Raw genomic sequence first — 72,089 nt, 5'->3', positions numbered from 1 at the left:
TTGGCACTGGTGCCACCTTGGGTCTGGGAACCATCCTGCGTATCGTGGATTTTCAGGAGCCAGCAGGCCACTCTCGGCCACAGGCCCCCGAACACAAACCTCGGCCCTTTTCCCTGGCAAACCAAACTCACCTGCCCCGCTTCGGGGTGGCAGATTGCAGGAGCCACTTGGTACTATCAAACCAGCCCGACTTGGCACTGGTGCCACCTCGGGTCTGGGAACCATCCTGCGTATCGTGGATTTTCAGGAGCCAGCAGGCCACTCTCGGCCACAGGCCCCCGAACACAAACCACAGCCCTTTTCCCAGGCAAACCAAACTCACCTGCCCCGCTTCGGGGTGGCAGATTGCAGGAGCCACTTGGTACTATCAAACCAGCCCGACTTGGCACTGGTGCCACCCTTGGTCTGGGAACCATCCTGCATATCAAAGAATTTCAGGAGCCAGCCTGAACAATTGTTTAGCACCCTTTAAAGGTGCTGTTTGACAAACCGGGCTGAAGCAGATCTTCAAAATATCCAGGAGATCAAAATCCATTGAAGCAAATTGTCCTGGCCAGTCACCTTGCTGCTGCTGCTAATTCACCCTCCATACCAGCTGATCAGACCTAACAATGCTGCTGCAAAAATATTGTGAAAAAGGTAGGCACACTTTCACAGATGCAGGGAAAATCCCCTTGGATGATGATTCCAAGGCAGAACTTGATGGAGCAAGTTATGCAACCTTGTCTACTGGCAATATCTAAGTTGGTGAGTTCACCATCTGTCAGCATCACTTTAGAAATAAATGTTTGGTCCACAAAACCAATATTTCATATGTCCTGTCTACCTGCTTCATTTCAACCAATGAATAGGCTACATTCCATCAGCAAAGGGTTTATGATTTATTTCTTTCAACTGTGAAAATTCTTTTTTTTTTTCTAAATCAGACACTGTCTATTCATAAGATTCAGATGCCCATGGTAGGGGTGTAATTAAATTCACATGTTAAAAATATCCTTCTTGTTATCCTTTCTTTTAATTACCCACACGTAACATCAGTCTGAGAGCTGAAGAAAACCCCTTCATTTGCTCTTTGCCAAGTATCATCTACGTGATACAAATTCTGCTTGAGAAATCACACCCATTCATTGCCATGTAAACAACCTTTTCTTCATCATTAGGTATTTTGGTGAAGTGAATGATTAGAACATAAGCAAGGGCATTTGTTCAAGATGCTCCAGAAAGAGCTGTGGCCTGTTCTCTTCTTTGCTGCCTATGTTAGCACTGAGCTGCAAAAAATGAAAGACTACTAGGAAAAGTGTTACTTTTAGTCTAAATTCGTAAATGATGTTTGAAATACCCTGTTAAATGAAAAGGTGCTCTTTTAAATGATGGCATCTTAAGGGAAAAAGTCAGCTTTAAAGAGGTTTTGAGACAGTTGCTTCTGGAAAAAAAAATAAAATAAAATTGGAGGCATCTAAGGTCTTTAGCCATCCCATCTTGAAGATTGGTTCAAAACACAGTTCCTTCATACAGGAAGAAGAGAGGACCATAGATGGCAACCCATTTGAAAATGGAGTTCTATTTCTTTCCGGTTGGGATTACCGGACACCATTTCTTGTGAAGTCGAGGGACTGCAGTTAGCTCTCCACTAATTTCCTTCCCTGAAATTCATCTGCATTTGCTCCTTTGTCTGGAGTCCCCATTTATTAGTATGCATAGATGGTATACTCCATCGATGCATGAATAACAGAGGGGATAATGTGCCTTTTGCTGCTATCTTCTTTTGCTGCTCCATTTTGCTTGCTTTGTTCTTGCTTTCTGTCAAAGAAATGCTAGCAAAAGCCCTCCTCAAGTCTTGCTGTGAAGACAGACTGCCAGAAAGGTAGAGAAACTTCAGACATTTCCAAGACCCATGTAGCACGTGTCTTGGTCAATTTCTAGGCAGATCCTTTCTTCCAGCAGGACTTTCTTGCACCGTTAGCGAACACTGAACTGAATCCAATACAAAAGCAGTGGCTAGAGGAACCGTTCTCTTTTCATTTGAATGGTGATAAAAATGCCTGTCAAATAAAAGAAAGCATTTTAGAGCAGCAGGAAGATTTTCTATGCAGCTAGCAAATCATAACAAGGTGCCTATTCACCAGTTGGGTTCCTTTCGGAATTTACAAGAATTGCCGACAGAAAACACAGCTTAGTAAACTACCAATCTAAATCACAATATCTAGAAAGGTGACATGAAAAAGAGCAAGAGGAAGAAAACCAAAAAGAAAACCAAAGGAAGCCAGAAATAAGGCACAGCCTCTCCTCCTTTTCTGCTTCCTACAGTACCTTAGAAGTACCTTCAAGTTTCCTAACAGTCACATCAGTAGAAAACTGTGCCAAGAACAATTGTGGAAAACTGTGGAAAACCCTTCTATCACAAGAGAAACATAGGGTTTGCTTTCACGACCATTAAATCTGCATGCAATGCGTACGGTAAGGGTATGTTTTGTATATTCAAGAACAATTGAAAACTATTTCTGAATTGAAGGGACTGCTTTTTGTTTGTTATGAATGACTTGGCTAAATATGGCGCATGTTAAAATACTGCAGACGTGTGGTTCATTTTAGAGATGCCAACTGCAAAGGAGGGAAGCATTTTGTGTGCTTAAGAAAGTCAAGTATTGGAGAGTGCTTTTGTTACTTCTTTAGAAGGTTAGAATATGCCAAAAAGATGCTAGCTGGGGACTTGCAATTAATGAATTATTTGCTGTAAGCAGGTCAAATGACATTAGCTTTCAAAAAGGAAAAGTAGTTTTCTTCCACGTGCCAATTCTAAAGTAGATTAATAAGCCTTAAGCAGAAGATGGATATGAAGAGGGATATGACATCAAAGGTTAAGCAGCACTGCTGACAGCAAAAGGCTTACCTGCTGCAGATACAGGAGACAAAATACTATTTCGACACAAACATTGCTATTCAGACGACAGTAAAATTCTGAGTGACAGCAAATTTTACTCAGTCATGACAGTAAAATTTGCTCACATCAAAATGTGCTTAATCAATTCTTAGTGTAAGCTAAGCACCTTAAGCAAAGGGTAGTTCAAGCATAACTGGTATTTGATGGCAAAAAAGGCAACTTGGTCTGCGTTTCTCACGTCTACTCCATTAAAAAGCTTACTCTGTCTCAGATTCCTTTGGAGGGATACCAACGCAAGCCGCGAAACTGCACGAAAATGATGATTGAAAGAAAGCTAGATTAGAAAAATGGAATAATGGTTCATGTTCTTTTCCTTCCAACTGCTTTGTTTGCCCTTTTAAATTTTTGAAGTCCTTTCTGGTGTCACCATGGTTGCACTGCAGCAAGTGTTGGGCTGTAAGCTGTCCATATTGCCAGCTTCTGGACTGCCTTCAGAAAACTTCCCACTGGTTTTGTCTAGAAATCACAAGCAGTAGAGATGACAAAGACTGCAGAAACCTTCTCATCTCCTTCTAGAGCAAGACCATGTCTTTCACCCGCTCTTAACTAGACAACTTGCATCAGTCATGAGGGAGTCTCATGTTCAAGAGCTAAGCAGTGACAGCTGTAAATGACAAAAAGCAGACTGAAATTCTCTTGGGACTCCAGCAGAGAGCAATGAAGGAGGTTGAATTCACCTTCTTGGGAAGTTCTAAAATGCACCTTAACTTGAGCACAGGAGCTAAGCCATCGTAACCTTTGTTGAGTATGTCTGCGTAGACAGAGTTTCCATCACTGCAGAAGCAATGTTATTTAAGCCACGTTATCATCTCTAGCTGCTAAGCTGCACTTCTTGCAAAGTATCTGCACCGTATTTTACAGGGTGGGCTTTTATGTGTAATCCCTGAGTAACATTGCAAAGAGAAGTACTTGGGGTGTGGGGTGGGGGGGGAACCGCAACTCTTAGGTTTTTCAAATCATGGTTCCATTTGAAAGTCAAAAAAGATGTCAAACCTTTCTTTCCTAGACCTATTACCAGCACAAACTGTACCAGAATTTATGACCCGTAACTGTACCGTGGACGCTCTTTCTCTGGACTATTCCTTAAGAAACAAAGTCCTCACTAGAAATAAAAGAAAATTAGCCAAAGTATTGGCCTGGATTAGTTCCAAGGCTCTGTACTAAAGGCCAAACACGTGTAATAATAGTAACCAGTGGACTAAAAGTTAAATCAATAGAGCATTACTCAGTTCAAAGATATCTTGTGTCCTAATGTTCTCACAGAAGACTTGTCAAAACCTGTCTATTTTTGTGGGTTTCTTTTATCCATTTAGCTGTACCTTCTACTTCTCTCCACTGTCTGAGAACATTGATGATAAGGTTGGATGACCTCATGTCAACTTGTAGAAGTAAAGAAAGAGAAGCCAGTAAAGAAAGGCAAATTTGTTAATTGCAGGTGGAAAGAGGGAGGCCAACAAAAGAAAACAAAAGAACAGTACTAATGAAATGCTCCCCTGTCTTCTGTGAAAAGTAAAGGCACAGACAAGAAAGAACAAGTGCAAAATTCTCACTAGAGAAATGCACTTGATCTGACTCAAGTATTTTGCGGTACATTTCTTGCTGTTTTCTCATGCCAAACATATTAGCCATTGAGGGTGTCCCTTTCCTCTTTCTGGAATACAGCTAGGGAGATGGCTGTGTCATTGCTGACAAGCTGCTGTTCTCAGAGGTGTCCAGCTGAAAGTCCTAGATCAATTGATTTGCTCTGTCACTTTGATATGGCATGACTTACAGTTTCAGCACCTGAACTTGCCAGCCCTACAATTCTTTGCCCCTTGAATGGTTAGATAGGCTCCTTGGCAACTGGCATTTGTAAGGACATGAAACTATGCAGAATTTGCACCGTGAGATGATGCCAAATGAGTCATGCCGGTAGATTAACTAGGGCATGCAAGGCAGAGAGATGGAAATGAGAGCACAAGAAGAGAGTACACAAGAAGAGAGTACACAAGAAGAGAGTACAATCTCCTTTTTTCTGAAACACTGTAGAGATCAAAGTGAACACAAATCCTCCTAGGGGTAGTTCTTGCAAAAGACTAAGAGTTCTTTTTGTGTTCACAGGCCTGGAATATTCAGCTTTGGATGACGGCAAAATGCAGATGACAAAACGAGGCCTTGAAGTCACATCCAGTATGAAGCAGTAGGAAAGAGGAAAGCAGCTGAGAGCGTCAACCCTGCTAAGTAGTCTCAGTATTCTTCTTGACATGAGCAGAAATTTGAAATGAGTCTCTGAAAATGACAAAGGAGGCAGAAGAAAAGGGAGCGGAGCGATGACTCCTCTGGCATAGTGTTTCCTAACGGGGATCTTCAAAATGTAAAGGTTGTATCATCCTTTCAACTGAAGGAAGGTGTGAAAACAACAGGAAGGAAATGGCATCAAATGCTAGAAAGACTCTGGGCAGTGTACTTCTAGACAGAAAGGCCACTGATGGAAAACCAACTAAACTGGCACCAATGCAGCAGCATTGTACTAAAGCCAGAAATGTCCAGTGCTTCTCTCTCTGCCATTCCATTCAGATGCACACAGCAGTTCTGCAACATTCCTACTGATCATCTCCTTGGCAAAGTGGCAGTGAGGGTCCGTGGTGATGCAGAGTCCCCAGGCAGATGCAAAGGAGAGCTGCTTTCTTGCAACAACCAGGCTTTTGAAACACTCAGGCCTTTATCAGTTCCATAGCTTTAAGCCATAACAAACACAATTCAACCAACCACCATGCACCACGCTGTGAACACACGACGCTTCTAGAACTTGTTGATCTACCTCGAATTCAGCTGCCTCACCTTGCCACAGTCCTTTTCTACTTAGCCAAAGTAATGGGCCTCAGCCCAAGGCCTTCCTTTTGTAAGCTTCTAGCTCTATGCAGCAGCAAACCACTACTTTCTTCTGTGCCAAGACTTTAGGTAGACGATTTGCATCTGCCCTCCTTCCAGTGAAACCTAATGGGGAGAGAAAAGCCTCTCAGAGATGTTCAGTCATTCCATTTTCTAGACAGGCCAATCAAAAGAAAAGCAAGCTATGGCATTGTGTACTTGCTCTTACAAAACACCTGCTGCCCTCTGACAATCAACTAGCAGAAAACCAGCAAAACTGAGACTTGAGGCAAACAACCCTTGGAAGGGAATAACGATGGGATCAATAAAGACAACACTTTTCCAGGCTACCGAGATATTGGAAATGTCAGCAAAGGCTTGAGAGCAAAGGCGGAACTAATGGCGAAAGGGTAAAAGAATCCCAAGAAAAACATGACCAAAGGTTAAAACAATTCCAAGAAAAACATAGGCAACTCACCTGTTGAAGCCTTCAGGAAATCAGTGGCTGCTGATTTACATAGGCCATTCAAGTTAATTGACCCGTGCACCTTCCACTCCTTTTCCGGCACCTTTCGGCACCATAGGGTGAATTGAGACCATGGAGTCACAATTCCTTGGATTCTGTTCTTAACTTGAGGAGAGAAGTACAGCAGCTGAAGTACATGTTACTGATGTGATACCCAGGAACACCGAGTTGACACATTTCATTCTTGGCCAATCACAACAAGTAAGACTAAGAGGATAAGGCTGGCTTATTTTCATGACACTTTTCTTGTTTTACAGCCTGCTCTGATTCCGGTGAAACTTTTTCATTAGATTCTCTCTAAAAGGGGAAAGTCGAGTTCAAAGTCCCGCCCTACTGCTGCAAGTATACCATTTGGTTTGCGGAGCCTAAGAGTTGAATTGGAAGGTACGGAGCCCCCCAGAGCTAACAGCCGCTCCGGGGCGTCTTTCGGCAGAAGCCGTGCTAAGGAGAGCCCTGCGAGCGGCACAATCGTCTTTGCGCGAAGAAGCCGCTTCTTCGCCTCCGGGAGCCGGAGAGAGCGGCAGCTTCGGAAAGGCGCAGAAGGAAGCTGTACAACACTGCGATTGTGTGCGCAGCTTGCCAAATGATAGAAAACAGTACCTTACCACTCTCCTGACTTTTCCAATCACATGAACATTCCACTGGAAGCTGTTTTGGACAACTTTTCTTTGCTTTCTTCCAAACACTTGGCAGACCTCCGTGGAACGTCTAGAACATGATGGGAGATGTTTTCTGTGCTGGCACAGTTTTTCCTAGCCAGACATAGTGGAAAAGCTTTCTGCTGAGACGTAGACTACAAAAGACGCTAAAGACCAAGGTACGATGCCCTCCGGAGCTAAGAGCCGCTCCCGGGCGTCTTTCGGCAGAAGCCGCGCTAAGGAGAGCCCTGCGAGCGGCACAATCGTCTTTGCGCGAAGAAGCCGCTTCTTCGCCTCCGGGAGCCGGAGAGAGCGGCAGCTTCGGAAAGGCGCAGAAGGAAGCTGTACAACACTGGGATTGTGTGTGCAGCTTGCCAACTGACAGAAAACAATACCTTACCACTCTCCTGACTTTTCCAATCACATGAACATTCCACTGGAAGCTGTTTTGGACAACTTTACTTTGCTTCCTTCCAAACACTTGGCAGACCTCCGTGGAACGTCTAGAACACGATGGGAGATGTTTTCTGTGCTGGCACAGTTTTTCCTAGCCAGACATAGTGGAAAAGCTTTCTTCTAAGAGGTAGACGACAAGAGAGGCTAAGGACTGGCTGAAAGCAAATGACTCCCATCTTCAAAAAAGGCAATGAGGAGGACTCGGAAAAGTACAAACCAGCCAGCTTCTTTTTTATCCCCAGGAAGTTGACGAAGCAGCTCTTCCTAGATAACCATGCCGGGCACATGATAGACGACAAAATAATGTCGTTAGCATGGTTTTCCAGGGGAATTTCATGCTGAACATCTGTTTAAACTCCTCTGATGAATCCACTTGACTGGTAGATGAAGGGAATATTGTCTGCCTGGGCTTCAGGGAGGTTTTTGACATATCTCTACATGGCAGCACACATACATACCGGAAGCAATAGTGCAAAGGGGAGAGAACCAGTGTCTTTTCAGTGATGCTGAGTGAAAAGACAAGAGGCAGTGGGCACACACTGAAATACAGGAGATTGCCTTTGAACATCAGCAAATGATTCTTTACTGTGAGGCTGACTGAACCACGGCACAGACTGCCCAGAAAGATTGTGGAGCCAGGATCTTTGAAGACATTCAAAGTACACCCAGATAGAATCTTGGGCAAGAGGCTCTAGGTATCCTGGTTTAAGCAGGGCGGTTGGGCCTGGTTAGCCCCACCAACCCCTTCCACTCTCATTCATTCTGTGCTAGTGAATTCTCTTCGAGATGCATTTCAAGCACTGGCATGACAAAGTTCTGTGCCGACAGAGAACCAAATGGACATGGGATCTAAGTTCCTAAAGCGGTGTTCAAGAAGAATGTAAAACTCTGGGGCAAGTGTCTCTTCCCTAACTGAATCCCTTTCATGGGAAAATTCCCAGCTCTAGAAAGATCTTCTGATACGCATGCTTAAGACTGACACTGGCTGAGCAAATTTCTCCCTATGTGTATCTAAGACCAGTTAGGATCTTCACCCAAAGTGCTGTCAACATAGTCACAGAATGTCTGTTGTTAAGAAGTGACAACTATTGGTCCACCAAATGGATGAATGGATGGGAATTATCTACTTGGGTTAAAAACAAAAAGAAAGAGTTGGTCTTTATTTATCAATTTCATTGCAATATTGATAAGGGAAGAAAAAGACCATTTCCAAGAGAAATGATGATTTTCTTGAAAACCTACTTGCATAAAAGTTGCAAGATGGTGGAGGGATTCCCACATCCTCCTTCCTCCATCTGGCTTGAAAGTTGATTTGATAAAATATGCAACAAAGCACATGATTTATAAGGTAGAGTCAAATGGATGATTTGGGAATTGATCTCTTGTTGATAGTAAACTTCATATCCACTCTGTGTGACCTTTCTAAAACAAAATGTGGAGCTGAGGCATGAATCTGCCATAACAATTGTTAAGCAAACATACACAGTCCCCTTCACATGTCCCCCCTTCCACACACACCTAGGCACACACAGAGATCAGCAGAGCAGATCATGAACACCTTGGAAAAGACTGAAATGCTCAATGCCTCTCTTGATGGGCAAAAGAGCTGGTGCAGTAATTCAAATGCCTGGTACAGAAATTCTGTTTCATATTTAGCTCCTATTTAAAACACAGCTTTTCATTTCATTCTATTTACAGAATATTTTCATTTCATTTGTTTCTTTAAAATTACTTAGTTCTCACCTGTTGTACGTCTAGGAATATTTTCTTTGAAAAATGGAAAAAAATAGATGATATGGTATTCTGGTATTCAGCAGAAAACATTGGTTGATACAATTTTAAACCATCATGATATGGAAGAATTGTTCTGTCCCTCTCGAAGGTGGAAGAAGCATTTGGATCACAGATCATCTACAATGAAATACTTGACATGTTTAAGATGCTTTCAATTTTGATCGTCAATTGCTTCTTCGTTGTAAACAGTCATTTTTCAGTGAAGGGAAAGTGTGTGTGGTGTATCTACATGATGGTCAAACCCAGTTCCTACTAATGGCCAGGCTGAACTCCAGTAAATAATGTCCTGAATGATATTTTGCCGCCTTCTTTGGCACTTCATGAAATCTTACCATGATGAAGTGCTGAAACACAGAGATTTTCTCTTAGAGAGTGTCTCATCTTGTAACCCATCCCATGGATTTTATGCTGTAATTCTTATCTCTTTTAAAATTTGCGATCTTCTGTACAGTTTTCATGAACCTTTCTGTTACAGTAGTGAAAATCACAGATAAATGTCATTTTGTAGAACTTTGAATTTACCCCAAGAGCTGAGAGAAAACTTGCTCCTATACTTCAATCAATCCCAGTTTCTTCTAGAGTCCAACTTTGTTTCTCTACCATCAAGCTTCTCCTTTGTTGCTGCTCCAAGCCCCGTCCAAGCTGACCTTGAATACTTGCAGGGATGGGACACCCACAACTTCTCTGGGCAACCTGTTCCAGTGTTCCAGCACTCCCACAGTAAAAAAGGCCTTCCTTTCATCTAATACGTGTAGGAAATCATAAATGTAGGCATAGAAACTTGGAATGCAAATTTGAAATTCTTTTGATTTGAAGCACATTTTATATGAATACTGACTTACAGATGACTAAAAGATCTGGATGGGCATTTGAGCTGACAAGTTTTGAAAAAGCGCACGGAAATTAAAATTGAAACCAGTACAATTAAAAACTTCTTGCCATTTTCTTGTTCCTCTCCTATTCAAAATTGCATATGTCAGATATCAGTGCTAGATGCAAACCTCTCAGATGCTCTCAGAGAAAAAGCTTTTCTTTCAGACTAAGTTGCGGTTGACGTAGAACACTAGTAGTAGTGAAAAAGTTTTTCTGGGCATCGGGGCAGCACCTTCTCCTTCAATTTGTGTGCAGAATGCATTTTATCCAAACTGGAAAATTGATCCCAGCTCTGTTCCATTCATCATTCTTACTGCATCAGGCCTGAAGATTCTGTGAAAAGTAGCCTGTGGACCTTGAAGATAGCACATGTGAAACAGATGAGAGGTGATGGAGAAGTTGAGGGAGAGAAGAAAGAGCATATGGCCCAGTACGGACACCAGAAAGTATTTCTTCACGTGATCATGGCAGATTGCAGGAGCCACTTGGTACTATCAAACCAGCCCGACTTGGCACTGGTGCCACCTTGGGTCTGGGAACCATCCTGCGTATCGTGGATTTTCAGGAGCCAGCAGGCCACTCTCGGCCACAGGCCCCCGAACACAAACCTCGGCCCTTTTCCCAGGCAAACCAAACTCACCTGGCCCGCTTCGGGGTGGCAGATTGCAGGAGCCACTTGGTACTATCAAACCAGCCCGACTTGGCACTGGTGCCACCTCGGGTCTGGGAACCATCCTGCGTATCGTGGATTTTCAGGAGCCAGCAGGCCACTCTCGGCCACAGGCCCCCGAACACAAACCACAGCCCTTTTCCCAGGCAAACCAAACTCACCTGCCCCGCTTCGGGGTGGCAGATTGCAGGAGCCACTTGGTACTATCAAACCAGCCCGACTTGGCACTGGTGCCACCCTTGGTCTGGGAACCATCCTGCATATCAAAGAATTTCAGGAGCCAGCCTGAACAATTGTTTAGCACCCTTTAAAGGTGGTGTTTGACAAACCGGGCTGAAGCAGATCTTCAAAATATCCAGGAGATCAAAATCCATTGAAGCAAATTGTCCTGGCCAGTCACCTTGCTGCTGCTGCTAATTCACCCTCCATACCAGCTGATCAGGCCTAACAATGCTGCTGCAAAAATATTGTGAAAAAGGTAGGCACACTTTCACAGATGCAGGGAAAATCCCCTTGGATGATGATTCCAAGGCAGAACTTGATGGAGCAAGTTATGCAACCTTGTCTACTGGCAATATCTAAGTTGGTGAGTTCACCATCTGTCAGCATCACTTTAGAAATAAATGTTTGGTCCACAAAACCAATATTTCATATGTCCTGTCTACCTGCTTCATTTCAACCAATGAATAGGCTACATTCCATCAGCAAAGGGTTTATGATTTATTTCTTTCAACTGTGAAAATTCTTTTTTTTTTTCTAAATCAGACACTGTCTATTCATAAGATTCAGATGCCCATGGTAGGGGTGTAATTAAATTCACATGTTAAAAATATCCTTCTTGTTATCCTTTCTTTTAATTACCCACACGTAACATCAGTCTGAGAGCTGAAGAAAACCCCTTCATTTGCTCTTTGCCAAGTATCATCTACGTGATACAAATTCTGCTTGAGAAATCACACCCATTCATTGCCATGTAAACAACCTTTTCTTCATCATTAGGTATTTTGGTGAAGTGAATGATTAGAACATAAGCAAGGGCATTTGTTCAAGATGCTCCAGAAAGAGCTGTGGCCTGGTCTCTTCTTTGCTGCCTATGTTAGCACTGAGCTGCAAAAAATGAAAGACTACTAGGAAAAGTGTTACTTTTAGTCTAAATTCGTAAATGATGTTTGAAATACCCTGTTAAATGAAAAGGTGCTCTTTTAAATGATGGCATCTTAAGGGAAAAAGTCAGCTTTAAAGAGGTTTTGAGACAGTTGCTTCTGGAAAAAAAAATAAAATAAAATTGGAGGCATCTAAGGTCTTTAGCCATCCCATCTTGAAGATTGGTTCAAAACACAGTTCCTTCATACAGGAAGAAGAGAGGACCATAGATGGCAACCCATTTGAAAATGGAGTTCTATTTCTTTCCGGTTGGGATTACCGGACACCATTTCTTGTGAAGTCGAGGGACTGCAGTTAGCTCTCCACTAATTTCCTTCCCTGAAATTCATCTGCATTTGCTCCTTTGTCTGGAGTCCCCATTTATTAGTATGCATAGATGGTATACTCCATCGATGCATGAATAACAGAGGGGATAATGTGCCTTTTGCTGCTATCTTCTTTTGCTGCTCCATTTTGCTTGCTTTGTTCTTGCTTTCTGTCAAAGAAATGCTAGCAAAAGCCCTCCTCAAGTCTTGCTGTGAAGACAGACTGCCAGAAAGGTAGAGAAACTTCAGACATTTCCAAGACCCATGTAGCACGTGTCTTGGTCAATTTCTAGGCAGATCCTTTCTTCCAGCAGGACTTTTTTGCACCGTTAGCGAACACTGAACTGAATCCAATACAAAAGCAGTGGCTAGAGGAACCGTTCTCTTTTCATTTGAATGGTGATAAAAATGCCTATCGAATAAAAGAAAGCATTTTAGAGCAGCAGGAAGATTTTCTATGCAGCTAGCAAATCATAACAAGGTGCCTATTCACCAGTTGGGTTCCTTTCGGAATTTACAAGAATTGCCGACAGAAAACACAGCTTAGTAAACTACCAATCTAAATCACAATATCTAGAAAGGTGACATGAAAAAGAGCAAGAGGAAGAAAACCAAAAAGAAAACCAAAGGAAGCCAGAAATAAGGCACAGCCTCTCCTCCTTTTCTGCTTCCTACAGTACCTCAGAAGTACCTTCAAGTTTCCTAACAGTCACATCAGTAGAAAACTGTGCCAAGAACAATTGTGGAAAACTGTGGAAAACCCTTCTATCACAAGAGAAACATAGGGTTTGCTTTCACGACCATTAAATCTGCATGCAATGCGTACGGTAAGGGTATGTTTTGTATATTCAAGAACAATTGAAAACTATTTCTGAATTGAAGGGACTGCTTTTTGTTTGTTATGAATGACTTGGCTAAATATGGCGCATGTTAAAATACTGCAGACGTGTGGTTCATTTTAGAGATGCCAACTGCAAAGGAGGGAAGCATTTTGTGTGCTTAAGAAAGTCAAGTATTGGAGAGTGCTTTTGTTACTTCTTTAGAAGGTTAGAATATGCCAAAAAGATGCTAGCTGGGGACTTGCAATTAATGAATTATTTGCTGTAAGCAGGTCAAATGACATTAGCTTTCAAAAAGGAAAAGTAGTTTTCTTCCACGTGCCAATTCTAAAGTAGATTAATAAGCCTTAAGCAGAAGATGGATATGAAGAGGGATATGACATCAAAGGTTAAGCAGCACTGCTGACAGCAAAAGGCTTACCTGCTGCAGATACAGGAGACAAAATACTATTTCGACACAAACATTGCTATTCAGACGACAGTAAAATTCTGAGTGACAGCAAATTTTACTCAGTCATGACAGTAAAATTTGCTCACATCAAAATGTGCTTAATCAATTCTTAGTGTAAGCTAAGCACCTTAAGCAAAGGGTAGTTCAAGCATAACTGGTATTTGATGGCAAAAAAGGCAACTTGGTCTGCGTTTCTCACGTCTACTCCATTAAAAAGCTTACTCTGTCTCAGATTCCTTTGGAGGGATACCAACGCAAGCCGCGAAACTGCACGAAAATGATGATTGAAAGAAAGCTAGATTAGAAAAATGGAATAATGGTTCATGTTCTTTTCCTTCCAACTGCTTTGTTTGCCCTTTTAAATTTTTGAAGTCCTTTCTGGTGTCACCATGGTTGCACTGCAGCAAGTGTTGGGCTGTAAGCTGTCCATATTGCCAGCTTCTGGACTGCCTTCAGAAAACTTCCCACTGGTTTTGTCTAGAAATCACAAGCAGTAGAGATGACAAAGACTGCAGAAACCTTCTCATCTCCTTCTAGAGCAAGACCATGTCTTTCACCCGCTCTTAACTAGACAACTTGCATCAGTCATGAGGGAGTCTCATGTTCAAGAGCTAAGCAGTGACAGCTGTAAATGACAAAAAGCAGACTGAAATTCTCTTGGGACTCCAGCAGAGAGCAATGAAGGAGGTTGAATTCACCTTCTTGGGAAGTTCTAAAATGCACCTTAACTTGAGCACAGGAGCTAAGCCATCGTAACCTTTGTTGAGTATGTCTGCGTAGACAGAGTTTCCATCACTGCAGAAGCAATGTTATTTAAGCCACGTTATCATCTCTAGCTGCTAAGCTGCACTTCTTGCAAAGTATCTGCACCGTATTTTACAGGGTGGGCTTTTATGTGTAATCCCTGAGTAACATTGCAAAGAGAAGTACTTGGGGTGTGGGGTGGAGGGGGAACCGCAACTCTTAGGTTTTTCAAATCATGGTTCCATTTGAAAGTCAAAAAAGATGTCAAATCTTTCTTTCCTAGACCTATTACCAGCACAAACTGTACCAGAATTTATGACCCGTAACTGTACCGTGGACGCTCTTTCTCTGGACTATTCCTTAAGAAACAAAGTCCTCACTAGAAATAAAAGAAAATTAGCCAAAGTATTGGCCTGGATTAGTTCCAAGGCTCTGTACTAAAGGCCAAACACGTGTAATAATAGTAACCAGTGGACTAAAAGTTAAATCAATAGAGCATTACTCAGTTCAAAGACATCTTGTGTCCTAATGTTCTCACAGAAGACTGTCAAAACCTGTCTATTTTTGTGGGTTTCTTTTATCCATTTAGCTGTACCTTCTACTTCTCTCCACTGTCTGAGAACATTGATGATAAGGTTGGATGACCTCATGTCAACTTGTAGAAGTAAAGAAAGAGAAGCCAGTAAAGAAAGGCAAATTTGTTAATTGCAGGTGGAAAGAGGGAGGCCAACAAAAGAAAACAAAAGAACAGTACTAATGAAATGCTCCCCTGTCTTCTGTGAAAAGTAAAGGCACAGACAAGAAAGAACAAGTGCAAAATTCTCACTAGAGAAACGCACTTGATCTGACTCAAGTATTTTGCGGTACATTTCTTGCTGTTTTCTCATGCCAAACATATTAGCCATTGAGGGTGTCCCTTTCCTCTTTCTGGAATACAGCTAGGAAGATGGCTGTGTCATTGCTGACAAGCTGCTGTTCTCAGAGGTGTCCAGCTGAAAGTCCTAGATCAATTGATTTGCTCTGTCACTTTGATATGGCATGACTTACAGTTTCAGCACCTGAACTTGCCAGCCCTACAATTCTTTGCCCCTTGAATGGTTAGATAGGCTCCTTGGCAACTGGCATTTGTAAGGACATGAAACTATGCAGAATTTGCACCGTGAGATGATGCCAAATGAGTCATGCCGGTAGATTAACTAGGGCATGCAAGGCAGAGAGATGGAAATGAGAGCACAAGAAGAGAGTACACAAGAAGAGAGTACAATCTCCTTTTTTCTGAAACACTGTAGAGATCAAAGTGAACACAAATCCTCCTAGGGGTAGTTCTTGCAAAAGACTAAGAGTTCTTTTTGTGTTCACAGGCCTGGAATATTCAGCTTTGGATGACAGGCAAAATGCAGATGACAAAACGAGGCCTTGAAGTCACATCCAGTATGAAGCAGTAGGAAAGAGGAAAGAAGCTGAGAGCGTCAACCCTGCTAAGTAGTCTCAGTATTCTTCTTGACATGAGCAGAAATTTGAAATGAGTCTCTGAAAATGACAAAGGAGGCAGAAGAAAAGGGAGCGGAGCGATGACTCCTCTGGCATAGTGTTTCCTAACGGGGATCTTCAAAATGTAAAGGTTGTATCATCCTTTCAACTGAAGGAAGGTGTGAAAACAACAGGAAGGAAATGGCATCAAATGCTAGAAAGACTCTGGGCAGTGTACTTCTAGACAGAAAGGCCACTGATGGAAAACCAACTAAACTGGCACCAATGCAGCAGCATTGTACTAAAGCCAGAAATGTCCAGTGCTTCACTCTCTGCCATTCCATTCAGATGCACACAGCAGCTCTGCAACATTCCTACTGATCATCTCCTTGGCAAAGTGGCAGTGAGGGTCCGTGGTGATGCAGAGTCCCCAGGCAGATGCAAAGGAGAGCTGCTTTCTTGCAACAACCAGGCTTTTGAAACACTCAGGCCTTTATCAGTTCCATAGCTTTAAGCCATAACAAACACAATTCAACCAACCACCATGCACCACGCTGTGAACACACGACGCTTCTAGAACTTGTTGATCTACCTCGAATTCAGCTGCCTCACCTTGCCACAGTCCTTTTCTACTTAGCCAAAGTAATGGGCCTCAGCCCAAGGCCTTCCTTTTGTAAGCTTCTAGCTCTATGCAGCAGCAAACCACTACTTTCTTCTGTGCCAAGACTTTAGGTAGACGATTTGCATCTGCCCTCCTTCCAGTGAAACCTAATGGGGAGAGAAAAGCCTCTCAGAGATGTTCAGTCATTCCATTTTCTAGACAGGCCAATCAAAAGAAAAGCAAGCTATGGCATTGTGTACTTGCTCTTACAAAACACCTGCTGCCCTCTGACAATCAACTAGCAGAAAACCAGCAAAACTGAGACTTGAGGCAAACAACCCTTGGAAGGGAATAACGATGGGATCAATAAAGACAACACTTTTCCAGGCTACCGAGATATTGGAAATGTCAGCAAAGGCTTGAGAGCAAAGGCGGAACTAATGGCAAAAGGGTAAAAGAATCCCAAGAAAAACATGACCAAAGGTTAAAACAATTCCAAGAAAAACATAGGCAACTCACCTGTTGAAGCCTTCAGGAAATCAGTGGCTGCTGATTTACATAGGCCATTCAAGTTAATTGACCCGTGCACCTTCCACTCCTTTTCCGGCACCTTTCGGCACCATAGGATGAATTGAGACCATGGAGTCACAATTCCTTGGATTCTGTTCTTAACTTGAGGAGAGAAGTACAGCAGCTGAAGTACATGTTACTGATGTGATACCCAGGAACACCGAGTTGACACATTTCATTCTTGGCCAATCACAACAAGTAAGACTAAGAGGATAAGGCTGGCTTATTTTCATGACACTTTTCTTGTTTTACAGCCTGCTCTGATTCCGGTGAAACTTTTTCATTAGATTCTCTCTAAAAGGGGAAAGTCGAGATCAAAGTCCCGCCCTACTGCTGCAAGTATACCATTTGGTTTGCGAAGCCTAAGAGTTGAATTGGAAGGTAGGAGCCCCCCAGAGCTAACAGCCGCTCCGGGGTGTCTTTCGGCAGAAGCGGCGCTAAGGAGAGCCCTGCGAGCGGCACAATCGTCTTTGCGCGAAGAAGCCGCTTCTTCGCCTCTGGGAGCCGGAGAGAGCGGCAGCTTCGGAAAGGCGCAGAAGGAAGCTGTACAACACTGGCATTGTGTGCGCAGCTTGCCAACTGATAGAAAACAGTACCTTACCACTCTCCTGACTTTTCCAATCACATGAACATTCCACTGGAAGCTGTTTTGGACAACTTTTCTTTGCTTCCTTCCAAACACTTGGCAGACCTCCGTGGAACGTCTAGAACACGATGGGAGATGTTTTCTGTGCTGGCACAGATTTTCCTAGCCAGACATAGTGGAAAAGCTTTCTGCTAAGATGTAGAGGACAAGAGAGGCTAAAGACCAAGGAACGATGGCTCTCCGGAGCTAAGCGCCGCTCCCGGGCGTCTTTCGGCACAAGCCGCGCTAAGGAGAGCCCTGCGAGCGGCACAATCGTCTTTGCGCGAAGAAGCCGCTTCTTCGCCTCCGGGAGCCGGAGAGAGCGGCAGCTTCGGAAAGGCGCAGAAGGAAGCTGTACAACACTGCGATTGTGTGCGCAGCTTGCCAACTGATAGAAAACAGTACCTTACCACTCTCCTGACTTTTCCAATCACATGAACATTCCACTGGAAGCTGTTTTGGACAACTTTTCTTTGCTTCCTTCCAAACACTTGGCAGACCTCCGTGGAACGTCTAGAACACGATGGGAGATGTTTTCTGTGCTGGCACAGGTTTTCCTAGCCAGACATAGTGGAAAAGCTTTCTTCTAAGAGGTAGACGACAAGAGAGGCTAAAGACCAAGGTACGATGCTCTCCGGAGCTAAGCGCCGCTCCCAGGCGTCTTTCGGCAGAAGCCGCGCTAAGGAGAGCCCTGCGAGCGGCACAATCGTCTTTGCGCGAAGAAGCCGCTTCTTCGCCTCCGGGAGCCGGAGAGAGCGGCAGCTTCGGAAAGGCGCAGAAGGAAGCTGTACAACACTGGGATTGTGTGCGCAGCTTGCCAACTAATAGAAAACAGTACCTTCGCACTCTCCTGACTTTTCCAATCACATGAACATTCCACTGGAAGCTGTTTTGGAAAACTTTTCTTTGCTTCCTTCCAAACACTTGGCAGACCTCCGTGGAACGTCTAGAACACAATGGGAGATGTTTTCTGTGCTGGCACAGTTTTTCCTAGCCAGACATAGTCTAAAGCTTTCTGCTAAGATGTAGACGACAAGAGAGGCTAAGGACTGGCTGAAAGCAAATGACTCCCATCTTCAAAAAAGCAATGAGGAGGACTCGGAAAAGTACAAACCAGCCAGCTTCTTTTTTATCCCCAGGAAGTTGACGAAGCAGCTCTTCCTAGATAACCATGCCGGGCACATGATAGACGACAAAATAATGTCGTTAGCATGGTTTTCCAGGGGAATTTCATGCTGAACATCTGTTTAAACTCCTCTGATGAATCCACTTGACTGGTAGATGAAGGGAATATTGTCTGCCTGGGCTTCAGGGAGGTTTTTGACATATCTCTACATGGCAGCACACATACATACCGGAAGCAATAGTGCAAAGGGGAGAGAACCAGTGTCTTTTCAGTGATGCTGAGTGAAAAGACAAGAGGCAGTGGGCACACACTGAAATACAGGAGATTGCCTTTGAACATCAGCAAATGATTCTTTACTGTGAGGCTGACTGAACCACGGCACAGACTGCCCAGAAAGATTGTGGAGCCAGGATCTTTGAAGACATTCAAAGTACACCCAGATAGAATCTTGGGCAAGAGGCTCTAGGTATCCTGGTTTAAGCAGGGCGGTTGGGCCTGGTTAGCCCCACCAACCCCTTCCACTCTCATTCATTCTGTGCTAGTGAATTCTCTTCGAGATGCATTTCAAGCACTGGCATGACAAAGTTCTGTGCCGACAGAGAACCAAATGGACATGGGATCTAAGTTCCTAAAGCGGTGTTCAAGAAGAATGTAAAACTCTGGGGCAAGTGTCTCTTCCCTAACTGAATCCCTTTCATGGGAAAATTCCCAGCTCTAGAAAGATCTTCTGATACGCATGCTTAAGACTGACACTGGCTGAGCAAATTTCTCCCTATGTGTATCTAAGACCAGTTAGGATCTTCACCCAAAGTGCTGTCAACATAGTCACAGAATGTCTGTTGTTAAGAAGTGACAACTATTGGTCCACCAAATGGATGAATGGATGGGAATTATCTACTTGGGTTAAAAACAAAAAGAAAGAGTTGGTCTTTATTTATCAATTGCATTGCAATATTGATAAGGGAAGAAAAAGACCTAAGTCCTTGACTTTCTTAACTCGAGGAAAGATTTTAAAAATTCCTGGTAAAAATGTATGATCACAATCAGACTATTGAAACCATTTTAGTTGGGAGAAAAGTTCCAAAATTGTCTAGATAGTGGCAAAGAAGCCAAGAAAATAGGAAAGAAACAAAAAGAGAGCAAAAGAGTCAGCTTCAGTGGACAAGCTCGTTCTAGAAGTAGTCTGCTGGGAAAAGGAAGCCCCAGTTGAATTTCCAAGGTATTCCTGCGCTTGATTCAGTAACTGGTCAATGTAAAAACCAATCCTTTTGTACAACTTCTCCCAGCAACAGAAACTCCAACAGGTTGAAACTACCATCATGCCTGTTCCAGACGTATTTCCAAGAGAAATGATGATTTTCTTGAAAACCTACTTGCATAAAAGTTGCAAGATGGTGGAGGGATTCCCACATCCTCCTTCCTCCATCTGGCTTGAAAGTCGATTTGATAAAATATGCAACAAAGCACATGATTTATAAGGTAGAGTCAAATGGATGATTTGGGAATTGATCTCTTGTTGATAGTAAACTTCACATCCACTCTGTGTGACCTTTCTAAAACAAAATGTGGAGCTGAGGCATGAATCTGCCATAACAATTGTTAAGCAAACATACACAGTCCCCTTCACATGTCCCCCCTTCCACACACACCTAGGCACACACAGAGATCAGCAGAGCAGATCATGAACACCTTGGAAAAGACTGAAATGCTCAATGCCTCTCTTGATGGGCAAAAGAGCTGGTGCAGTAATTCAAATGCCTGGTACAGAAATTCTGTTTCATATTTAGCTCCTATTTAAAACACAGCTTTTCATTTCATTCTATTTACAGAATATTTTCATTTCATTTGTTTCTTTAAAATTACTTAGTTCTCACCTGTTGTACGTCTAGGAATATTTTCTTTGAAAAATGGAAAAAAATAGATGATATCTTTTCAGCAGAAAACATTGGTTGATACAATTTTAAACCATCATGATATGGAAGAATTGTTCTGTCCCTCTCGAAGGTGGAAGAAGCATTTGGATCACAGATCATCTACAATGAAATACTTGACATGTTTAAGATGCTTTCAATTTTGATCGTCAATTGCTTCTTCGTTGTAAACAGTCATTTTTCAGTGAAGGGAAAGTGTGTGTGGTGTATCTACATGATGGTCAAACCCAGTTCCTACTAATGGCCAGGCTGAACTCCAGTAAATAATGTCCTGAATGATATTTTGCCGCCTTCTTTGGCACTTCATGAAATCTTACCATGATGAAGTGCTGAAACACAGAGATTTTCTCTTAGAGAGTGTCTCATCTTGTAACCCATCCCATGGATTTTATGCTGTAATTCTTATCTCTTTTAAAATTTGCGATCTTCTGTACAGTTTTCATGAACCTTTCTGTTACAGTAGTGAAAATCACAGATAAATGTCATTTTGTAGAACTTTGAATTTACCTCAAGAGCTGAGAGAAAACTTGCTCCTATACTTCAATCAATCCCAGTTTCTTCTAGAGTCCAACTTTGTTTCTCTACCATCAAGCTTCTCCTTTGTTGCTGCTCCAAGCCCCGTCCAAGCTGACCTTGAATACTTGCAGGGATGGGACACCCACAACTTCTCTGGGCAACCTGTTCCAGTGTTCCAGCACTCCCACAGTAAAAAAGGCCTTCCTTTCATCTAATACGTGTAGGAAATCATAAATGTAGGCATAGAAACTTGGAATGCAAATTTGAAATTCTTTTGATTTGAAGCACATTTTATATGAATACTGACTTACAGATGACTAAAAGATCTGGATGGGCATTTGAGCTGACAAGTTTTGAAAAAGCGCACGGAAATTAAAATTGAAACCAGTACAATTAAAAACTTCTTGCCATTTTCTTGTTCCTCTCCTATTCAAAATTGCATATGTCAGATATCAGTGCTAGATGCAAACCTCTCAGATGCTCTCAGAGAAAAAGCTTTTCTTTCAGACTAAGTTGCGGTTGACGTAGAACACTAGTAGTAGTGAAAGTTTTTCTGGGCATCGGGGCAGCACCTTCTCCTTCAATTTGTGTGCAGAATGCATTTTATCCAAACTGGAAAATTGATCCCAGCTCTGTTCTATTCATCATTCTTACTGCATCAGGCCTGAAGATTCTGTGAAAAGTAGCCTGTGGACCTTGAAGATAGCACATGTGAAACAGATGAGAGGTGATGGAGAAGTTGAGGGAGAGAAGAAAGAGCATATGACCCAGTACGGACACCAGAAAGTATTTCTTCACATGATCGTGGCAGATTGCAGGAGCCACTTGGTACTATCAAACCAGCCCGACTTGGCACTGGTGCCACCTTGGGTCTGGGAACCATCCTGCGTATCGTGGATTTTCAGGAGCCAGCAGGCCACTCTCGGCCACAGGCCCCCGAACACAAACCTCGGCCCTTTTCCCAGGCAAACCAAACTCACCTGCCCCGCTTCGGGGTGGCAGATTGCAGGAGCCACTTGGTACTATCAAACCAGCCTGACTTGGCACTGGTGCCACCCTTGGTCTGGGAACCATCCTGCATATCAAAGAATTTCAGGAGCCAGCCTGAACAATTGTTTAGCACCCTTTAAAGGTGGTGTTTGACAAACCGGGCTGAAGCAGATCTTCAAAATATCCAGGAGATCAAAATCCATTCAAGCAAATTGTCCTGGCCAGTCACCTTGCTGCTGCTGCTAATTCACCCTCCATACCAGCTGATCAGGCCTAACAATGCTGCTGCAAAAATATTGTGAAAAAGGTAGGCACACTTTCACAGATGCAGGGAAAATCCCCTTGGATGATGATTCCAAGGCAGAACTTGATGGAGCAAGTTATGCAACCTTGTCTACTGGCAATATCTAAGTTGGTGAGTTCACCATCTGTCAGCATCACTTTAGAAATAAATGTTTGGTCCACAAAACCAATATTTCATATGTCCTGTCTACCTGCTTCATTTCAACCAATGAATAGGCTACATTCCATCAGCAAAGGGTTTATGATTTATTTCTTTCAACTGTGAAAATTCTTTTTTTTTTTCTAAATCAGACACTGTCTATTCATAAGATTCAGATGCCCATGGTAGGGGTGTAATTAAATTCACATGTTAAAAATATCCTTCTTGTAATCTTTTCTTTTAATTACCCACACGTAACATCAGTCTGAGAGCTGAAGAAAACCCCTTCATTTGCTCTTTGCCAAGTATCATCTACGTGATACAAATTCTGCTTGAGAAATCACACCCATTCATTGCCATGTAAACAACCTTTTCTTCATCATTAGGTATTTTGGTGAAGTGAATGATTAGAACATAAGCAAGGGCATTTGTTCAAGATGCTCCAGAAAGAGCTGTGGCCTGTTCTCTTCTTTGCTGCCTATGTTAGCACTGAGCTGCAAAAAATGAAAGACTACTAGGAAAAGTGTTACTTTTAGTCTAAATTCGTAAATGATGTTTGAAATACCCTGTTAAATGAAAAGGTGCTCTTTTAAATGATGGCATCTTAAGGGAAAAAGTCAGCTTTAAAGAGGTTTTGAGACAGTTGCTTCTGGAAAAAAAAATAAAATAAAATTGGAGGCATCTAAGGTCTTTAGCCATCCCATCTTGAAGATTGGTTCAAAACACAGTTCCTTCATACAGGAAGAAGAGAGGACCATAGATGGCAACCCATTTGAAAATGGAGTTCTATTTCTTTCCGGTTGGGATTACCGGACACCATTTCTTGTGAAGTCGAGGGACTGCAGTTAGCTCTCCACTAATTTCCTTCCCTGAAATTCATCTGCATTTGCTCCTTTGTCTGGAGTCCCCATTTATTAGTATGCATAGATGGTATACTCCATCGATGCATGAATAACAGAGGGGATAATGTGCCTTTTGCTGCTATCTTCTTTTGCTGCTCCATTTTGCTTGCTTTGTTCTTGCTTTCTGTCAAAGAAATGCTAGCAAAAGCCCTCCTCAAGTCTTGCTGTGAAGACAGACTGCCAGAAAGGTAGAGAAACTTCAGACGTTTCCAAGACCCATGTAGCACGTGTCTTGGTCAATTTCTAGGCAGATCCTTTCTTCCAGCAGGACTTTTTTGTACCGTTAGCGAACACTGAACTGAATCCAATACAAAAGCAGTGGCTAGAGGAACCGTTCTCTTTTCATTTGAATGGTGATAAAAATGCCTATCAAATAAAAGAAAGCATTTTAGAGCAGCAGGAAGATTTTCTATGCAGCTAGCAAATCATAACAAGGTGCCTATTCACCAGTTGGGTTCCTTTCAGAATTTACAAGAATTGCCGACAGAAAACACAGCTTAGTAAACTACCAATCTAAATCACAATATCTAGAAAGGTGACATGAAAAAGAGCAAGAGGAAGAAAACCAAAGGAAGCCAGAAATAAGGCACAACCTCTCCTCCTTTTCTGCTTCCTACAGTACCTTAGAAGTACCTTCAAGTTTCCTAACAGTCACATCAGTAGAAAACTGTGCCAAGAACAATTGTGGAAAACTGTGGAAAACCCTTCTATCACAAGAGAAACATAGGGTTTGCTTTCACGACCATTAAATCTGCATGCAATGCGTACGGTAAGGGTATGTTTTGTATATTCAAGAACAATTGAAAACTATTTCTGAATTGAAGGGACTGCTTTTTGTTTGTTATGAATGACTTGGCTAAATATGGCGCATGTTAAAATACTGCAGACGTGTGGTTCATTTTAGAGATGCCAACTGCAAAGGAGGGAAGCATTTTGTGTGCTTAAGAAAGTCAAGTATTGGAGAGTGCTTTTGTTACTTCTTTAGAAGGTTAGAATATGCCGAAAAGATGCTAGCTGGGGACTTGCAATTAATGAATTATTTGCTGTAAGTAGGTCAAATGACATTAGCTTTCAAAAAGGAAAAGTAGTTTTCTTCCACGTGCCAATTCTAAAGTAGATTAATAAGCCTTAAGCAGAAGATGGATATGAAGAGAGATATGACATCAAAGGTTAAGCAGCACTGCTGACAGCAAAAGGCTTACCTGCTGCAGATACAGGAGACAAAATACTATTTTGACACAAACATTGCTATTCAGACGACAGTAAAATTCTGAGTGACAGCAAATTTTACTCAGTCATGACAGTAAAATTTGCTCACATCAAAATGTGCTTAATCAATTCTTAGTGTAAGCTAAGCACCTTAAGCAAAGGGTAGTTCAAGCATAACTGGTATTTGATGGCAAAAAAGGCAACTTGGTCTGCGTTTCTCACGTCTACTCCATTAAAAAGCTTACTCTGTCTCAGATTCCTTTGGAGGGATACCAACGCAAGCCGCGAAACTGCACGAAAATGATGATTGAAAGAAAGCTAGATTAGAAAAATGGAATAATGGTTCATGTTCTTTTCCTTCCAACTGCTTTGTTTGCCCTTTTAAATTTTTGAAGTCCTTTCTGGTGTCACCATGGTTGCACTGCAGCAAGTGTTGGGCTGTAAGCTGTCCATATTGCCAGCTTCTGGACTGCCTTCAGAAAACTTCCCACTGGTTTTGTCTAGAAATCACAAGCAGTAGAGATGACAAAGACTGCAGAAACCTTCTCATCTCCTTCTAGAGCAAGACCATGTCTTTCACCCGCTCTTAACTAGACAACTTGCATCAGTCATGAGGGAGTCTCATGTTCAAGAGCTAAGCAGTGACAGCTGTAAATGACAAAAAGCAGACTGAAATTCTCTTGGGACTCCAGCAGAGAGCAATGAAGGAGGTTGAATTCACCTTCTTGGGAAGTTCTAAAATGCACCTTAACTTGAGCACAGGAGCTAAGCCATCGTAACCTTTGTTGAGTATGTCTGCGTAGACAGAGTTTCCATCACTGCAGAAGCAATGTTATTTAAGCCACGTTATCATCTCTAGCTGCTAAGCTGCACTTCTTGCAAAGTATCTGCACCGTATTTTACAGGGTGGGCTTTTATGTGTAATCCCTGAGTAACATTGCAAAGAGAAGTACTTGGGGTGTGGGGTGGGGGGGGGAACCGCAACTCTTAGGTTTTTCAAATCATGGTTCCATTTGAAAGTCAAAAAAGATGTCAAATCTTTCTTTCCTAGACCTATTACCAGCACAAACTGTACCAGAATTTATGACCCGTAACTGTACCGTGGACGCTCTTTCTCTGGACTATTCCTTAAGAAACAAAGTCCTCACTAGAAATAAAAGAAAATTAGCCAAAGTATTGGCCTGGATTAGTTCCAAGGCTCTGTACAAAAGGCCAAACACGTGTAATAATAGTAACCAGTGGACTAAAAGTTAAATCAATAGAGCATTACTCAGTTCAAAGATATCTTGTGTCCTAATGTTCTCACAGAAGACTGTCAAAACCTGTCTATTTTTGTGGGTTTGTTTTATCCATTTAGCTGTACCTTCTACTTCTCTCCACTGTCTGAGAACATTGATGATAAGGTTGGATGACCTCATGTCAACTTGTAGAAGTAAAGAAAGAGAAGCCAGTAAAGAAAGGCAAATTTGTTAAGTGCAGGTGGAAAGAGGGAGGCCAACAAAAGAAAACAAAAGAACAGTACTAATGAAATGCTCCCCTGTCTTCTGTGAAAAGTAAAGGCACAGACAAGAAAGAACAAGTGCAAAATTCTCACTAGAGAAACGCACTTGATCTGACTCAAGTATTTTGCGGTACATTTCTTGCTGTTTTCTCATGCCAAACATATTAGCCATTGAGGGTGTCCCTTTCCTCTTTCTGGAATACAGCTAGGAAGATGGCTGTGTCATTGCTGACAAGCTGCTGTTCTCAGAGGTGTCCAGCTGAAAGTCCTAGATCAATTGATTTGCTCTGTCACTTTGATATGGCATGACTTACAGTTTCAGCACCTGAACTTGCCAGCCCTACAATTCTTTGCCCCTTGAATGGTTAGATAGGCTCCTTGGCAACTGGCATTTGTAAGGACATGAAACTATGCAGAATTTGCACCGTGAGATGATGCCAAATGAGTCACGCCGGTAGATTAACTAGGGCATGCAAGGCAGAGAGATGGAAATGAGAGCACAAGAAGAGAGTACACAAGAAGAGAGTACAATCTCCTTTTTTCTGAAACACTGTAGAGATCAAAGTGAACACAAATCCTCCTAGGGGTAGTTCTTGCAAAAGACTAAGAGTTCTTTTTGTGTTCACAGGCCTGGAATATTCAGCTTTGGATGACGGCAAAATGCAGATGACAAAACGAGGCCTTGAAGTCACATCCAGTATGAAGCAGTAGGAAAGAGGAAAGCAGCTGAGAGCGTCAACCCTGCTAAGTAGTCTCAGTATTCTTCTTGACATGAGCAGAAATTTGAAATGAGTCTCTGAAAATGACAAAGGAGGCAGAAGAAAAGGGAGCGGAGCGATGACTCCTCTGGCATAGTGTTTCCTAACGGGGATCTTCAAAATGTAAAGGTTGTATCATCCTTTCAACTGAAGGAAGGTGTGAAAACAACAGGAAGGAAATGGCATCAAATGCTAGAAAGACTCTGGGCAGTGTACTTCTAGACAGAAAGGCCACTGATGGAAAACCAACTAAACTGGCACCAATGCAGCAGCATTGTACTAAAGCCAGAAATGTCCAGTGCTTCACTCTCTGCCATTCCATTCAGATGCACACAGCAGCTCTGCAACATTCCTACTGATCATCTCCTTGGCAAAGTGGCAGTGAGGGTCCGTGGTGATGCAGAGTCCCCAGGCAGATGCAAAGGAGAGCTGCTTTCTTGCAACAACCAGGCTTTTGAAACACTCAGGCCTTTATCAGTTCCATAGCTTTAAGCCATAACAAACACAATTCAACCAACCACCATGCACCACGCTGTGAACACACGACGCTTCTAGAACTTGTTGATCTACCTCGAATTCAGCTGCCTCACCTTGCCACAGTCCTTTTCTACTTAGCCAAAGTAATGGGCCTCAGCCCAAGGCCTTCCTTTTGTAAGCTTCTAGCTCTATGCAGCAGCAAACCACTACTTTCTTCTGTGCCAAGACTTTAGGTAGACGATTTGCATCTGCCCTCCTTCCAGTGAAACCTAATGGGGAGAGAAAAGCCTCTCAGAGATGTTCAGTCATTCCATTTTCTAGACAGGCCAATCAAAAGAAAAGCAAGCTATGGCATTGTGTACTTGCTCTTACAAAACACCTGCTGCCCTCTGACAATCAACTAGCAGAAAACCAGCAAAACTGAGACTTGAGGCAAACAACCCTTGGAAGGGAATAACGATGGGATCAATAAAGACAACACTTTTCCAGGCTACCGAGATATTGGAAATGTCAGCAAAGGCTTGAGAGCAAAGGCGGAACTAATGGCAAAAGGGTAAAAGAATCCCAAGAAAAACATGACCAAAGGTTAAAACAATTCCAAGAAAAACATAGGCAACTCACCTGTTGAAGCCTTCAGGAAATCAGTGGCTGCTGATTTACATAGGCCATTCAAGTTAATTGACCCGTGCACCTTCCACTCCTTTTCCGGCACCTTTCGGCACCATAGGGTGAATTGAGACCATGGAGTCACAATTCCTTGGATTCTGTTCTTAACTTGAGGAGAGAAGTACAGCAGCTGAAGTACATGTTACTGATGTGATACCCAGGAACACCGAGTTGACACATTTCATTCTTGGCCAATCACAACAAGTAAGACTAAGAGGATAAGGCTGGCTTATTTTCATGACACTTTTCTTGTTTTACAGCCTGCTCTGATACCGGTGAAACTTTTTCATTAGATTCTCTCTAAAAGGGGAAAGTCGAGTTCAAAGTCCCGCCCTACTGCTGCAAGTATACCATTTGGTTTGCGGAGCCTAAGAGTTGAATTGGAAGGTACGGAGCCCCCCAGAGCTAACAGCCGCTCCGGGGCGTCTTTCGGCTGAAGCCGCGCTAAGGAGAGCCCTGCGAGCGGCACAATTGTCTTTGCGCGAAGAAGCCGCTTCTTCGCCTCCGGGAGCCGGAGAGAGTGAAAGGCGCAGAAGGAAGCTGTACAACACTGGGATTGTGTGCGCAGCTTGCCAACTGATAGAAAACAGTACCTTACCACTCTCCTGACTTTTCCAATCACATGAACATTCCACTGGAAGCTGTTTTGGACAACTTTTCTTTGCTTCCTTCCAAACACTTGGCAGACCTCCGTGGAACGTCTAGAACACGATGGGAGATGTTTTCTGTGCTGGCACAGTTTTTCCTAGCCAGACATAGTGGAAAAGCTTTCTGCCAGGATGTAGAGTACAAAAGACGCTAAAGACCAAGGTACGATGCCCTCCGGAGCTAAGCGCCGCTCCCGGGCGTCTTTCGGCAGAAGCCGCGCTAAGGAGAGCCCTGCGAGCGGCACAATCGTCTTTGCGCGAAGAAGCCGCTTCTTCGCCTCCGGGAGCCGGAGAGAGCGGCAGCTTCGGAAAGGCGCAGAAGGAAGCTGTACAACACTGGGATTGTGTGCGCAGCTTGCCAACTGACAGAAAACAGTACCTTACCTCTCTCCTGACTTTTCCAATCACATGAACATTCCACTGGAAGCTGTTTTGGACAACTTTTCTTTGCTTCCTTCCAAACACTTGGCAGACCTCCGTGGAACGTCTAGAACACGATGGGAGCTGTTTTCTGTGCTGGCACAGTTTTTCCTCGCCAGACATAGTGGAAAAGCTTTCTGCCAGGATGTAGACTACAAAAGACGCTAAAGACCAAGGTACGATGCCCTCCGGAGCTAAGCGCCGCTCCCGGGCGTCTTTCAGCAGAAGCCGCGCTAAGGAGAGCCCTGCGAGCGGCACAATCGTCTTTGCGCAAAGAAGCCGCTTCTTCGCCTCCGGGAGCCGGAGAGAGCGGCAGCTTCGGAAAGGCGCAGAAGGAAGCTGTACAACACTGGGATTGTGTGTGCAGCTTGCCAACTGATAGAAAACAGTACCTTACCACTCTCCTGACTTTTCCAATCACATGAACATTCCACTGGAAGCTGTTTTGGACAACTTTTCTTTGCTTCCTTCCAAACACCTGGCAGACCTCCGTGGAACGTCTAGAACACGATGGGAGATGTTTTCTGTGCTGGCACAGTTTTTCCTAGCCAGACATAGTGGAAAAGCTTTCTGCTAAGATGTAGACGACAAGAGAGGCTAAGGACTGGCTGAAAGCAAATGACTCCCATCTTCAAAAAAGGCAATGAGGAGGACTCGGATAAGTACAAACCAGCCAGCTTCTTTTTTATCCCCAGGAAGTTGACGAAGCAGCTCTTCCTAGATAACCATGCCAGGCACATGATAGACGACAAAATAATGTCTTTAGCATGGTTTTCCAGGGGAATTTCATGCTGAACATCTGTTTAAACTCCTCTGATGAATCAACTTGACTGGTAGATGAAGGGAATATTGTCTGCCTGGGCTTCAGGGAGGTTTTTGACATATCTCTACATGGCAGCACACATACATACCGGAAGCAATAGTGCAAAGGGGAGGGAACCAGTGTCTTTTCAGTGATGCTGAGTGAAAAGACAAGAGGCAGTGGGCACACACTGAAATACAGGAGATTGCCTTTGAACATCAGCAAATGATTCTTTACTGTGAGGCTGACTGAACCACGGCACAGACTGCCCAGAAAGATTGTGGAGCCAGGATCTTTGAAGACATTCAAAGTACACCCAGATAGAATCTTGGGCAAGAGGCTCTAGGTATCCTGGTTTAAGCAGGGCGGTTGGGCCCGGTTAGCCCCACCAACCCCTTCCACTCTCATTCATTCTGTGCTAGTGAATTCTCTTCGAGATGCATTTCAAGCACTGGCATGACAAAGTTCTGTGCCGACAGAGAACCAAATGGACATGGGATCTAAGTTCCTAAAGCGGTGTTCAAGAAGAATGTAAAACTCTGGGGCAAGTGTCTCTTCCCTAACTGAATCCCTTTCATGGGAAAATTCCCAGCTCTAGAAAGATCTTCTGATACGCATGCTTAAGACTGACACTGGCTGAGCAAATTTCTCCCTATGTGTATCTAAGACCAGTTAGGATCTTCACCCAAAGTGCTGTCAACATAGTCACAGAATGTCTGTTGTTAAGAAGTGACAACTATTGGTCCACCAAATGGATGAATGGATGGGAATTATCTACTTGGGTTAAAAACAAAAAGAAAGAGTTGGTCTTTATTTATCAATTGCATTGCAATATTGATAAGGGAAGAAAAAGACCTAAGTCCTTGACTTTCTTAACTCGAGGAAAGATTTTAAAAATTCCTGGTAAAAATGTATGATCACAATCAGACTATTGAAACCATTTTAGTTGGGAGAAAAGTTCCAAAATTGTCTAGATAGTGGCAAAGAAGCCAAGAAAATAGGAAAGAAACAAAAAGAGAGCAAAAGAGTCAGCTTCAGTGGACAAGCTCGTTCTAGAAGTAGTCTGCTGGGAAAAGGAAGCCCCAGTTGAATTTCCAAGGTATTCCTGCGCTTGATTCAGTAACTGGTCAATGTAAAAACCAATCCTTTTGTACAACTTCTCCCAGCAACAGAAACTCCAACAGGTTGACACTACCATCATGCCTGTTCCAGACGTATTTCCAAGAGAAATGATGATTTTCTTGAAAACCTACTTGCATAAAAGTTGCAAGATGGTGGAGGGATTCCCACATCCTCCTTCCTCCATCTGGCTTGAAAGTCGATTTGATAAAATATGCAACAAAGCACATGATTTATAAGGTAGAGTCAAATGGATGATTTGGGAATTGATCTCTTGTTGATAGTAAACTTCATATCCACTCTGTGTGACCTTTCTAAAACAAAATGTGGAGCTGAGGCATGAATCTGCCATAACAATTGTTAAGCAAACATACACAGTCCCCTTCACATGTCCCCCCTTCCACACACACCTAGGCACACACAGAGATCAGCAGAGCAGATCATGAACACCTTGGAAAAGACTGAAATGCTCAATGCCTCTCTTGATGGGCAAAAGAGCTGGTGCAGTAATTCAAATGCCTGGTACAGAAATTCTGTTTCATATTTAGCTCCTATTTAAAACACAGCTTTTCATTTCATTCTATTTACAGAATATTTTCATTTCATTTGTTTCTTTAAAATTACTTAGTTCTCACCTGTTGTACGTCTAGGAATATTTTCTTTGAAAAATGGAAAAAAATAGATGATATGGTATTCTGGTATTCAGCAGAAAACATTGGTTGATACAATTTTAAACCATCATGATATGGAAGAATTGTTCTGTCCCTCTCGAAGGTGGAAGAAGCATTTGGATCACAGATCATCTACAATGAAATACTTGACATGTTTAAGATGCTTTCAATTTTGATCGTCAATTGCTTCTTCGTTGTAAACAGTCATTTTTCAGTGAAGGGAAAGTGTGTGTGGTGTATCTACATGATGGTCAAACCCAGTTCCTACTAATGGCCAGGCTGAACTCCAGTAAATAATGTCCTGAATGATATTTTGCCGCCTTCTTTGGCACTTCATGAAATCTTACCATGATGAAGTGCTGAAACACAGAGATTTTCTCTTAGAGAGTGTCTCATCTTGTAACCCATCCCATGGATTTTATGCTGTAATTCTTATCTCTTTTAAAATTTGCGATCTTCTGTACAGTTTTCATGAACCTTTCTGTTACAGTAGTGAAAATCACAGATAAATGTCATTTTGTAGAACTTTGAATTTACCCCAAGAGCTGAGAGAAAACTTGCTCCTATACTTCAATCAATCCCAGTTTCTTCTAGAGTCCAACTTTGTTTCTCTACCATCAAGCTTCTCCTTTGTTGCTGCTCCAAGCCCCGTCCAAGCTGACCTTGAATACTTGCAGGGATGGGACACCCACAACTTCTCTGGGCAACCTGTTCCAGTGTTCCAGCACTCCCACAGTAAAAAAGGCCTTCCTTTCATCTAATACGTGTAGGAAATCATAAATGTAGGCATAGAAACTTGGAATGCAAATTTGAAATTCTTTTGATTTGAAGCACATTTTATATGAATACTGACTTACAGATGACTAAAAGATCTGGATGGGCATTTGAGCTGACAAGTTTTGAAAAAGCGCACGGAAATTAAAATTGAAACCAGTACAATTAAAAACTTCTTGCCATTTTCTTGTTCCTCTCCTATTCAAAATTGCATATGTCAGATATCAGTGCTAGATGCAAACCTCTCAGATGCTCTCAGAGAAAAAGCTTTTCTTTCAGACTAAGTTGCGGTTGACGTAGAACACTAGTAGTAGTGAAAGTTTTTCTGGGCATCGGGGCAGCACCTTCTCCTTCAATTTGTGTGCAGAATGCATTTTATCCAAACTGGAAAATTGATCCCAGCTCTGTTCTATTCATCATTCTTACTGCATCAGGCCTGAAGATTCTGTGAAAAGTAGCCTGTGGACCTTGAAGATAGCACATGTGAAACAGATGAGAGGTGATGGAGAAGTTGAGGGAGAGAAGAAAGAGCATATGGCCCAGTACGGACACCAGAAAGTATTTCTTCACGTGATCGTGGCAGATTGCAGGAGCCACTTGGTACTATCAAACCAGCCCGACTTGGCACTGGTGCCACCCTTGGTCTGGGAACCATCCTGCATATCAAAGAATTTCAGGAGCCAGCCTGAACAATTGTTTAGCACCCTTTAAAGGTGCTGTTTGACAAACCGGGCTGAAGCAGATCTTCAAAATATCCAGGAGATCAAAATCCATTCAAGCAAATTCTCCTGGCCAGTCACCTTGCTGCTGCTGCTAATTCACCCTCCATACCAGCTGATCAGACCTAACAATGCTGCTGCAAAAATATTGTGAAAAAGGTAGGCACACTTTCACAGATGCAGGGAAAATCCCCTTGGATGATGATTCCAAGGCAGAACTTGATGGAGCAAGTTATGCAACCTTGTCTACTGGCAATATCTAAGTTGGTGAGTTCACCATCTGTCAGCATCACTTTAGAAATAAATGTTTGGTCCACAAAACCAATATTTCATATGTCCTGTCTACCTGCTTCATTTCAACCAATGAATAGGCTACATTCCATCAGCAAAGGGTTTATGATTTATTTCTTTCAACTGTGAAAATTCTTTTTTTTTTTCTAAATCAGACACTGTCTATTCATAAGATTCAGATGCCCATGGTAGGGGTGTAATTAAATTCACATGTTAAAAATATCCTTCTTGTTATCCTTTCTTTTAATTACCCACACGTAACATCAGTCTGAGAGCTGAAGAAAACCCCTTCATTTGCTCTTTGCCAAGTATCATCTACGTGATACAAATTCTGCTTGAGAAATCACACCCATTCATTGCCATGTAAACAACCTTTTCTTCATCATTAGGTATTTTGGTGAAGTGAATGATTAGAACATAAGCAAGGGCATTTGTTCAAGATGCTCCAGAAAGAGCTGTGGCCTGTTCTCTTCTTTGCTGCCTATGTTAGCACTGAGCTGCAAAAAATGAAAGACTACTAGGAAAAGTGTTACTTTTAGTCTAAATTCGTAAATGATGTTTGAAATACCCTGTTAAATGAAAAGGTGCTCTTTTAAATGATGGCATCTTAAGGGAAAAAGTCAGCTTTAAAGAGGTTTTGAGACAGTTGCTTCTGGAAAAAAAAATAAAATAAAATTGGAGGCATCTAAGGTCTTTAGCCATCCCATCTTGAAGATTGGTTCAAAACACAGTTCCTTCATACAGGAAGAAGAGAGGACCATAGATGGCAACCCATTTGAAAATGGAGTTCTATTTCTTTCCGGTTGGGATTACCGGACACCATTTCTTGTGAAGTCGAGGGACTGCAGTTAGCTCTCCACTAATTTCCTTCCCTGAAATTCATCTGCATTTGCTCCTTTGTCTGGAGTCCCCATTTATTAGTATGCATAGATGGTATACTCCATCGATGCATGAATAACAGAGGGGATAATGTGCCTTTTGCTGCTATCTTCTTTTGCTGCTCCATTTTGCTTGCTTTGTTCTTGCTTTCTGTCAAAGAAATGCTAGCAAAAGCCCTCCTCAAGTCTTGCTGTGAAGACAGACTGCCAGAAAGGTAGAGAAACTTCAGACATTTCCAAGACCCATGTAGCACGTGTCTTGGTCAATTTCTAGGCAGATCCTTTCTTCCAGCAGGACTTTTTTGCACCGTTAGCGAACACTGAACTGAATCCAATACAAAAGCAGTGGCTAGAGGAACCGTTCTCTTTTCATTTGAATGGTGATAAAAATGCCTATCGAATAAAAGAAAGCATTTTAGAGCAGCAGGAAGATTTTCTATGCAGCTAGCAAATCATAACAAGGTGCCTATTCACCAGTTGTGTTCCTTTCGGAATTTACAAGAATTGCCGACAGAAAACACAGCTTAGTAAACTACCAATCTAAATCACAATATCTAGAAAGGTGACATGAAAAAGAGCAAGAGGAAGAAAACCAAAAAGAAAACCAAAGGAAGCCAGAAATAAGGCACAGCCTCTCCTCCTTTTCTGCTTCCTACAGTACCTTAGAAGTACCTTCAAGTTTCCTAACAGTCACATCAGTAGAAAACTGTGCCAAGAACAATTGTGGAAAACTGTGGAAAACCCTTCTATCACAAGAGAAACATAGGGTTTGCTTTCACGACCATTAAATCTGCATGCAATGCGTACGGTAAGGGTATGTTTTGTATATTCAAGAACAATTGAAAACTATTTCTGAATTGAAGGGACTGCTTTTTGTTTGTTATGAATGACTTGGCTAAATATGGCGCATGTTAAAATACTGCAGACGTGTGGTTCATTTTAGAGATGCCAACTGCAAAGGAGGGAAGCATTTTGTGTGCTTAAGAAAGTCAAGTATTGGAGAGTGCTTTTGTTACTTCTTTAGAAGGTTAGAATATGCCGAAAAGATGCTAGCTGGGGACTTGCAATTAATGAATTATTTGCTGTAAGTAGGTCAAATGACATTAGCTTTCAAAAAGGAAAAGTAGTTTTCTTCCACGTGCCAATTCTAAAGTAGATTAATAAGCCTTAAGCAGAAGATGGATATGAAGAGGGATATGACATCAAAGGTTAAGCAGCACTGCTGACAGCAAAAGGCTTACCTGCTGCAGATACAGGAGACAAAATACTATTTCGACACAAATATTGCTATTCAGACGACAGTAAAATTCTGAGTGACAGCAAATTTTACTCAGTCATGACAGTAAAATTTGCTCACATCAAAATGTGCTTAATCAATTCTTAGTGTAAGCTAAGCACCTTAAGCAAAGGGTAGTTCAAGCATAACTGGTATTTGATGGCAAAAAAGGCAACTTGGTCTGCGTTTCTCACGTCTACTCCATTAAAAAGCTTACTCTGTCTCAGATTCCTTTGGAGGGATACCAACGCAAGCCGCGAAACTGCACGAAAATGATGATTGAAAGAAAGCTAGATTAGAAAAATGGAATAATGGTTCATGTTCTTTTCCTTCCAACTGCTTTGTTTGCCCTTTTAAATTTTTGAAGTCCTTTCTGGTGTCACCATGGTTGCACTGCAGCAAGTGTTGGGCTGTAAGCTGTCCATATTGCCAGCTCCTGGACTGCCTTCAGAAAACTTCCCACTGGTTTTGTCTAGAAATCACAAGCAGTAGAGATGACAAAGACTGCAGAAACCTTCTCATCTCCTTCTAGAGCAAGACCATGTCTTTCACCCGCTCTTAACTAGACAACTTGCATCAGTCATGAGGGAGTCTCATGTTCAAGAGCTAAGCAGTGACAGCTGTAAATGACAAAAAGCAGACTGAAATTCTCTTGGGACTCCAGCAGAGAGCAATGAAGGAGGTTGAATTCACCTTCTTGGGAAGTTCTAAAATGCACCTTAACTTGAGCACAGGAGCTAAGCCATCGTAACCTTTGTTGAGTATGTCTGCGTAGACAGAGTTTCCATCACTGCAGAAGCAATGTTATTTAAGCCACGTTATCATCTCTAGCTGCTAAGCTGCACTTCTTGCAAAGTATCTGCACCGTATTTTACAGGGTGGGCTTTTATGTGTAATCCCTGAGTAACATTGCAAAGAGAAGTACTTGGGGTGTGGGGTGGGGGGGGAACCGCAACTCTTAGGTTTTTCAAATCATGGTTCCATTTGAAAGTCAAAAAAGATGTCAAATCTTTCTTTCCTAGACCTATTACCAGCACAAACTGTACCAGAATTTATGACCCGTAACTGTACCGTGGACGCTCTTTCTCTGGACTATTCCTTAAGAAACAAAGTCCTCACTAGAAATAAAAGAAAATTAGCCAAAGTATTGGCCTGGATTAGTTCCAAGGCTCTGTACTAAAGGCCAAACACGTGTAATAATAGTAACCAGTGGACTAAAAGTTAAATCAATAGAGCATTACTCAGTTCAAAGATATCTTGTGTCCTAATGTTCTCACAGAAGACTGTCAAAACCTGTCTATTTTTGTGGGTTTGTTTTATCCATTTAGCTGTACCTTCTACTTCTCTCCACTGTCTGAGAACATTGATGATAAGGTTGGATGACCTCATGTCAACTTGTAGAAGTAAAGAAAGAGAAGCCAGTAAAGAAAGGCAAATTTGTTAATTGCAGGTGGAAAGAGGGAGGCCAACAAAAGAAAACAAAAGAACAGTACTAATGAAATGCTCCCCTGTCTTCTGTGAAAAGTAAAGGCACAGACAAGAAAGAACAAGTGCAAAATTCTCACTAGAGAAACGCACTTGATCTGACTCAAGTATTTTGCGGTACATTTCTTGCTGTTTTCTCATGCCAAACATATTAGCCATTGAGGGTGTCCCTTTCCTCTTTCTGGAATACAGCTAGGAAGATGGCTGTGTCATTGCTGACAAGCTGCTGTTCTCAGAGGTGTCCAGCTGAAAGTCCTAGATCAATTGATTTGCTCTGTCACTTTGATATGGCATGACTTACAGTTTCAGCACCTGAACTTGCCAGCCCTACAATTCTTTGCCCCTTGAATGGTTAGATAGGCTCCTTGGCAACTGGCATTTGTAAGGACATGAAACTATGCAGAATTTGCACCGTGAGATGATGCCAAATGAGTCACGCCGGTAGATTAACTAGGGCATGCAAGGCAGAGAGATGGAAATGAGAGCACAAGAAGAGAGTACACAAGAAGAGAGTACAATCTCCTTTTTTCTGAAACACTGTAGAGATCAAAGTGAACACAAATCCTCCTAGGGGTAGTTCTTGCAAAAGACTAAGAGTTCTTTTTGTGTTCACAGGCCTGGAATATTCAGCTTTGGATGACGGCAAAATGCAGATGACAAAACGAGGCCTTGAAGTCACATCCAGTATGAAGCAGTAGGAAAGAGGAAAGCAGCTGAGAGCGTCAACCCTGCTAAGTAGTCTCAGTATTCTTCTTGACATGAGCAGAAATTTGAAATGAGTCTCTGAAAATGACAAAGGAGGCAGAAGAAAAGGGAGCGGAGCGATGACTCCTCTGGCATAGTGTTTCCTAACGGGGATCTTCAAAATGTAAAGGTTGTATCATCCTTTCAACTGAAGGAAGGTGTGAAAACAACAGGAAGGAAATGGCATCAAATGCTAGAAAGACTCTGGGCAGTGTACTTCTAGACAGAAAGGCCACTGATGGAAAACCAACTAAACTGGCACCAATGCAGCAGCATTGTACTAAAGCCAGAAATGTCCAGTGCTTCACTCTCTGCCATTCCATTCAGATGCACACAGCAGCTCTGCAACATGCCTACTGATCATCTCCTTGGCAAAGTGGCAGTGAGGGTCCGTGGTGATGCAGAGTCCCCAGGCAGATGCAAAGGAGAGCTGCTTTCTTGCAACAACCAGGCTTTTGAAACACTCAGGCCTTTATCAGTTCCATAGCTTTAAGCCATAACAAACACAATTCAACCAACCACCATGCACCACGCTGTGAACACACGACGCTTCTAGAACTTGTTGATCTACCTCGAATTCAGCTGCCTCACCTTGCCACAGTCCTTTTCTACTTAGCCAAAGTAATGGGCCTCAGCCCAAGGCCTTCCTTTTGTAAGCTTCTAGCTCTATGCAGCAGCAAACCACTACTTTCTTCTGTGCCAAGACTTTAGGTAGACGATTTGCATCTGCCCTCCTTCCAGTGAAACCTAATGGGGAGAGAAAAGCCTCTCAGAGATGTTCAGTCATTCCATTTTCTAGACAGGCCAATCAAAAGAAAAGCAAGCTATGGCATTGTGTACTTGCTCTTACAAAACACCTGCTGCCCTCTGACAATCAACTAGCAGAAAACCAGCAAAACTGAGACTTGAGGCAAACAACCCTTGGAAGGGAATAACGATGGGATCAATAAAGACAACACTTTTCCAGGCTACCGAGATATTGGAAATGTCAGCAAAGGCTTGAGAGCAAAGGCGGAACTAATGGCAAAAGGGTAAAAGAATCCCAAGAAAAACATGACCAAAGGTTAAAACAATTCCAAGAAAAACATAGGCAACTCACCTGTTGAAGCCTTCAGGAAATCAGTGGCTGCTGATTTACATAGGCCATTCAAGTTAATTGACCCGTGCACCTTCCACTCCTTTTCCGGCACCTTTCGGCACCATAGGGTGAATTGAGACCATGGAGTCACAATTCCTTGGATTCTGTTCTTAACTTGAGGAGAGAAGTACAGCAGCTGAAGTACATGTTACTGATGTGATACCCAGGAACACCGAGTTGACACATTTCATTCTTGGCCAATCACAACAAGTAAGACTAAGAGGATAAGGCTGGCTTATTTTCATGACACTTTTCTTGTTTTACAGCCTGCTCTGATACCGGTGAAACTTTTTCATTAGATTCTCTCTAAAAGGGGAAAGTCGAGTTCAAAGTCCCGCCCTACTGCTGCAAGTATACCATTTGGTTTGCGGAGCCTAAGAGTTGAATTGGAAGGTACGGAGCCCCCCAGAGCTAACAGCCGCTCCGGGGCGTCTTTCGGCTGAAGCCGCGCTAAGGAGAGCCCTGCGAGCGGCACAATCGTCTTTGCGCGAAGAAGCCGCTTCTTCGCCTCCGGGAGCCGGAGAGAGTGAAAGGCGCAGAAGGAAGCTGTACAACACTGGGATTGTGTGCGCAGCTTGCCAACTGATAGAAAACAGTACCTTACCACACTCCTGACTTTTCCAATCACATGAACATTCCACTGGAAGCTGTTTTGGACAACTTTTCTTTGCTTCCTTCCAAACACTTGGCAGACCTCCGTGGAACGTCTAGAACACGATGGGAGCTGTTTTCTGTGCTGGCACAGTTTTTCCAAGCCAGACATAGTGGAAAAGCTTTCTGCCAGGATGTAGAGTACAAAAGACGCTAAAGACCAAGGTACGATGCCCTCTGGAGCTAAGCGCCGCTCCCGGGCGTCTTTCGGCAGAAGCCGCGCTAAGGAGAGCCCTGCGAGCGGCACAATCGTCTTTGCGCGAAGAAGCCGCTTCTTCGCCTCCGGGAGCCGGAGAGAGCGGCAGCTTCGGAAAGGCGCAGAAGGAAGCTGTACAACACTGGGATTGTGTGCGCAGCTTGCCAACTGATAGAAAACAGTACCTTACCACTCTCCTGACTTTTCCAATCACATGAACATTCCACTGGAAGCTGTTTTGGACAACTTTTCTTTGCTTCCTTCCAAACACTTGGCAGACCTCCGTGGAACGTCTAGAACACGATGGGAGATGTTTTCTGTGCTGGCACAGTTTTTCCTAGCCAGACATAGTGGAAAAGCTTTCTTCTAAGAGGTAGACGACAAGAGAGGCTAAAGACCAAGGTACGAAGCTCTCCGGAGCTAAGCGCCGCTCCCGGGCGTCTTTCGGCAGAAGCGGCGCTAAGGAGAGCCCTGCGAGCGGCACAATTGTCTTTGCGCGAAGAAGCCGCTTCTTCGCCTCCGGGAGCCGGAGAGAGCGGCAGCTTCGGAAAGGCGCAGAAGGAAGCTGTACAACACTGCGATTGTGTGCGCAGCTTGCCAACTGATAGAAAACAGTACCTTACCACTCTCCTGACTTTTCCAATCACATGAACATTCCACTGGAAGCTGTTTTGGACAACTTTTCTTTGCTTCCTTCCAAACACTTGGCAGACCTCCGTGGAACGTCTAGAACACGATGGGAGATGTTTTCTGTGTTGGCACAGTTTTTCCTCGCCAGACATAGTGGAAAAGCTTTCTGCTAAGATGTAGACTACAAAAGACGCTAAAGACCAAGGTACGATGCTCTCCGGAGCTAAGCGCCGCTCCCGGGCGTCTTTCGGCAGAAGCCGCGCTAAGGAGAGCCCTGCGAGCGGCACAATCGTCTTTGCGCGAAGAAGCCGCTTCTTCGCCTCTGGGAGCCGGAGAGAGCGGCAGCTTCGGAAAGGCGCAGAAGGAAGCTGTACAACACTGGGATTGTGTGCGCAGCTTGCCAACTGATAGAAAACAGTACCTTACCACTCTCCTGACTTTTCCAATCACATGAACATTCGACTGGAAGCTGTTTTGGACAACTTTTCTTTGCTTCCTTCCAAACACTTGGCAGGCCTCCGTGGAACGTCTAGAACACGATGGGAGCTGTTTTCTGTGCTGGCACAGTTTTTCCTCGCCAGACATAGTGGAAAAGCTTTCTGCTAAGATGTAGACGACAAGAGAGGCTAAGGACTGGCTGAAAGCAAATGACTCCCTTCTTCAAAAAAGGCAATGAGGAGGACTCGGAAAAGTACAAACCAGCCAGCTTCTTTTTTATCCCCAGGAAGTTGACGAAGCAGCTCTTCCTAGATAACCATGCCAGGCACATGATAGACGACAAAATAATGTCGTTAGCATGGTTTTCCAGGGGAATTTCATGCTGAACATCTGTTTAAACTCCTCTGATGAATCAACTTGACTGGTAGATGAAGGGAATATTGTCTGCCTGGGCTTCAGGGAGGTTTTTGACATATCTCTACATGGCAGCACACATACATACCGGAAGCAATAGTGCAAAGGGGAGGGAACCAGTGTCTTTTCAGTGATGCTGAGTGAAAAGACAAGAGGCAGTGGGCACACACTGAAATACAGGAGATTGCCTTTGAACATCAGCAAATGATTCTTTACTGTGAGGCTGACTGAACCACGGCACAGACTGCCCAGAAAGATTGTGGAGCCAGGATCTTTGAAGACATTCAAAGTACACCCAGATAGAATCTTGGGCAAGAGGCTCTAGGTATCCTGGTTTAAGCAGGGCGGTTGGGCCTGGTTAGCCCCACCAACCCCTTCCACTCTCATTCATTCTGTGCTAGTGAATTCTCTTCGAGATGCATTTCAAGCACTGGCATGACAAAGTTCTGTGCCGACAGAGAACCAAATGGACATGGGATCTAAGTTCCTAAAGCGGTGTTCAAGAAGAATGTAAAACTCTGGGGCAAGTGTCTCTTCCCTAACTGAATCCCTTTCATGGGAAAATTCCCAGCTCTAGAAAGATCTTCTGATACGCATGCTTAAGACTGACACTGGCTGAGCAAATTTCTCCCTATGTGTATCCAAGACCAGTTAGGATCTTCACCCAAAGTGCTGTCAACAGAATGTCTGTTGTTAAGAAGTGACAACTATTGGTCCACCAAATGGATGAATGGATGGGAATTATCTACTTGGGTTAAAAACAAAAAGAAAGAGTTGGTCTTTATTTATCAATTGCATTGCAATATTGATAAGGGAAGAAAAAGACCTAAGTCCTTGACTTTCTTAACTCGAGGAAAGATTTTAAAAATTCCTGGTAAAAATGTATGATCACAATCAGACTATTGAAACCATTTTATTTGGGAGAAAAGTTCCAAAATTGTCTAGATAGTGGCAAAGAAGCCAAGAAAATAGGAAAGAAACAAAAAGAGAGCAAAAGAGTCAGCTTCAGTGGACAAGCTCGTTCTAGAAGTAGTCTGCTGGGAAAAGGAAGCCCCAGTTGAATTTCCAAGGTATTCCTGCGCTTGATTCAGTAACTGGTCAATGTAAAAACCAATCCTTTTGTACAACTTCTCCCAGCAACAGAAACTCCAACAGGTTGACACTACCATCATGCCTGTTCCAGACGTATTTCCAAGAGAAATGATGATTTTCTTGAAAACCTACTTGCATAAAAGTTGCAAGATGGTGGAGGGATTCCCACATCCTCCTTCCTCCATCTGGCTTGAAAGTCGATTTGATAAAATATGCAACAAAGCACATGATTTATAAGGTAGAGTCAAATGGATGATTTGGGAATTGATCTCTTGTTGATAGTAAACTTCATATCCACTCTGTGTGACCTTTCTAAAACAAAATGTGGAGCTGAGGCATGAATCTGCCGTAACAATTGTTAAGCAAACATACACAGTCCCCTTCACATGTCCCCCCTTCCACACACACCTAGGCACACACAGAGATCAGCATAGCAGATCATGAACACCTTGGAAAAGACTGAAATGCTCAATGCCTCTCTTGATGGGCAAAAGAGCTGGTGCAGTAATTCAAATGCCTGGTACAGAAATTCTGTTTCATATTTAGCTCCTATTTAAAACACAGCTTTTCATTTCATTCTATTTACAGAATATTTTCATTTCATTTGTTTCTTTAAAATTACTTAGTTCTCACCTGTTGTACGTCTAGGAATATTTTCTTTGAAAAATGGAAAAAAATAGATGATATCTTTTCAGCAGAAAACATTGGTTGATACAATTTTAAACCATCATGATATGGAAGAATTGTTCTGTCCCTCTCGAAGGTGGAAGAAGCATTTGGATCACAGATCATCTACAATGAAATACTTGACATGTTTAAGATGCTTTCAATCAATTTTGATCGTCAATTGCTTCTTCGTTGTAAACAGTCATTTTTCAGTGAAGGGCAAGTGTGTGTGGTGTATCTACATGATGTTCAAACCCAGTTCCTACTAATGGCCAGGCTGAACTCCAGTAAATAATGTCCTGAATGATATTTTGCCGCCTTCTTTGGCACTTCATGAAATCTTACCATGATGAAGTGCTGAAACACAGAGATTTTCTCTTAGAGAGTGTCTCATCTTGTAACCCATCCCATGGATTTTATGCTGTAATTCTTATCTCTTTTAAAATTTGCGATCTTCTGTACAGTTTTCATGAACCTTTCTGTTACAGTAGTGAAAATCACAGATAAATGTCATTTTGTACAACTTTGAATTTACCCCAAGAGCTGAGAGAAAACTTGCTCCTATACTTCAATCAATCCCAGTTTCTTCTATAGTCCAACTTTGTTTCTCTACCATCAAGCTTCTCCTTTGTTGCTGCTCCAAGCCCCGTCCAAGCTGACCTTGAATACTTGCAGGGATGGGACACCCACAACTTCTCTGGGCAACCTGTTCCAGTGTTCCAGCACTCCCACAGTAAAAAAGGCCTTCCTTTCATCTAATACGTGTAGGAAATCATAAATGTAGGCATAGAAACTTGGAATGCAAATTTGAAATTCTTTTGATTTGAAGCACATTTTATATGAATACTGACTTACAGATGACTAAAAGATCTGGATGGGCATTTGAGCTGACAAGTTTTGAAAAAGCGCACGGAAATTAAAATTGAAACCAGTACAATTAAAAACTTCTTGCCATTTTCTTTTTCCTCTCCTATTCAAAATTGCATATGTCAGATATCAGTGCTAGATGCAAACCTCTCAGATGCTCTCAGAGAAAAAGCTTTTCTTTCAGACTAAGTTGCGGTTGACGTAGAACACTAGTAGTAGTGAAAAAGTTTTTCTGGGCATCGGGGCAGCACCTTCTCCTTCAATTTGTGTGCAGAATGCATTTTATCCAAACTGGAAAATTGATCCCAGCTCTGTTCTATTCATCATTCTTACTGCATCAGGCCTGAAGATTCTGTGAAAAGTAGCCTGTGGACCTTGAAGATAGCACATGTGAAACAGATGAGAGGTGATGGAGAAGTTGAGGGAGAGAAGAAAGAGCATATGGCCCAGTACGGACACCAGAAAGTATTTCTTCACGTGATCATGGCAGATTGCAGGAGCCACTTGGTACTATCAAACCAGCCCGACTTGGCACTGGTGCCACCTTGGGTCTGGGAACCATCCTGCGTATCGTGGATTTTCAGGAGCCAGCAGGCCACTCTCGGCCACAGGCCCCCGAACACAAACCTCGGCCCTTTTCCCAGGCAAACCAAACTCACCTGCCCCGCTTCGGGGTGGCAGATTGCAGGAGCCACTTGGTACTATCAAACCAGCCCGACTTGGCACTGGTGCCACCTCGGGTCTGGGAACCATCCTGCGTATCGTGGATTTTCAGGAGCCAGCAGGCCACTCTCGGCCACAGGCCCCCATACACAAACCACAGCCCTTTTCCCAGGCAAACCAAACTCACCTGCCCCGCTTCGGGGTGGCAGATTGCAGGAGCCACTTGGTACTATCAAACCAGCCCGACTTGGCACTGGTGCCACCCTTGGTCTGGGAACCATCCTGCATATCAAAGAATTTCAGGAGCCAGCCTGAACAATTGTTTAGCACCCTTTAAAGGTGCTGTTTGACAAACCGGGCTGAAGCAGATCTTCAAAATATCCAGGAGATCAAAATCCATTGAAGCAAATTGTCCTGGCCAGTCACCTTGCTGCTGCTGCTAATTCACCCTCCATACCAGCTGATCAGGCCTAACAATGCTGCTGCAAAAATATTGTGAAAAAGGTAGGCACACTTTCACAGATGCAGGGAAAATCCCCTTGGATGATGATTCCAAGGCAGAACTTGATGGAGCAAGTTATGCAACCTTGTCTACTGGCAATATCTAAGTTGGTGAGTTCACCATCTGTCAGCATCACTTTAGAAATAAATGTTTGGTCCACAAAACCAATATTTCATATGTCCTGTCTACCTGCTTCATTTCAACCAATGAATAGGCTACATTCCATCAGCAAAGGGTTTATGATTTATTTCTTTCAACTGTGAAAATTCTTTTTTTTTTTCTAAATCAGACACTGTCTATTCATAAGATTCAGATGCCCATGGTAGGGGTGTAATTAAATTCACATGTTAAAAATATCCTTCTTGTTATCCTTTCTTTTAATTACCCACACGTAACATCAGTCTGAGAGCTGAAGAAAACCCCTTCATTTGCTCTTTGCCAAGTATCATCTACGTGATACAAATTCTGCTTGAGAAATCACACCCATTCATTGCCATGTAAACAACCTTTTCTTCATCATTAGGTATTTTGGTGAAGTGAATGATTAGAACATAAGCAAGGGCATTTGTTCAAGATGCTCCAGAAAGAGCTGTGGCCTGTTCTCTTCTTTGCTGCCTATGTTAGCACTGAGCTGCAAAAAATGAAAGACTACTAGGAAAAGTGTTACTTTTAGTCTAAATTCGTAAATGATGTTTGAAATACCCTGTTAAATGAAAAGGTGCTCTTTTAAATGATGGCATCTTAAGGGAAAAAGTCAGCTTTAAAGAGGTTTTGAGACAGTTGCTTCTGGAAAAAAAAATAAAATAAAATTGGAGGCATCTAAGGTCTTTAGCCATCCCATCTTGAAGATTGGTTCAAAACACAGTTCCTTCATACAGGAAGAAGAGAGGACCATAGATGGCAACCCATTTGAAAATGGAGTTCTATTTCTTTCCGGTTGGGATTACCGGACACCATTTCTTGTGAAGTCGAGGGACTGCAGTTAGCTCTCCACTAATTTCCTTCCCTGAAATTCATCTGCATTTGCTCCTTTGTCTGGAGTCCCCATTTATTAGTATGCATAGATGGTATACTCCATCGATGCATGAATAACAGAGGGGATAATGTGCCTTTTGCTGCTATCTTCTTTTGCTGCTCCATTTTGCTTGCTTTGTTCTTGCTTTCTGTCAAAGAAATGCTAGCAAAAGCCCTCCTCAAGTCTTGCTGTGAAGACAGACTGCCAGAAAGGTAGAGAAACTTCAGACATTTCCAAGACCCATGTAGCACGTGTCTTGGTCAATTTCTAGGCAGATCCTTTCTTCCAGCAGGACTTTTTTGCACCGTTAGCGAACACTGAACTGAATCCAATACAAAAGCAGTGGCTAGAGGAACCGTTCTCTTTTCATTTGAATGGTGATAAAAATGCCTATCGAATAAAAGAAAGCATTTTAGAGCAGCAGGAAGATTTTCTATGCAGCTAGCAAATCATAACAAGGTGCCTATTCACCAGTTGGGTTCCTTTCGGAATTTACAAGAATTGCCGACAGAAAACACAGCTTAGTAAACTACCAATCTAAATCACAATATCTAGAAAGGTGACATGAAAAAGAGCAAGAGGAAGAAAACCAAAAAGAAAACCAAAGGAAGCCAGAAATAAGGCACAGCCTCTCCTCCTTTTCTGCTTCCTACAGTACCTTAGAAGTACCTTCAAGTTTCCTAACAGTCACATCAGTAGAAAACTGTGCCAAGAACAATTGTGGAAAACTGTGGAAAACCCTTCTATCACAAGAGAAACATAGGGTTTGCTTTCACGACCATTAAATCTGCATGCAATGCGTACGGTAAGGGTATGTTTTGTATATTCAAGAACAATTGAAAACTATTTCTGAATTGAAGGGACTGCTTTTTGTTTGTTATGAATGACTTGGCTAAATATGGCGCATGTTAAAATACTGCAGACGTGTGGTTCATTTTAGAGATGCCAACTGCAAAGGAGGGAAGCATTTTGTGTGCTTAAGAAAGTCAAGTATTGGAGAGTGCTTTTGTTACTTCTTTAGAAGGTTAGAATATGCCGAAAAGATGCTAGCTGGGGACTTGCAATTAATGAATTATTTGCTGTAAGCAGGTCAAATGACATTAGCTTTCAAAAAGGAAAAGTAGTTTTCTTCCACGTGCCAATTCTAAAGTAGATTAATAAGCCTTAAGCAGAAGATGGATATGAAGAGGGATATGACATCAAAGGTTAAGCAGCACTGCTGACAGCAAAAGGCTTACCTGCTGCAGATACAGGAGACAAAATACTATTTCGACACAAACATTGCTATTCAGACGACAGTAAAATTCTGAGTGACAGCAAATTTTACTCAGTCATGACAGTAAAATTTGCTCACATCAAAATGTGCTTAATCAATTCTTAGTGTAAGCTAAGCACCTTAAGCAAAGGGTAGTTCAAGCATAACTGGTATTTGATGGCAAAAAAGGCAACTTGGTCTGCGTTTCTCACGTCTACTCCATTAAAAAGCTTACTCTGTCTCAGATTCCTTTGGAGGGATACCAACGCAAGCCGCGAAACTGCACGAAAATGATGATTGAAAGAAAGCTAGATTAGAAAAATGGAATAATGGTTCATGTTCTTTTCCTTCCAACTGCTTTGTTTGCCCTTTTAAATTTTTGAAGTCCTTTCTGGTGTCACCATGGTTGCACTGCAGCAAGTGTTGGGCTGTAAGCTGTCCATATTGCCAGCTTCTGGACTGCCTTCAGAAAACTTCCCACTGGTTTTGTCTAGAAATCACAAGCAGTAGAGATGACAAAGACTGCAGAAACCTTCTCATCTCCTTCTAGAGCAAGACCATGTCTTTCACCCGCTCTTAACTAGACAACTTGCATCAGTCATGAGGGAGTCTCATGTTCAAGAGCTAAGCAGTGACAGCTGTAAATGACAAAAAGCAGACTGAAATTCTCTTGGGACTCCAGCAGAGAGCAATGAAGGAGGTTGAATTCACCTTCTTGGGAAGTTCTAAATTGCACCTTAACTTGAGCACAGGAGCTAAGCCATCGTAACCTTTGTTGAGTATGTCTGCGTAGACAGAGTTTCCATCACTGCAGAAGCAATGTTATTTAAGCCACGTTATCATCTCTAGCTGCTAAGCTGCACTTCTTGCAAAGTATCTGCACCGTATTTTACAGGGTGGGCTTTTATGTGTAATCCCTGAGTAACATTGCAAAGAGAAGTACTTGGGGTGTGGGGTGGGGGGGGAACCGCAACTCTTAGGTTTTTCAAATCATGGTTCCATTTGAAAGTCAAAAAAGATGTCAAATCTTTCTTTCCTAGACCTATTACCAGCACAAACTGTACCAGAATTTATGACCCGTAACTGTACCGTGGACGCTCTTTCTCTGGACTATTCCTTAAGAAACAAAGTCCTCACTAGAAATAAAAGAAAATTAGCCAAAGTATTGGCCTGGATTAGTTCCAAGGCTCTGTACTAAAGGCCAAACACGTGTAATAATAGTAACCAGTGGACTAAAAGTTAAATCAATAGAGCATTACTCAGTTCAAAGATATCTTGTGTCCTAATGTTCTCACAGAAGACTGTCAAAACCTGTCTATTTTTGTGGGTTTGTTTTATCCATTTAGCTGTACCTTCTACTTCTCTCCACTGTCTGAGAACATTGATGATAAGGTTGGATGACCTCATGTCAACTTGTAGAAGTAAAGAAAGAGAAGCCAGTAAAGAAAGGCAAATTTGTTAATTGCAGGTGGAAAGAGGGAGGCCAACAAAAGAAAACAAAAGAACAGTACTAATGAAATGCTCCCCTGTCTTCTGTGAAAAGTAAAGGCACAGACAAGAAAGAACAAGTGCAAAATTCTCACTAGAGAAACGCACTTGATCTGACTCAAGTATTTTGCGGTACATTTCTTGCTGTTTTCTCATGCCAAACATATTAGCCATTGAGGGTGTCCCTTTCCTCTTTCTGGAATACAGCTAGGAAGATGGCTGTGTCATTGCTGACAAGCTGCTGTTCTCAGAGGTGTCCAGCTGAAAGTCCTAGATCAATTGATTTGCTCTGTCACTTTGATATGGCATGACTTACAGTTTCAGCACCTGAACTTGCCAGCCCTACAATTCTTTGCCCCTTGAATGGTTAGATAGGCTCCTTGGCAACTGGCATTTGTAAGGACATGAAACTATGCAGAATTTGCACCGTGAGATGATGCCAAATGAGTCATGCCGGTAGATTAACTAGGGCATGCAAGGCAGAGAGATGGAAATGAGAGCACAAGAAGAGAGTACACAAGAAGAGAGTACACAAGAAGAGAGTACAATCTCCTTTTTTCTGAAACACTGTAGAGATCAAAGTGAACACAAATCCTCCTAGGGGTAGTTCTTGCAAAAGACTAAGAGTTCTTTTTGTGTTCACAGGCCTGGAATATTCAGCTTTGGATGACGGCAAAATGCAGATGACAAAACGAGGCCTTGAAGTCACATCCAGTATGAAGCAGTAGGAAAGAGGAAAGCAGCTGAGAGCGTCAACCCTGCTAAGTAGTCTCAGTATTCTTCTTGACATGAGCAGAAATTTGAAATGAGTCTCTGAAAATGACAAAGGAGGCAGAAGAAAAGGGAGCGGAGCGATGACTCCTCTGGCATAGTGTTTCCTAACGGGGATCTTCAAAATGTAAAGGTTGTATCATCCTTTCAACTGAAGGAAGGTGTGAAAACAACAGGAAGGAAATGGCATCAAATGCTAGAAAGACTCTGGGCAGTGTACTTCTAGACAGAAAGGCCACTGATGGAAAACCAACTAAACTGGCACCAATGCAGCAGCATTGTACTAAAGCCAGAAATGTCCAGTGCTTCACTCTCTGCCATTCCATTCAGATGCACACAGCAGTTCTGCAACATTCCTACTGATCATCTCCTTGGCAAAGTGGCAGTGAGGGTCCGTGGTGATGCAGAGTCCCCAGGCAGATGCAAAGGAGAGCTGCTTTCTTGCAACAACCAGGCTTTTGAAACACTCAGGCCTTTATCAGTTCCATAGCTTTAAGCCATAACAAACACAATTCAACCAACCACCATGCACCACGCTGTGAACACACGACGCTTCTAGAACTTGTTGATCTACCTCGAATTCAGCTGCCTCACCTTGCCACAGTCCTTTTCTACTTAGCCAAAGTAATGGGCCTCAGCCCAAGGCCTTCCTTTTGTAAGCTTCTAGCTCTATGCAGCAGCAAACCACTACTTTCTTCTGTGCCAAGACTTTAGGTAGACGATTTGCATCTGCCCTCCTTCCAGTGAAACCTAATGGGGAGAGAAAAGCCTCTCAGAGATGTTCAGTCATTCCATTTTCTAGACAGGCCAATCAAAAGAAAAGCAAGCTATGGCATTGTGTACTTGCTCTTACAAAACACCTGCTGCCCTCTGACAATCAACTAGCAGAAAACCAGCAAAACTGAGACTTGAGGCAAACAACCCTTGGAAGGGAATAACGATGGGATCAATAAAGACAACACTTTTCCAGGCTACCGAGATATTGGAAATGTCAGCAAAGGCTTGAGAGCAAAGGCGGAACTAATGGCAAAAGGGTAAAAGAATCCCAAGAAAAACATGACCAAAGGTTAAAACAATTCCAAGAAAAACATAGGCAACTCACCTGTTGAAGCCTTCAGGAAATCAGTGGCTGCTGATTTACATAGGCCATTCAAGTTAATTGACCCGTGCACCTTCCACTCCTTTTCCGGCACCTTTCGGCACCATAGGGTGAATTGAGACCATGGAGTCACAATTCCTTGGATTCTGTTCTTAAATTGAGGAGAGAAGTACAGCAGCTGAAGTACATGTTACTGATGTGATACCCAAGAACACCGAGTTGACACATTTCATTCTTGGCCAATCACAACAAGTAAGACTAAGAGGATAAGGCTGGCTTATTTTCATGACACTTTTCTTGTTTTACAGCCTGCTCTGATTCCGGTGAAACTTTTTCATTAGATTCTCTCTAAAAGGGGAAAGTCGAGTTCAAAGTCCCGCCCTACTGCTGCAAGTATACCATTTGGTTTGCGGAGCCTAAGAGTTGAATTGGAAGGTACGGAGCCCCCCAGAGCTAACAGCCGCTCCGGGGCGTCTTTCGGCAGAAGCGGCGCTAAGGAGAGCCCTGCGAGCGGCACAATCGTCTTTGCGCGAAGAAGCCGCTTCTTCGCCTCCGGGAGCCGGAGAGAGCGGCAGCTTCGGAAAGGCGCAGAAGGAAGCTGTACAACACTGCGATTGTGTGCGCAGCTTGCCAACTGATAGAAAACAGTACCTTACCACTCTCCTGACTTTTCCAATCACATGAACATTCCACTGGAAGCTGTTTTGGACAACTTTTCTTTGCTTTCTTCCAAACACTTGGCAGACCTCCGTGGAACGTCTAGAACACGATGGGAGATGTTTTCTGTGCTGGCACAGTTTTTCCTAGCCAGACATAGTGGAAAAGCTTTCTGCTAAGACGTAGACTACAAAAGACGCTAAAGACCAAGGTACGATGCCCTCCGGAGCTAAGCGCCGCTCCCGGGCGTCTTTCGGCAGAAGCGGCGCTAAGGAGAGCCCTGCGAGCGGCACAATCGTCTTTGCGCGAAGAAGCCGCTTCTTCGCCTCCGGGAGCCGGAGAGAGCGGCAGCTTCGGAAAGGCGCAGAAGGAAGCTGTACAACACTGGGATTGTGTGTGCAGCTTGCCAACTGATAGAAAACAGTACCTTACCACTCTCCTGACTTTTCCAATCACATGAACTTTCCACTGGAAGCTGTTTTGGACAACTTTTCTTTGCTTCCTTCCAAACACTTGGCAGACCTCCGTGGAACGTCTAGAACACGATGGGAGATGTTTTCTGTGATGGCACAGTTTTTCCTAGCCAGACATAGTGGAAAAGCTTTCTTCTAAGAGGTAGACGACAAGAGAGGCTAAAGACCAAGGTACGATGCTCTCCGGAGCTAAGCGCCGCTCCCGGGCGTCTTTCGGCAGAAGCGGCGCTAAGGAGAGCCCTGCGAGCGGCACAATTGTCTTTGCGCGAAGAAGCCGCTTCTTCGCCTCCGGGAGCCGGAGAGAGCGGCAGCTTCGGAAAGGCGCAGAAGGAAGCTGTACAACACTGCGATTGTGTGCGCAGCTTGCCAACTGATAGAAAACAGTACCTTACCACTCTCCTGACTTTTCCAATCACATGAACATTCCACTGGAAGCTGTTTTGGACAACTTTTCTTTGCTTCCTTCCAAACACTTGGCAGACCTCCGTGGAACGTCTAGTACACGATGGGAGATGTTTTCTGTGCTGGCACAGTTTTTCCTAGCCAGACATAGTGGAAAAGCTTTCTTCTAAGAGGTAGACGACAAGAGAGGCTAAAGACCAAGGTACGATGCTCTCCGGAGCTAAGCGCCGCTCCCGGGCGTCTTTCGGCAGAAGCCGTGCTAAGGAGAGCCCTGCGAGCGGCACAATCGTCTTTGCGCGAAGAAGCCGCTTCTTCGCCTCCGGGAGCCGGAGAGAGCGGCAGCTTCGGAAAGGCGCAGAAGGAAGCTGTACAACACTGGGATTGTGTGTGCAGCTTGCCAACTGACAGAAAACAATACCTTACCACTCTCCTGACTTTTCCAATCACATGAACATTCCACTGGAAGCTGTTTTGGACAACTTTACTTTGCTTCCTTCCAAACACTTGGCAGACCTCCGTGGAACGTCTAGAACACGATGGGAGATGTTTTCTGTGCTGGCACAGTTTTTCCTAGCCAGACATAGTGGAAAAGCTTTCTTCTAAGAGGTAGACGACAAGAGAGGCTAAAGACCAAGGTACGATGCTCTCCGGAGCTAAGCGCCGCTCCCGGGCGTCTTTCGGCAGAAGCCGCGCTAAGGACAGCCCTGCGAGCGGCACAATCGTCTTTGCGCAAAGAAGCCGCTTCTTCGCCTCCGGGAGCCGGAGAGAGCAGCTGCTTCGGAAAGGCGCAGAAGGAAGCTGTACAACACTGGGATTGTGTGCCCAGCTTGCCAACTAATAGAAAACAGTACCTTACCACTCTCCTGACTTTTCCAATCACATGAACATTCCACTGGAAGCTGTTTTGGACAACTTTTCTTTGCTTCCTTCCAAACACTTGGCAGACCTCCGTGGAACGTCTAGAACACGATGGGAGATGTTTTCTGTGATGGCACAGTTTTTCCTCGCCAGACATAGTGGAAAAGCTTTCTTCTAAGAGGTAGACGACAAGAGAGGCTAAGGACTGGCTGAAAGCAAATGACTCCCATCTTCAAAAAAGGCAATGAGGAGGACTCGGAAAAGTACAAACCAGCCAGCTTCTTTTTTATCCCCAGGAAGTTGACGAAGCAGCTCTTCCTAGATAACCATGCCGGGCACATGATAGACGACAAAATAATGTCGTTAGCATGGTTTTCCAGGGGAATTTCATGCTGAACATCTGTTTAAACTCCTCTGATTAATCCACTTGACTGGTAGATGAAGGGAATATTGACTGCCTGGGCTTCAGGGAGGTTTTTGACATATCTCTACATGGCAGCACACATACATACCGGAAGCAATAGTGCAAAGGGGAGGGAACCAGTGTCTTTTCAGTGATGCTGAGTGAAAAGACAAGAGGCAGTGGGCACACACTGAAATACAGGAGATTGCCTTTGAACATCAGCAAATGATTCTTTACTGTGAGGCTGACTGAACCACGGCACAGACTGCCCAGAAAGATTGTGGAGCCAGGATCTTTGAAGACATTCAAAGTACACCCAGATAGAATCTTGGGCAAGAGGCTCTAGGTATCCTGGTTTAAGCAGGGCGGTTGGGCCTGGTTAGCCCCACCAACCCCTTCCACTCTCATTCATTCTGTACTAGTGAATTCTCTTCGAGATGCATTTCAAGCACTGGCATGACAAAGTTCTGTGCCGACAGAGAACCAAATGGACATGGGATCTAAGTTCCTAAAGCGGTGTTCAAGAAGAATGTAAAACTCTGGGGCAAGTGTCTCTTCCCTAACTGAATCCCTTTCATGGGAAAATTCCCAGCTCTAGAAAGATCTTCTGATACGCATGCTTAAGACTGACACTGGCTGAGCAAATTTCTCCCTATGTGTATCTAAGACCAGTTAGGATCTTCACCCAAAGTGCTGTCAACATAGTCACAGAATGTCTGTTGTTAAGAAGTGACAACTATTGGTCCACCAAATGGATGAATGGATGGGAATTATCTACTTGGGTTAAAAACAAAAAGAAAGAGTTGGTCTTTATTTATCAATTTCATTGCAATATTGATAAGGGAAGAAAAAGACCATTTCCAAGAGAAATGATGATTTTCTTGAAAACCTACTTGCATAAAAGTTGCAAGATGGTGGAGGGATTCCCACATCCTCCTTCCTCCATCTGGCTTGAAAGTCGATTTGATAAAATATGCAACAAAGCACATGATTTATAAGGTAGAGTCAAATGGATGATTTGGGAATTGATCTCTTGTTGATAGTAAACTTCATATCCACTCTGTGTGACCTTTCTAAAACAAAATGTGGAGCTGAGGCATGAATCTGCCATAACAATTGTTAAGCAAACATACACAGTCCCCTTCACATGTCCCCCCTTCCACACACACCTAGGCACACACAGAGATCAGCATAGCAGATCATGAACACCTTGGAAAAGACTGAAATGCTCAATGCCTCTCTTGATGGGCAAAAGAGCTGGTGCAGTAATTCAAATGCCTGGTACAGAAATTCTGTTTCATATTTAGCTCCTATTTAAAACACAGCTTTTCATTTCATTCTATTTACAGAATATTTTCATTTCATTTGTTTCTTTAAAATTACTTAGTTCTCACCTGTTGTACGTCTAGGAATATTTTCTTTGAAAAATGGAAAAAAATAGATGATATCTTTTCAGCAGAAAACATTGGTTGATACAATTTTAAACCATCATGATATGGAAGAATTGTTCTGTCCCTCTCGAAGGTGGAAGAAGCATTTGGATCACAGATCATCTACAATGAAATACTTGACATGTTTAAGATGCTTTCAATCAATTTTGATCGTCAATTGCTTCTTCGTTGTAAACAGTAATTTTTCAGTGAAGGGCAAGTGTGTGTGGTGTATCTACATGATGGTCAAACCCAGTTCCTACTAATGGCCAGGCTGAACTCCAGTAAATAATGTCCTGAATGATATTTTGCCACCTTCTTTGGCACTTCATGAAATCTTACCATGATGAAGTGCTGAAACACAGAGATTTTCTCTTAGAGAGTGTCTCATCTTGTAACCCATCCCATGGATTTTATGCTGTAATTCTTATCTCTTTTAAAATTTGCGATCTTCTGTACAGTTTTCATGAACCTTTCTGTTACAGTAGTGAAAATCACAGATAAATGTCATTTTGTAGAACTTTGAATTTACCCCAAGAGCTGAGAGAAAACTTGCTCCTATACTTCAATCAATCCCAGTTTCTTCTATAGTCCAACTTTGTTTCTCTACCATCAAGCTTCTCCTTTGTTGCTGCTCCAAGCCCCGTCCAAGCTGACCTTGAATACTTGCAGGGATGGGACACCCACAACTTCTCTGGGCAACCTGTTCCAGTGTTCCAGCACTCCCACAGTAAAAAAGGCCTTCCTTTCATCTAATACGTGTAGGAAATCATAAATGTAGGCATAGAAACTTGGAATGCAAATTTGAAATTCTTTTGATTTGAAGCACATTTTATATGAATACTGACTTACAGATGACTAAAAGATCTGGATGGGCATTTGAGCTGACAAGTTTTGAAAAAGCGCACGGAAATTAAAATTGAAACCAGTACAATTAAAAACTTCTTGCCATTTTCTTGTTCCTCTCCTATTCAAAATTGCATATGTCAGATATCAGTGCTAGATGCAAACCTCTCAGATGCTCACAGAGAAAAAGCTTTTCTTTCAGACTAAGTTGCGGTTGACGTAGAACACTAGTAGTAGTGAAAAAGTTTTTCTGGGCATCGGGGCAGCACCTTCTCCTTCAATTTGTGTGCAGAATGCATTTTATCCAAACTGGAAAATTGATCCCAGCTCTGTTCTATTCATCATTCTTACTGCATCAGGCCTGAAGATTCTGTGAAAAGTAGCCTGTGGACCTTGAAGATAGCACATGTGAAACAGATGAGAGGTGATGGAGAAGTTGAGGGAGAGAAGAAAGAGCATATGGCCCAGTACGGACACCAGAAAGTATTTCTTCACGTGATCATGGCAGATTGCAGGAGCCACTTGGTACTATCAAACCAGCCCGACTTGGCACTGGTGCCACCTTGGGTCTGGGAACCATCCTGCGTATCGTGGATTTTCAGGAGCCAGCAGGCCACTCTCGGCCACAGGCCCCCGAACACAAACCTCGGCCCTTTTCCCAGGCAAACCAAACTCACCTGCCCCGCTTCGGGGTGGCAGATTGCAGGAGCCACTTGGTACTATCAAACCAGCCCGACTTGGCACTGGTGCCACCTCGGGTCTGGGAACCATCCTGCGTATCGTGGATTTTCAGGAGCCAGCAGGCCACTCTCGGCCACAGGCCCCCGAACACAAACCACAGCCCTTTTCCCAGGCAAACCAAACTCACCTGCCCCGCTTCGGGGTGGCAGATTGCAGGAGCCACTTGGTACTATCAAACCAGCCCGACTTGGCACTGGTGCCACCCTTGGTCTGGGAACCATCCTGCATATCAAAGAATTTCAGGAGCCAGCCTGAACAATTGTTTAGCACCCTTTAAAGGTGGTGTTTGACAAACCGGGCTGAAGCAGATCTTCAAAATATCCAGGAGATCAAAATCCATTCAAGCAAATTGTCCTGGCCAGTCACCTTGCTGCTGCTGCTAATTCACCCTCCATACCAGCTGATCAGGCCTAACAATGCTGCTGCAAAAATATTGTGAAAAAGGTAGGCACACTTTCACAGATGCAGGGAAAATCCCCTTGGATGATGATTCCAAGGCAGAACTTGATGGAGCAAGTTATGCAACCTTGTCTACTGGCAATATCTAAGTTGGTGAGTTCACCATCTGTCAGCATCACTTTAGAAATAAATGTTTGGTCCACAAAACCAATATTTCATATGTCCTGTCTACCTGCTTCATTTCAACCAATGAATAGGCTACATTCCATCAGCAAAGGGTTTATGATTTATTTCTTTCAACTGTGAAAATTCTTTTTTTTTTTCTAAATCAGACACTGTCTATTCATAAGATTCAGATGCCCATGGTAGGGGTGTAATTAAATTCACATGTTAAAAATATCCTTCTTGTTATCCTTTCTTTTAATTACCCACACGTAACATCAGTCTGAGAGCTGAAGAAAACCCCTTCATTTGCTCTTTGCCAAGTATCATCTACGTGATACAAATTCTGCTTGAGAAATCACACCCATTCATTGCCATGTAAACAACCTTTTCTTCATCATTAGGTATTTTGGTGAAGTGAATGATTAGAACATAAGCAAGGGCATTTGTTCAAGATGCTCCAGAAAGAGCTGTGGCCTGTTCTCTTCTTTGCTGCCTATGTTAGCACTGAGCTGCAAAAAATGAAAGACTACTAGGAAAAGTGTTACTTTTAGTCTAAATTCGTAAATGATGTTTGAAATACCCTGTTAAATGAAAAGGTGCTCTTTTAAATGATGGCATCTTAAGGGAAAAAGTCAGCTTTAAAGAGGTTTTGAGACAGTTGCTTCTGGAAAAAAAAATAAAATAAAATTGGAGGCATCTAAGGTCTTTAGCCATCCCATCTTGAAGATTGGTTCAAAACACAGTTCCTTCATACAGGAAGAAGAGAGGACCATAGATGGCAACCCATTTGAAAATGGAGTTCTATTTCTTTCCGGTTGGGATTACCGGACACCATTTCTTGTGAAGTCGAGGGACTGCAGTTAGCTCTCCACTAATTTCCTTCCCTGAAATTCATCTGCATTTGCTCCTTTGTCTGGAGTCCCCATTTATTAGTATGCATAGATGGTATACTCCATCGATGCATGAATAACAGAGGGGATAATGTGCCTTTTGCTGCTATCTTCTTTTGCTGCTCCATTTTGCTTGCTTTGTTCTTGCTTTCTGTCAAAGAAATGCTAGCAAAAGCCCTCCTCAAGTCTTGCTGTGAAGACAGACTGCCAGAAAGGTAGAGAAACTTCAGACATTTCCAAGACCCATGTAGCACGTGTCTTGGTCAATTTCTAGGCAGATCCTTTCTTCCAGCAGGACTTTTTTGCACCGTTAGCGAACACTGAACTGAATCCAATACAAAAGCAGTGGCTAGAGGAACCGTTCTCTTTTCATTTGAATGGTGATAAAAATGCCTGTCAAATAAAAGAAAGCATTTTAGAGCAGCAGGAAGATTTTCTATGCAGCTAGCAAATCATAACAAGGTGCCTATTCACCAGTTGGGTTCCTTTCGGAATTTACAAGAATTGCCGACAGAAATCACAGCTTAGTAAACTACCAATCTAAATCACAATATCTAGAAAGGTGACATGAAAAAGAGCAAGAGGAAGAAAACCAAAAAGAAAACCAAAGGAAGCCAGAAATAAGGCACAGCCTCTCCTCCTTTTCTGCTTCCTACAGTACCTCAGAAGTACCTTCAAGTTTCCTAACAGTCACATCAGTAGAAAACTGTGCCAAGAACAATTGTGGAAAACTGTGGAAAACCCTTCTATCACAAGAGAAACATAGGGTTTGCTTTCACGACCATTAAATCTGCATGCAATGCGTACGGTAAGGGTATGTTTTGTATATTCAAGAACAATTGAAAACTATTTCTGAATTGAAGGGACTGCTTTTTGTTTGTTATGAATGACTTGGCTAAATATGGCGCATGTTAAAATACTGCAGACGTGTGGTTCATTTTAGAGATGCCAACTGCAAAGGAGGGTAGCATTTTGTGTGCTTAAGAAAGTCAAGTATTGGAGAGTGCTTTTGTTACTTCTTTAGAAGGTTAGAATATGCCGAAAAGATGCTAGCTGGGGACTTGCAATTAATGAATTATTTGCTGTAAGCAGGTCAAATGACATTAGCTTTCAAAAAGGAAAAGTAGTTTTCTTCCACGTGCCAATTCTAAAGTAGATTAATAAGCCTTAAGCAGAAGATGGATATGAAGAGGGATATGACATCAAAGGTTAAGCAGCACTGCTGACAGCAAAAGGCTTACCTGCTGCAGATACAGGAGACAAAATACTATTTCGACACAAACATTGCTATTCAGACGACAGTAAAATTCTGAGTGACAGCAAATTTTACTCAGTCATGACAGTAAAATTTGCTCACATCAAAATGTGCTTAATCAATTCTTAGTGTAAGCTAAGCACCTTAAGCAAAGGGTAGTTCAAGCATAACTGGTATTTGATGGCAAAAAAGGCAACTTGGTCTGCGTTTCTCACGTCTACTCCATTAAAAAGCTTACTCTGTCTCAGATTCCTTTGGAGGGATACCAACGCAAGCCGCGAAACTGCACGAAAATGATGATTGAAAGAAAGCTAGATTAGAAAAATGGAATAATGGTTCATGTTCTTTTCCTTCCAACTGCTTTGTTTGCCCTTTTAAATTTTTGAAGTCCTTTCTGGTGTCACCGTGGTTGCACTGCAGCAAGTGTTGGGCTGTAAGCTGTCCATATTGCCAGCTCCTGGACTGCCTTCAGAAAACTTCCCACTGGTTTTGTCTAGAAATCACAAGCAGTAGAGATGACAAAGACTGCAGAAACCTTCTCATCTCCTTCTAGAGCAAGACCATGTCTTTCACCCGCTCTTAACTAGACAACTTGCATCAGTCATGAGGGAGTCTCATGTTCAAGAGCTAAGCAGTGACAGCTGTAAATGACAAAAAGCAGACTGAAATTCTCTTGGGACTCCAGCAGAGAGCAATGAAGGAGGTTGAATTCACCTTCTTGGGAAGTTCTAAAATGCACCTTAACTTGAGCACAGGAGCTAAGCCATCGTAACCTTTGTTGAGTATGTCTGCGTAGACAGAGTTTCCATCACTGCAGAAGCAATGTTATTTAAGCCACGTTATCATCTCTAGCTGCTAAGCTGCACTTCTTGCAAAGTATCTGCACCGTATTTTACAGGGTGGGCTTTTATGTGTAATCCCTGAGTAACATTGCAAAGAGAAGTACTTGGGGTGTGGGGTGGGGGGGGAACCGCAACTCTTAGGTTTTTCAAATCATGGTTCCATTTGAAAGTCAAAAAAGATGTCAAATCTTTCTTTCCTAGACCTATTACCAGCACAAACTGTACCAGAATTTATGACCCGTAACTGTACCGTGGACGCTCTTTCTCTGGACTATTCCTTAAGAAACAAAGTCCTCACTAGAAATAAAAGAAAATTAGCCAAAGTATTGGCCTGGATTAGTTCCAAGGCTCTGTACTAAAGGCCAAACACGTGTAATAATAGTAACCAGTGGACTAAAAGTTAAATCAATAGAGCATTACTCAGTTCAAAGACATCTTGTGTCCTAATGTTCTCACAGAAGACTGTCAAAACCTGTCTATTTTTGTGGGTTTGTTTTATCCATTTAGCTGTACCTTCTACTTCTCTCCACTGTCTGAGAACATTGATGATAAGGTTGGATGACCTCATGTCAACTTGTAGAAGTAAAGAAAGAGAAGCCAGTAAAGAAAGGCAAATTTGTTAAGTGCAGGTGGAAAGAGGGAGGCCAACAAAAGAAAACAAAAGAACAGTACTAATGAAATGCTCCCCTGTCTTCTGTGAAAAGTAAAGGCACAGACAAGAAAGAACAAGTGCAAAATTCTCACTAGAGAAACGCACTTGATCTGACTCAAGTATTTTGCGGTACATTTCTTGCTGTTTTCTCATGCCAAACATATTAGCCATTGAGGGTGTCCCTTTCCTCTTTCTGGAATACAGCTAGGAAGATGGCTGTGTCATTGCTGACAAGCTGCTGTTCTCAGAGGTGTCCAGCTGAAAGTCCTAGATCAATTGATTTGCTCTGTCACTTTGATATGGCATGACTTACAGTTTCAGCACCTGAACTTGCCAGCCCTACAATTCTTTGCCCCTTGAATGGTTAGATAGGCTCCTTGGCAACTGGCATTTGTAAGGACATGAAACTATGCAGAATTTGCACCGTGAGATGATGCCAAATGAGTCATGCCGGTAGATTAACTAGGGCATGCAAGGCAGAGAGATGGAAATGAGAGCACAAGAAGAGAGTACACAAGAAGAGAGTACAATCTCCTTTTTTCTGAAACACTGTAGAGATCAAAGTGAACACAAATCCTCCTAGGGGTAGTTCTTGCAAAAGACTAAGAGTTCTTTTTGTGTTCACAGGCCTGGAATATTCAGCTTTGGATGACAGGCAAAATGCAGATGACAAAACGAGGCCTTGAAGTCACATCCAGTATGAAGCAGTAGGAAAGAGGAAAGCAGCTGAGAGCGTCAACCCTGCTAAGTAGTCTCAGTATTCTTCTTGACATGAGCAGAAATTTGAAATGAGTCTCTGAAAATGACAAAGGAGGCAGAAGAAAAGGGAGCGGAGCGATGACTCCTCTGGCATAGTGTTTCCTAACGGGGATCTTCAAAATGTAAAGGTTGTATCATCCTTTCAACTGAAGGAAGGTGTGAAAACAACAGGAAGGAAATGGCATCAAATGCTAGAAAGACTCTGGGCAGTGTACTTCTAGACAGAAAGGCCACTGATGGAAAACCAACTAAACTGGCACCAATGCAGCAGCATTGTACTAAAGCCAGAAATGTCCAGTGCTTCACTCTCTGCCATTCCATTCAGATGCACACAGCAGCTCTGCAACATTCCTACTGATCATCTCCTTGGCAAAGTGGCAGTGAGGGTCCGTGGTGATGCAGAGTCCCCAGGCAGATGCAAAGGAGAGCTGCTTTCTTGCAACAACCAGGCTTTTGAAACACTCAGGCCTTTATCAGTTCCATAGCTTTAAGCCATAACAAACACAATTCAACCAACCACCATGCACCACGCTGTGAACACACGACGCTTCTAGAACTTGTTGATCTACCTCGAATTCAGCTGCCTCACCTTGCCACAGTCCTTTTCTACTTAGCCAAAGTAATGGGCCTCAGCCCAAGGCCTTCCTTTTGTAAGCTTCTAGCTCTATGCAGCAGCAAACCACTACTTTCTTCTGTGCCAAGACTTTAGGTAGACGATTTGCATCTGCCCTCCTTCCAGTGAAACCTAATGGGGAGAGAAAAGCCTCTCAGAGATGTTCAGTCATTCCATTTTCTAGACAGGCCAATCAAAAGAAAAGCAAGCTATGGCATTGTGTACTTGCTCTTACAAAACACCTGCTGCCCTCTGACAATCAACTAGCAGAAAACCAGCAAAACTGAGACTTGAGGCAAACAACCCTTGGAAGGGAATAACGATGGGATCAATAAAGACAACACTTTTCCAGGCTACCGAGATATTGGAAATGTCAGCAAAGGCTTGAGAGCAAAGGCGGAACTAATGGCAAAAGGGTAAAAGAATCCCAAGAAAAACATGACCAAAGGTTAAAACAATTCCAAGAAAAACATAGGCAACTCACCTGTTGAAGCCTTCAGGAAATCAGTGGCTGCTGATTTACATAGGCCATTCAAGTTAATTGACCCGTGCACCTTCCACTCCTTTTCCGGCACCTTTCGGCACCATAGGGTGAATTGAGACCATGGAGTCACAATTCCTTGGATTCTGTTCTTAACTTGAGGAGAGAAGTACAGCAGCTGAAGTACATGTTACTGATGTGATACCCAGGAACACCGAGTTGACACATTTCATTCTTGGCCAATCACAACAAGTAAGACTAAGAGGATAAGGCTGGCTTATTTTCATGACACATTTCTTGTTTTACAGCCTGCTCTGATACCGGTGAAACTTTTTCATTAGACTCTCTCTAAAAGGGGAAAGTCGAGTTCAAAGTCCCGCCCTACTGCTGCAAGTATACCATTTGGTTTGTGGAGCCTAAGAGTTGAATTGGAAGGTACGATGCTCTCCGGAGCTAAGCGCCGCTCCCGGGCGTCTTTCGGCAGAAGCGGCGCTAAGGAGAGCCCTGCGAGCGGCACAATCGTCTTTGCGCGAAGAAGCCGCTTCTTCGCCTCCGGGAGCCGGAGAGAGCGGCAGCTTCGGAAAGGCGCAGAAGGAAGCTGTACAACACTGCGATTGTGTGCGCAGCTTGCCAACTGATAGAAAACAGTACCTTCGCACTCTCCTGACTTTTCCAATCACATGAACATTCCACTGGAAGCTATTTTGGACAACTTTTCTTTGCTTCCTTCCAAACACCTGGCAGACTTCCGTGGAACGTCTAGAACACGATGGGAGATGTTTTCTGTGCTGGCACAGTTTTTCCTAGCCAGACATAGTGGAAAAGCTTTCTGCTAAGAGGTAGACTGCAAAAGACGCTAAAGACCAAGGTACGATGCTCTCCGGAGCTAAGCGCCGCTCCCAGGCGTCTTTCGGCAGAAGCCGCGCTAAGGAGAGCCCTGCGAGCGGCACAATCGTCTTTGCGCGAAGAAGCCGCTTCTTCGCCTCCGGGAGCCGGAGAGAGCGGCAGCTTCGGAAAGGCGCAGAAGGAAGCTGTACAACACTGGGATTGTGTGCGCAGCTTGCCAACTGATAGAAAACAGTACCTTACCACTCTCCTGACTTTTCCAATCACATGAACATTCGATTGGAAGCTGTTTTGGACAACTTTTCTTTGCTTCCTTCCAAACACTTGGCAGACCTCCGTGGAACGTCTAGAACACGATGGGAGCTGTTTTCTGTGCTGGCACAGTTTTTCCTCGCCAGACATAGTGGAAAAGCTTTCTGCTAAGATGTAGACGACAAGAGAGGCTAAGGACTGGCTGAAAGCAAATGACTCCCATCTTCAAAAAAGGCAATGAGGAGGACTCGGAAAAGTACAAACCAGCCAGCTTCTTTTTTATCCCCAGGAAGTTGACGAAGCAGCTCTTCCTAGATAACCATGCCGGGCACATGATAGACGACAAAATAATGTCGTTAGCATGGTTTTCCAGGGGAATTTCATGCTGAACATCTGTTTAAACTCCTCTGATGAATCAACTTGACTGGTAGATGAAGGGAATATTGTCTGCCTGGGCTTCAGGGAGGTTTTTGACATATCTCTACATGGCAGCACACATACATACCGGAAGCAATAGTGCAAAGGGGAGAGAACCAGTGTCTTTTCAGTGATGCTGAGTGAAAAGACAAGAGGCAGTGGGCACACACTGAAATACAGGAGATTGCCTTTGAACATCAGCAAATGATTCTTTACTGTGAGGCTGACTGAACCACGGCACAGACTGCCCAGAAAGATTGTGGAGCCAGGATCTTTGAAGACATTCAAAGTACACCCAGATAGAATCTTGGGCAAGAGGCTCTAGGTATCCTGGTTTAAGCAGGGTGGTTGGGCCTGGTTAGCCCCACCAACCCCTTCCACTCTCATTCATTCTGTACTAGTGAATTCTCTTCGAGATGCATTTCAAGCACTGGCATGACAAAGTTCTGTGCCGACAGAGAACCAAATGGACATGGGATCTAAGTTCCTAAAGCGGTGTTCAAGAAGAATGTAAAACTCTGGGGCAAGTGTCTCTTCCCTAACTGAATCCCTTTCATGGGAAAATTCCCAGCTCTAGAAAGATCTTCTGATACGCATGCTTAAGACTGACACTGGCTGAGCAAATTTCTCCCTATGTGTATCTAAGACCAGTTAGGATCTTCACCCAAAGTGCTGTCAACATAGTCACAGAATGTCTGTTGTTAAGAAGTGACAACTATTGGTCCACCAAATGGATGAATGGATGGGAATTATCTACTTGGGTTAAAAACAAAAAGAAAGAGTTGGTCTTTATTTATCAATTGCATTGCAATATTGATAAGGGAAGAAAAAGACCTAAGTCCTTGACTTTCTTAACTCGAGGAAAGATTTTAAAAATTCCTGGTAAAAATGTATGATCACAATCAGACTATTGAAACCATTTTAGTTGGGAGAAAAGTTCCAAAATTGTCTAGATAGTGGCAAAGAAGCCAAGAAAATAGGAAAGAAACAAAAAGAGAGCAAAAGAGTCAGCTTCAGTGGACAAGCTCGTTCTAGAAGTAGTCTGCTGGGAAAAGGAAGCCCCAGTTGAATTTCCAAGGTATTCCTGCGCTTGATTCAGTAACTGGTCAATGTAAAAACCAATCCTTTTGTACAACTTCTCCCAGCAACAGAAACTCCAACAGGTTGACACTACCATCATGCCTGTTCCAGACGTATTTCCAAGAGAAATGATGATTTTCTTGAAAACCTACTTGCATAAAAGTTGCAAGATGGTGGAGGGATTCCCACATCCTCCTTCCTCCATCTGGCTTGAAAGTCGATTTGATAAAATATGCAACAAAGCACATGATTTATAAGGTAGAGTCAAATGGATGATTTGGGAATTGATCTCTTGTTGATAGTAAACTTCATATCCACTCTGTGTGACCTTTCTAAAACAAAATGTGGAGCTGAGGCATGAATCTGCCATAACAATTGTTAAGCAAACATACACAGTCCCCTTCACATGTCCCCCCTTCCACACACACCTAGGCACACACAGAGATCAGCAGAGCAGATCATGAACACCTTGGAAAAGACTGAAATGCTAAATGCCTCTCTTGATGGGCAAAAGAGCTGGTGCAGTAATTCAAATGCCTGGTACAGAAATTCTGTTTCATATTTAGCTCCTATTTAAAACACAGCTTTTCATTTCATTCTATTTACAGAATATTTTCATTTCATTTGTTTCTTTAAAATTACTTAGTTCTCACCTGTTGTACGTCTAGGAATATTTTCTTTGAAAAATGGAAAAAAATAGATGCTATCTTTTCAGCAGAAAACATTGGTTGATACAATTTTAAACCATCATGATATGGAAGAATTGTTCTGTCCCTCTCGAAGGTGGAAGAAGCATTTGGATCACAGATCATCTACAATGAAATACTTGACATGTTTAAGATGCTTTCAATCAATTTTGATCGTCAATTGCTTCTTCGTTGTAAACAGTCATTTTTCAGTGAAGGGCAAGTGTGTGTGGTGTATCTACATGATGTTCAAACCCAGTTCCTACTAATGGCCAGGCTGAACTCCAGTAAATAATGTCCTGAATGATATTTTGCCGCCTTCTTTGGCACTTCATGAAATCTTACCATGATGAAGTGCTGAAACACAGAGATTTTCTCTTAGAGAGTGTCTCATCTTGTAACCCATCCCATGGATTTTATGCTGTAATTCTTATCTCTTTTAAAATTTGCGATCTTCTGTACAGTTTTCATGAACCTTTCTGTTACAGTAGTGAAAATCACAGATAAATGTCATTTTGTACAACTTTGAATTTACCCCAAGAGCTGAGAGAAAACTTGCTCCTATACTTCAATCAATCCCAGTTTCTTCTGGAGTCCAACTTTGTTTCTCTACCATCAAGCTTCTCCTTTGTTGCTGCTCCAAGCCCCGTCCAAGCTGACCTTGAATACTTGCAGGGATGGGACACCCACAACTTCTCTGGGCAACCTGTTCCAGTGTTCCAGCACTCCCACAGTAAAAAAGGCCTTCCTTTCATCTAATACGTGTAGGAAATCATAAATGTAGGCATAGAAACTTGGAATGCAAATTTGAAATTCTTTTGATTTGAAGCACATTTTATATGAATACTGACTTACAGATGACTAAAAGATCTGGATGGGCATTTGAGCTGACAAGTTTTGAAAAAGCGCACGGAAATTAAAATTGAAACCAGTACAATTAAAAACTTCTTGCCATTTTCTTTTTCCTCTCCTATTCAAAATTGCATATGTCAGATATCAGTGCTAGATGCAAACCTCTCAGATGCTCTCAGAGAAAAAGCTTTTCTTTCAGACTAAGTTGCGGTTGACGTAGAACACTAGTAGTAGTGAAAAAGTTTTTCTGGGCATCGGGGCAGCACCTTCTCCTTCAATTTGTGTGCAGAATGCATTTTATCCAAACTGGAAAATTGATCCCAGCTCTGTTCTATTCATCATTCTTACTGCATCAGGCCTGAAGATTCTGTGAAAAGTAGCCTGTGGACCTTGAAGATAGCACATGTGAAACAGATGAGAGGTGATGGAGAAGTTGAGGGAGAGAAGAAAGAGCATATGGCCCAGTACGGACACCAGAAAGTATTTCTTCACGTGATCATGGCAGATTGCAGGAGCCACTTGGTACTATCAAACCAGCCCGACTTGGCACTGGTGCCACCTTGGGTCTGGGAACCATCCTGCGTATCGTGGATTTTCAGGAGCCAGCAGGCCACTCTCGGCCACAGGCCCCCGAACACAAACCTCGGCCCTTTTCCCAGGCAAACCAAACTCACCTGCCCCGCTTCGGGGTGGCAGATTGCAGGAGCCACTTGGTACTATCAAACCAGCCCGACTTGGCACTGGTGCCACCTCGGGTCTGGGAACCATCCTGCGTATCGTGGATTTTCAGGAGCCAGCAGGCCACTCTCGGCCACAGGCCCCCGAACACAAACCACAGCCCTTTTCCCAGGCAAACCAAACTCACCTGCCCCGCTTCGGGGTGGCAGATTGCAGGAGCCACTTGGTACTATCAAACCAGCCCGACTTGGCACTGGTGCCACCCTTGGTCTGGGAACCATCCTGCATATCAAAGAATTTCAGGAGCCAGCCTGAACAATTGTTTAGCACCCTTTAAAGGTGGTGTTTGACAAACCGGGCTGAAGCAGATCTTCAAAATATCCAGGAGATCAAAATCCATTGAAGCAAATTGTCCTGGCCAGTCACCTTGCTGCTGCTGCTAATTCACCCTCCATACCAGCTGATCAGGCCTAACAATGCTGCTGCAAAAATATTGTGAAAAAGGTAGGCACACTTTCACAGATGCAGGGAAAATCCCCTTGGATGATGATTCCAAGGCAGAACTTGATGGAGCAAGTTATGCAACCTTGTCTACTGGCAATATCTAAGTTGGTGAGTTCACCATCTGTCAGCATCACTTTAGAAATAAATGTTTGGTCCACAAAACCAATATTTCATATGTCCTGTCTACCTGCTTCATTTCAACCAATGAATAGGCTACATTCCATCAGCAAAGGGTTTATGATTTATTTCTTTCAACTGTGAAAATTCTTTTTTTTTTTCTAAATCAGACACTGTCTATTCATAAGATTCAGATGCCCATGGTAGGGGTGTAATTAAATTCACATGTTAAAAATATCCTTCTTGTTATCCTTTCTTTTAATTACCCACACGTAACATCAGTCTGAGAGCTGAAGAAAACCCCTTCATTTGCTCTTTGCCAAGTATCATCTACGTGATACAAATTCTGCTTGAGAAATCACACCCATTCATTGCCATGTAAACAACCTTTTCTTCATCATTAGGTATTTTGGTGAAGTGAATGATTAGAACATAAGCAAGGGCATTTGTTCAAGATGCTCCAGAAAGAGCTGTGGCCTGTTCTCTTCTTTGCTGCCTATGTTAGCACTGAGCTGCAAAAAATGAAAGACTACTAGGAAAAGTGTTACTTTTAGTCTAAATTCGTAAATGATGTTTGAAATACCCTGTTAAATGAAAAGGTGCTCTTTTAAATGATGGCATCTTAAGGGAAAAAGTCAGCTTTAAAGAGGTTTTGAGACAGTTGCTTCTGGAAAAAAAAATAAAATAAAATTGGAGGCATCTAAGGTCTTTAGCCATCCCATCTTGAAGATTGGTTCAAAACACAGTTCCTTCATACAGGAAGAAGAGAGGACCATAGATGGCAACCCATTTGAAAATGGAGTTCTATTTCTTTCCGGTTGGGATTACCGGACACCATTTCTTGTGAAGTCGAGGGACTGCAGTTAGCTCTCCACTAATTTCCTTCCCTGAAATTCATCTGCATTTGCTCCTTTGTCTGGAGTCCCCATTTATTAGTATGCATAGATGGTATACTCCATCGATGCATGAATAACAGAGGGGATAATGTGCCTTTTGCTGCTATCTTCTTTTGCTGCTCCATTTTGCTTGCTTTGTTCTTGCTTTCTGTCAAAGAAATGCTAGCAAAAGCCCTCCTCAAGTCTTGCTGTGAAGACAGACTGCCAGAAAGGTAGAGAAACTTCAGACATTTCCAAGACCCATGTAGCACGTGTCTTGGTCAATTTCTAGGCAGATCCTTTCTTCCAGCAGGACTTTTTTGCACCGTTAGCGAACACTGAACTGAATCCAATACAAAAGCAGTGGCTAGAGGAACCGTTCTCTTTTCATTTGAATGGTGATAAAAATGCCTATCGAATAAAAGAAAGCATTTTAGAGCAGCAGGAAGATTTTCTATGCAGCTAGCAAATCATAACAAGGTGCCTATTCACCAGTTGGGTTCCTTTCGGAATTTACAAGAATTGCCGACAGAAAACACAGCTTAGTAAACTACCAATCTAAATCACAATATCTAGAAAGGTGACATGAAAAAGAGCAAGAGGAAGAAAACCAAAAAGAAAACCAAAGGAAGCCAGAAATAAGGCACAGCCTCTCCTCCTTTTCTGCTTCCTACAGTACCTTAGAAGTACCTTCAAGTTTCCTAACAGTCACATCAGTAGAAAACTGTGCCAAGAACAATTGTGGAAAACTGTGGAAAACCCTTCTATCACAAGAGAAACATAGGGTTTGCTTTCACGACCATTAAATCTGCATGCAATGCGTACGGTAAGGGTATGTTTTGTATATTCAAGAACAATTGAAAACTATTTCTGAATTGAAGGGACTGCTTTTTGTTTGTTATGAATGACTTGGCTAAATATGGCGCATGTTAAAATACTGCAGACGTGTGGTTCATTTTAGAGATGCCAACTGCAAAGGAGGGAAGCATTTTGTGTGCTTAAGAAAGTCAAGTATTGGAGAGTGCTTTTGTTACTTCTTTAGAAGGTTAGAATATGCCGAAAAGATGCTAGCTGGGGACTTGCAATTAATGAATTATTTGCTGTAAGTAGGTCAAATGACATTAGCTTTCAAAAAGGAAAAGTAGTTTTCTTCCACGTGCCAATTCTAAAGTAGATTAATAAGCCTTAAGCAGAAGATGGATATGAAGAGGGATATGACATCAAAGGTTAAGCAGCACTGCTGACAGCAAAAGGCTTACCTGCTGCAGATACAGGAGACAAAATACTATTTCGACACAAACATTGCTATTCAGACGACAGTAAAAATCTGAGTGACAGCAAATTTTACTCAGTCATGACAGTAAAATTTGCTCACATCAAAATGTGCTTAATCAATTCTTAGTGTAAGCTAAGCACCTTAAGCAAAGGGTAGTTCAAGCATAACTGGTATTTGATGGCAAAAAAGGCAACTTGGTCTGCGTTTCTCACGTCTACTCCATTAAAAAGCTTACTCTGTCTCAGATTCCTTTGGAGGGATACCAACGCAAGCCGTGAAACTGCACGAAAATGATGATTGAAAGAAAGCTAGATTAGAAAAATGGAATAATGGTTCATGTTCTTTTCCTTCCAACTGCTTTGTTTGCCCTTTTAAATTTTTGAAGTCCTTTCTGGTGTCACCATGGTTGCACTGCAGCAAGTGTTGGGCTGTAAGCTGTCCATATTGCCAGCTTCTGGACTGCCTTCAGAAAACTTCCCACTGGTTTTGTCTAGAAATCACAAGCAGTAGAGATGACAAAGACTGCAGAAACCTTCTCATCTCCTTCTAGAGCAAGACCATGTCTTTCACCCGCTCTTAACTAGACAACTTGCATCAGTCATGAGGGAGTCTCATGTTCAAGAGCTAAGCAGTGACAGCTGTAAATGACAAAAAGCAGACTGAAATTCTCTTGGGACTCCAGCAGAGAGCAATGAAGGAGGTTGAATTCACCTTCTTGGGAAGTTCTAAAATGCACCTTAACTTGAGCACAGGAGCTAAGCCATCGTAACCTTTGTTGAGTATGTCTGCGTAGACAGAGTTTCCATCACTGCAGAAGCAATGTTATTTAAGCCACGTTATCATCTCTAGCTGCTAAGCTGCACTTCTTGCAAAGTATCTGCACCGTATTTTACAGGGTGGGCTTTTATGTGTAATCCCTGAGTAACATTGCAAAGAGAAGTACTTGGGGTGTGGGGTGGGGGGGGAACCGCAACTCTTAGGTTTTTCAAATCATGGTTCCATTTGAAAGTCAAAAAAGATGTCAAATCTTTCTTTCCTAGACCTATTACCAGCACAAACTGTACCAGAATTTATGACCCGTAACTGTACCGTGGACGCTCTTTCTCTGGACTATTCCTTAAGAAACAAAGTCCTCACTAGAAATAAAAGAAAATTAGCCAAAGTATTGGCCTGGATTAGTTCCAAGGCTCTGTACTAAAGGCCAAACACGTGTAATAATAGTAACCAGTGGACTAAAAGTTAAATCAATAGAGCATTACTCAGTTCAAAGATATCTTGTGTCCTAATGTTCTCACAGAAGACTGTCAAAACCTGTCTATTTTTGTGGGTTTCTTTTATCCATTTAGCTGTACCTTCTACTTCTCTCCACTGTCTGAGAACATTGATGATAAGGTTGGATGACCTCATGTCAACTTGTAGAAGTAAAGAAAGAGAAGCCAGTAAAGAAAGGCAAATTTGTTAATTGCAGGTGGAAAGAGGGAGGCCAACAAAAGAAAACAAAAGAACAGTACTAATGAAATGCTCCCCTGTCTTCTGTGAAAAGTAAAGGCACAGACAAGAAAGAACAAGTGCAAAATTCTCACTAGAGAAACGCACTTGATCTGACTCAAGTATTTTGCGGTACATTTCTTGCTGTTTTCTCATGCCAAACATATTAGCCATTGAGGGTGTCCCTTTCCTCTTTCTGGAATACAGCTAGGAAGATGGCTGTGTCATTGCTGACAAGCTGCTGTTCTCAGAGGTGTCCAGCTGAAAGTCCTAGATCAATTGATTTGCTCTGTCACTTTGATATGGCATGACTTACAGTTTCAGCACCTGAACTTGCCAGCCCTACAATTCTTTGCCCCTTGAATGGTTAGATAGGCTCCTTGGCAACTGGCATTTGTAAGGACAT

This window comes from Ammospiza nelsoni, chromosome 2, assembly GCF_027579445.1.
Source record: "Ammospiza nelsoni isolate bAmmNel1 chromosome 2, bAmmNel1.pri, whole genome shotgun sequence".
Classification (NCBI taxonomy): domain Eukaryota; kingdom Metazoa; phylum Chordata; class Aves; order Passeriformes; family Passerellidae; genus Ammospiza; species Ammospiza nelsoni.
Note: the sequence above shows the minus strand (reverse complement) of the source record.